The sequence below is a fragment of the Salvia hispanica genome, chromosome 6, assembly GCF_029641045.1.
Source record: "Salvia hispanica isolate PSC_SH4W2 chromosome 6, Shi_PSC_v1, whole genome shotgun sequence".
Classification (NCBI taxonomy): Eukaryota; Viridiplantae; Streptophyta; class Magnoliopsida; order Lamiales; family Lamiaceae; genus Salvia; species Salvia hispanica.
In genome coordinates this window covers 38,575,981-38,636,928 of record NC_142697.1, presented here as the reverse complement: position 1 = coordinate 38,636,928, position 60,948 = coordinate 38,575,981, and the positions used below count along the sequence as shown (strand labels likewise).

At 35.7% G+C, this 60,948-nt stretch overlaps 5 protein-coding genes, 1 non-coding gene and 1 pseudogene across 9 annotated transcripts; 2 read left to right on the top strand and 5 right to left on the bottom strand.

Annotated features, from left to right (window-relative positions):
* Nucleotides 1-582: 582 nt before the first annotated feature.
* TRNAA-AGC (transfer RNA alanine (anticodon AGC)) lies at nucleotides 583-655 on the bottom strand. Its single transcript has one exon. It is a non-coding gene; the product is annotated as a tRNA-Ala (tRNA).
* A 1,662-nt stretch (nucleotides 656-2,317) lies between these two features.
* On the top strand, nucleotides 2,318-31,346 carry SAB (HYPERSENSITIVE TO PI STARVATION 4). 2 transcript variants are annotated; one of them, XM_048106286.2, is made up of 23 exons: nucleotides 2,318-2,732; nucleotides 4,312-4,423; nucleotides 4,701-4,961; nucleotides 6,621-6,868; nucleotides 9,903-10,122; nucleotides 10,422-10,592; nucleotides 10,670-10,747; nucleotides 11,971-12,222; nucleotides 15,211-17,301; nucleotides 17,786-19,640; nucleotides 19,916-20,013; nucleotides 21,730-22,086; nucleotides 22,203-22,321; nucleotides 22,857-23,106; nucleotides 23,517-23,741; nucleotides 24,893-25,032; nucleotides 25,658-25,730; nucleotides 27,924-28,025; nucleotides 28,110-28,271; nucleotides 29,254-29,565; nucleotides 29,658-29,825; nucleotides 30,081-30,447; nucleotides 30,746-31,346. In XM_048106286.2, exons 1-23 carry the CDS (start codon nucleotides 2,662-2,664, stop codon nucleotides 30,883-30,885), a joined length of 7,872 nt encoding a protein of 2,623 aa, XP_047962243.1. In that variant the 5' UTR covers nucleotides 2,318-2,661; the 3' UTR covers nucleotides 30,886-31,346. The 2 variants fall into 2 exon arrangements, with proteins under 2 accessions (XP_047962243.1, XP_088916219.1); XM_089060093.1 differs by lacking the exon at nucleotides 10,670-10,747.
* Nucleotides 31,347-31,963: 617 nt separating this feature from the next.
* On the bottom strand, nucleotides 31,964-32,802 carry LOC125207116 (uncharacterized). The gene has a single exon (XM_048106332.2). The coding sequence runs from the start codon at nucleotides 32,546-32,548 to the stop codon at nucleotides 32,144-32,146; it is 405 nt and encodes a 134-aa protein (XP_047962289.1). The 5' UTR covers nucleotides 32,549-32,802; the 3' UTR covers nucleotides 31,964-32,143.
* A 664-nt stretch (nucleotides 32,803-33,466) lies between these two features.
* On the bottom strand, nucleotides 33,467-38,550 carry CLT2 (CRT (chloroquine-resistance transporter)-like transporter 2). Its single transcript, XM_048106331.2, has 10 exons — nucleotides 38,058-38,550; nucleotides 37,637-37,782; nucleotides 37,315-37,352; nucleotides 36,583-36,698; nucleotides 35,880-35,979; nucleotides 35,767-35,802; nucleotides 35,605-35,655; nucleotides 34,436-34,559; nucleotides 33,993-34,118; nucleotides 33,467-33,924 (listed from the first exon to the last, which is right to left on the bottom strand). The coding sequence occupies exons 1-10, from the start codon at nucleotides 38,456-38,458 to the stop codon at nucleotides 33,767-33,769; spliced, it is 1,296 nt and encodes a 431-aa protein (XP_047962288.1). The 5' UTR covers nucleotides 38,459-38,550; the 3' UTR covers nucleotides 33,467-33,766.
* Nucleotides 38,551-42,836: 4,286 nt separating this feature from the next.
* LOC125204094 (uncharacterized) lies at nucleotides 42,837-43,999 on the top strand. Its single transcript, XM_048102649.2, has one exon. The coding sequence runs from the start codon at nucleotides 42,967-42,969 to the stop codon at nucleotides 43,885-43,887; it is 921 nt and encodes a 306-aa protein (XP_047958606.1). The 5' UTR covers nucleotides 42,837-42,966; the 3' UTR covers nucleotides 43,888-43,999.
* A 3,040-nt stretch (nucleotides 44,000-47,039) lies between these two features.
* On the bottom strand, nucleotides 47,040-51,029 carry LOC125205982 (transcription factor, putative (Protein of unknown function, DUF547)). Of its 2 annotated transcripts, XM_048105224.2 has the most exons (13): nucleotides 50,776-51,029; nucleotides 50,598-50,683; nucleotides 50,175-50,279; nucleotides 49,977-50,093; nucleotides 49,602-49,821; nucleotides 49,325-49,482; nucleotides 48,908-49,242; nucleotides 48,731-48,830; nucleotides 48,591-48,650; nucleotides 48,309-48,392; nucleotides 48,096-48,212; nucleotides 47,472-47,782; nucleotides 47,040-47,201 (listed from the first exon to the last, which is right to left on the bottom strand). In XM_048105224.2, exons 2-12 carry the CDS (start codon nucleotides 50,655-50,657, stop codon nucleotides 47,477-47,479), a joined length of 1,662 nt encoding a protein of 553 aa, XP_047961181.1. In that variant the 5' UTR covers nucleotides 50,658-50,683; nucleotides 50,776-51,029; the 3' UTR covers nucleotides 47,040-47,201; nucleotides 47,472-47,476. The 2 variants fall into 2 exon arrangements, with proteins under 2 accessions (XP_047961181.1, XP_047961180.1); XM_048105223.2 differs by lacking the exon at nucleotides 47,040-47,201 and having other exon boundaries at nucleotides 47,259-47,782; nucleotides 50,776-51,028.
* A 5,521-nt stretch (nucleotides 51,030-56,550) lies between these two features.
* LOC125207244 (polyadenylate-binding protein RBP47-like) lies at nucleotides 56,551-59,493 on the bottom strand (annotated as a pseudogene). The gene is made up of 6 exons (XR_016132927.1): nucleotides 58,928-59,493; nucleotides 57,981-58,461; nucleotides 57,483-57,547; nucleotides 57,278-57,408; nucleotides 57,102-57,198; nucleotides 56,551-56,906 (listed from the first exon to the last, which is right to left on the bottom strand). The product of XR_016132927.1 is annotated as a polyadenylate-binding protein RBP47-like (transcript).
* Nucleotides 59,494-60,948: the final 1,455 nt, after the last annotated feature.

The following is a 60,948-nucleotide window of genomic DNA, read 5'->3' as shown; positions in this document are numbered from 1 at the left end:
CTAATTTAGGACTTACAAATTTCAAAACAATGAAATTGAATAAAATAAGAGAAAAACTAAAACCAAAATAATTAATTAGTAGAACTAAATGCAAATAAATAAAAATATATTGATTTAATTTAATAAATATTGAATTTTCTCACCGCCAAACCTTAGACCATCTTCAACCGTACACTAAAACTCATTTTTGGTGTAGATAATTTCTCCAACCATACACCAAACTCAAACCATTTTTTGGATGGAATAACACCAAATATGGTGTTTACTCCAAAATTTTGTTAAATAGATACTCAAAAATGGTGTAAACTTAAAGATGGTGTAAATGGTTGGAATAAAACTACTTTTTGGTGTGACATATACTCAAAAATAGGTTTGAATTTGGCATAAATGGTTGGAGATGGGCTTACGAGCATCTAAATTAAATGAGCAGGATTTGAGACAAATTAATAGTAGAAATATAAATGTATGAATTTAACTAAATGAGCTGGATTTAATCAAATTAATAGTAGAAATATGAATGTATGAATTGAACTTTTTGTAAAAAATACTTAGAAGGATAAGGCTAAACCCTTATAAAAATTGTGGAGATGCGGGGTATCGATCCCCGTACCTCTCGCATGCTAAGCGAGCGCTCTACCATCTGAGCTACATCCCCATGATGTTGTTTGCGCAAGTTTTATAATATTAAAAAATAAATCACTGTTTTATTTATTTATTAGGGGAAGATAGGAAGGTTTTTTTGCTGTTGTTGTTGTCGACATTTGCTGAGCAATGTTTCATTGTTCAAACTCGTGCTCAAATCTCTATTTTTTGCTTTTTGGGGAATTTTTTAGGGAAGTTGATATGTTTATAGTATATGAATCAAATGATAAACGTAAATAACTTGGTTCATTCATGTGTTATATTTTCTTCTATGTTTATGCAAGATAAAAGATACTATATGGTTTTATACAATTATCCAAATTGAGTTTTATTTTTAATTCAGTTTTTTGGTGGAAATATTTTCTGTTAACAATACTTTGATTCGATACCATTTTTATTTTTATCTCTCATACTTATTATCCTCTCCGTCCTTGAAAAGTACGAACATTTGGTTCGACGCAGCTTAATTGAAAAAGAAAGAGAAAAAAATGGTAGTGTTAGTCGAGAGTGGGGCACCACGTCTTTAGTAGTACAATGTAATGATATAAGTTGTAAATAAAGCGATGTATATGAGTAATGTGTTGTTTAATTATTCTAAAATTATAAAACTCATCTTTTTCAATAATGGACTAATAAGGAAATATATTTCATATTTTCAGGAGTGAGGGAGTAATGTTTTTTATTAAAATTCATGTCCGTTCGAAAGTCTCTATTTACTTAAGACGGGTAATATGTGTTAATTGTACATCACATTTAGAGTTGTCAATTGGGATATCAGGTATTGAGTATTCCTGATTTGACCATATTTTTTTCAGGTATTTTTTGAATATTGGGTACTTATTCAGGTAGGATAATTTCATATTTTCTTGAGTAATTGATTACTCGATCCTGCATCGAATATTATCCAATTTTGACCAATTAATTTTTAATTCAATTTTATTTGAAATCACAGTTACAATAAATTTGGCAAAATACGTATAGCCTCACTCCCAATGATTAATGTAAACATGTGTATGTATATATGAAATTTAATTGAACACTTATTGGTAAGATTAATTCTTATGATACATTTTGGCCTTGAATGTTGTGTAATTAGTAGACATATTTTGAAATTTAACTTTATAACAAGTTGGAAATTTGTAATCTTAGTTGGAATTTATTTTATCAAGTACTATTAGATACTAATAATTTGGGACTGGATATCCGAATTTGATATCCAGGTATCCAAAATAGAATCAGGTTCAAATATCGAGTATGAAAAATCAGTATTTTCAAGTTCGAATACCCAAAATTTCAAATCGGATATCCACAAATATCCATACTGATGGCCCTAATCACATTGTCCATGGATATAGATATAGACTAATTTGGCTGCATATTAAAATGGATACTACCATATCCCTTTGTTTATAAAAATATTTTATCTTGGGATATCCATAAAAATAGTCGTACTCAAAGTTTATCTTTAATACTTACATTTTTTCCTCTCTAATATACTTTATCCATTCTTTTATTTTTTTTCCATATACTTCATCCATTCTTTTATTTTACAATTTCTTATTAAAACTCATGTGATCCGTTTATAGACCTATTTTTTATGGATACTGATGGATTATATAACTATCTGGTAGACCCAAATCAAAATGAAGAAGGAGTAGCTTGCCGTACATCCATCCGTATTGGATCCGAGCTCATTGTTCTCCTCCTGTACTCTCTAGTTTTACCTGTCCATCATTATTCAGACCATACTTCGCGGATCGAATCCTTCCTGCACCACTTCCCCATTACTATAATATAAAATGTTTTTTCATTTTCTCTCTCCTACGGTCAGTGCTCCCCACATCTCTCCCCCACCTTCTATCTCCCTAGACTTTGATATTATTCCGCCAAATTAAATGCTTGATCCTTCAGCTACTGCTCTCGCAATCGTTTCCGATTCGGTACACATATGAAGGCATGCACCGCGGCTGCGTAGGCCACAAATTGGGGAGGATCCGCGGCCGAATTCGATTGGGATAAATGGAGGCCTCTCCGGCCAAGTTCCTATCCGGATTCCTCGTCGTCTCCGTCCTACTATGGATTGTATTCATGTACGCTGCCACTTCTCATTTTTTTATTTATCACCTCTCTCGATGTCGTTGATGATCACGTTGAAACTAAGCTAATTCCCTTTTGCGATTCGAGCAATGAGATTCGTGTTGTTGAATTAGGGGATATCGAGTTTCGCTTGCTGTGCCTTTGTTTTCCAACTTTTTAGCGAACTAAAATAAACATGAATTCCGTGCTGATATCACCTTAGTTCGATTTTTCATTTTGTGTCTCGGTTCTGTGGGATGAAGTGGTAGTCGTTTTAGCTGAACCTGTGCGCAACATAATTTTGTAGCAACTGGACATATTATCTGCTATAAAATTTTTGACTCTCAGGTTCACTTCTAGTATGCCTTATGACTTGTCCCTTGTGTCTTCGCATTGGATCCTGAAGGTGGAGCTTAAATGCTTGGAATGCAAAACCTATTGGCATAAAACTTTTTATTAGTTAACTTTCATATATCTATGTCATCAACTAATTGTAGTAACATGCAGAAATGAAAATTATTCATTGAAGAATGTACCATACCATTTTATGGGTACCTTTTGGCCTATTCTTTTTCTATGTTATTTCTGGTAAGTTGTAGGCGCTTGGGGAAGAACCTTCAAATAAATGTAATGAGTTTTATGGTGGGCATGGCGTAAGATCTATGGTGACTCTGTTTTTATTTAATGGAGTCGTTTCAGAACCCGTTGAGTCCTATATCAAGAAATACATATGCCCTTAATCCATGTTGAGACCTTTGAACAGAAATAGTCTCAAGGGAAGGTGGTTTATGCATCAAATCTGCTCATCCCAGAGATATTGATATTTAGAATAAGCTTTTGTCTCAAGCTCTGACCACTGTCAGTTCTTATGGATTTGTCTCAACTTCTTTTTATTTTTCACTCAACTTGATTACTTTCGTTCATGAGAGGTGTTGAGAACTTCATGTATCTGGTCGTCCAAATTCACTACAACTTAATCTGGCTACTTTGGCCCAGAATACTTGCCAAATCAGTGGAAATAAAGAGCAAATATATCATCAACCCACCTTTACAAACATTTTATTTGACTCAGCACAAAGTTATCTTCTGCATTTCATGTACCTTATGAGAAGCTCACATCTGTAAAGTCTCATTGTTGAATCATAAGCATTTGCTCCATCAAATATGTGAGGTTTGCTGTAATAATTCTTGATATAAGTTTTTAGAAGCTGTTGTAATGACTTAAACACATAGATTGCTTGATAAAATTTTAGTTTCTTATAAAAGAAACAATAATTTAAATAAGTTCTTGACACTAGATAAACTTTTTTTGGAGGTCTATAATGGGGAAAATAAACATTGTCGAATATCGCAGAATAATTTGCATTGTGGAAAGTTAAACATTTTGGAATAATTTGCATCGCTATCCATTTTGCTTTTAGACTTTTGCTGCCTATTTTGATTTCATGAACATAATCTTTATTTTGTCTTTTCGCTCTTTCTGTTGTGCATATGGGCAAGAAACCCCTTTTGAAATTTCTGTTTATTAATCTATCAGTAATTGCTCATGACTCAAAGGATCTGTTTAACGAATAATGATGATCCTTCTTCCAGGTTTGCTTCCAGGTTGCTGGCATGGATATTAAGTCGAGTTATGGGAGCTTCAATTGGATTTCGGATCGGTGGATGGAAATGTTTGAGAGATGTTGTTCTGAAATTCAATAAGGTATTTATTTTCCGAACATGCTAGCCTACTTCGAAGCTTTGTAAAGGGCAACAGATCAAAGTGCTTATATCCTTTTGACATGTAAAGCAAGAGCTGATGGTCCTAGCCATACATACTTAGAAATCTTATCCTGATTAATCTCAGAAAAGTATCCTGATTAATCTCAGAAAAGAAATCTCCGATTTTAGGAAAATATTATTGTCACACTTAGCAATTAGCATGAACAGTTCATGCAAACATTGTATTTTTACATATTTGGTGGATCTGATGACTACAGGGTGCTGTTGAATCTATCTCTGTTGGTGAGATCAGACTCAGCTTACGGCAATCCTTGGTTAAACTTGGGGTAGGCTTCATATCAAGAGATCCAAAACTGCAGGTGTTAATATGTGATTTAGAAATTGTCATTAGATCTTCAAAGAAAAGTCCTCAGAAAGCCAGATCAAGGAAATCTCGCAGCTCAGGTCGTGGGAAGTGGATGGTTTTGGTTAACATGGCAAGGTTTTTGTCGGTTTATATTTCCGATTTGGTATTGAAGGTAAGTGGAGTCCAGTTTAAATTACTATTTCCACTTAGTCTGAGTTTTGCGTCACCATTTATTTTTTCCAGAAACATGCGAATACTGCTTCTTTTTCTCTGTGCATGAAAAGATTCTTAGAAATTAATATCAATAGTAGTCAAAAGATGAAATTGTCCTTTTGTCCTTGCCTCAAACCTAATTCCTTATATCCTTGTTTTTTCACCTTGGCGAAGAAGCTATCCACATCAAACATAATTTGAACTCACAATACACTTGTATTCAGGTCAAAGATGATGGAGATGGTGGTCAATGGGATAGTAAAAACCACAAACTGAGATTATGCAAGAACAACCTTTAGTAGGATAGGAACTCTTTATATTTTTGTTAGCATTGATATCTGAGAATTACCTAAAGATAAATAAAATGTAATGATCCAGACAAACTCAAGCCTTATAAAATAGCTTGCACGCAAGATAATGATTCACACAGAATAGGAAATTATACTTTGGTTAAGCTATTGAAAAATGGTAAAGTTTGGCAATGCAAACTCGCTTCCTTTCCGATTAGTCCCGACTTTGTGTTGACCAATATGTTGAAAGGAATCCAAGAATCGTTGAGGAGTGGTAGGTATGCTTACCAGATGCTCGGGACATATTAACTTTAGGTTCATTTTAGATTTTTTGTTAGCAGTAAGATTATAAGTCTTATGGTCAGTCATTATTCCAGTGTTTGTGCTTGTTCCTTAGTTTGGTGGGTATCAAATCCTGTTTAGTTTTAACCTTAAAGATACCAAGTAGTATATGATTATTTGGAGAGTGATGTTGTATTTTCTAGATTGGATGATGTCTGTGCTGCCCTTTTATCTTCAGTTATGAAGTTTGCTTTTCTCTTATGTGGAAAAAAGAAAAAGCTCCGGCTAGATGATGGATCTCTATTCTCTTATCATGAATAATTTAAAGATTCCTAGTGTTAGATTTAGTTAAAGACCAGAGATGTATCTTTGGTTTAAACTGTCCACTGTTATAAAATCTGGTCCCTTTTAATGCTTGTTCTATCATAAATAAAGTTTGTTCTTCTCTCAAAAAATAAAAAAGAAGGAATACAAAAAAACAATCTGTTTCCTCCAAAACCCTATAAAACCCGGAAGTGGTGAAATAAGAGTATTTTGTAAATATATTGATTATCTTGAATATATTAACTAGTTCTTTATTTTCTGTTCAACTGGAAGAACAAAGGAAAGAATTTGTTGTGTCTTCAACAATTTCTGATCTCTAGTGGACCCCTTAGTAGGATTCTGACCCAAACAAAGGTCTTACTATGTATCAGAGCAAAAAGAATGAACCAATTTTGTATGATTCACAACAAATTCATAGATTTCTTCTGGAAGCATATCATCTGCTTCTCACATTCTGTGAACAGTATGCTGGCTTGAAACTTTACTAAAATTGGGACATATGTAAAGTGTATAGATATTTTGATGTTTGCTTGGGGAAGCTAAGATACATGGATGATTGATTGTTCTGGAATAAAATCAATGCTATATGCTTGTCACCATCTGCTGTTTTCTAGGATATTCAGAAGTTTGTGTTATACGTTTATATGGTATCGAGACAGTTTCTAGCATTACTCGATACTCACCACACCCAACTACCTTAAACTCTATACTTGATATTGCAGACACCAAAAGCTACTTTGGATATTAAAGAACTGCGAGTTGACATATCTAAAGATGGTGGATCTGAGGCAGGGTTGTTTGTAAAGCTACTGCTTTTTCCCATTACTGTTCACCTTGGTGAATCACGTGTGGCATCTGACCAGACAGTGGTCTCTGGTGAATCTTCCTCTGCTAACCAGTTGATGGATGGGGTTTGTGCTCCTTTCAGCTGTGAAGAATTCTCTCTCCTGTGTGAGTTGGGCCATAACAGGTCCGTCTTGTTTCTTGACTGCTTCCGAATGATTATTGGAAACTTTCTGGTGGATATAACCACGTCTTCTACATGCTAATGTTTTTGGTATTTTCTAATTTTAGCTTCACTGCACTTTTTTAGCGATCTTCTTTTGTAATTAGAATAGTTTTCTGTATCATGATGAATATGCATGTTTTTTTTTTTTTTTTGTGTGTTTGGGATTGCTTGTCATGCATGTGCTGCTGGGCATCTTCTTTTGTTCATCTCCTTCCCCTTTTGAACTCTACACTCGCAACAAACTGCACCTAGCTTGAGGTAGCCGTACAAAAATGATCAATGAATATCTATTTGTACTCATCCTCTTTGAAGACAAACACAGAGGATCCTTCTCTTTAATATTGGAGAACAGGCTAGTCTCTTAAGTTAGTTTACAAGGCCAGAGGAATAAAACTAAAAGTACCAGACAATTTTTTGTGTTTGTCTTGAATTCCTTAAATTTACGTTTCCAATTTGGTAAGAGATATTAGTGCAGAAAAATAATATTTGACCCTCTCCACTTTTTTGCCTTTACACTCTGAACAAATTACATAGAAGTGGTGCTATGTTATCCATTTATATTAAATATACTAAATACAGGTGATGCATCATAACTGTGAAGCTTCTTTTAGAAATCTTTAGGTTTTGTTTTTTCTGTTATGGCATCCTGAGGAATCTTGGGAACACAACTATCATATCAGTGAGACTTTGATTGATCACATTTTTAGTGATATGGGGAAGTAATGTGCTGATTGCCGGACAGAATGTGCTGAATAGGAAGATTATAACTTATCAGCAAATCCTTTTCAGCAACAAGAGCAATGCACCACAGGATGGTGCAGCCAGTATCAAACAATCTCTTGATATTTTACTTGTGGAAAGAGTTGACAATTAGATTTAAGAAAGAGGTTAAAAGGGAGTTGAATAACCTTACATTGGTATCAAACAAGTTGTTATCTTCGCTGTTCCATCGTATTTCTTCATTCCATCATAAACCCATTGCTTCCTTTGTCTCCATGATTCTGATTCCCTTCCCTGCTCTTTTACTTCTTGAGATTTGCATCTATTTCATTGATCTTGAAGATTTTGGAAATTGCAAGATTGTGCTTTTTGCTTAACCTTTTGGAAGGGGTTCATCTTATAGAGGATTTGGATGATGCAAGTGTGCTAAGGGATGGGTTTTGGATCCATCTGGTATGTTACTTGCAAGTTTGGAACTGTTCTATCTGTGGATTCTATTTTTCCATTTCCCTTTCTTATAAGCAATCTGGAAATATCCAAGCCTCAAAAAGTTTAGGTCTTTTCGTGGCTATTGGTTTTGGGGAAGCAGGAAGCTGCTCACTTGTGATGCTTTACACAAAGATAATTCAATAGGCATAGAGTGGATTCTGCCACGCTTGATCAATTATTTATCTTTGTCTAATCTCGGGAGTTTGATCTATATAAGAGGCCAAGTGTAGACTGTGTAGTTGTTACAGTGGTTAGAAAGGAATAGGAGAATCTTTGATGACAGAGAAATCTTTAAAGAAGGACTGTGATAAAGTTAAGTTCAGAATTGCCTGGTAAACCTCATACAACAAAGATTTGAAGGCCTTTTTTTGTGATAGAAATTACTAGCAACCTGAGTTTGGGTTCAGGACTTTGCCTACTTAAAGTCAAGGATTCAAGTGTCGAAACTTAGTAGGTTTGCTATGTTTTTCAAAGTGTTTTCATCGGCTCGTGGAAAACAAAACATTTTATCACTCTTACTGAAATCATTCTCCTACTTTACTCTCTCTTATCTTTCCTACTTAATTCCCTCTCCTATTTTATCTTATCTTCATTTAACCCATTTACACAATTTCTTAATCTCCGTGCCCAAAAGAAATGCCTCAACTTAGTTGGGACGGAAGGAGTATGATTTATAGCCAATCTTTCCAAAATAAGCTTCTGTATTATTGAAAAATTACTACTACAAAAGATTGAAGCTCCTTGCACCTCGCGTCTCATCGTGACTCACTTCGTCTCTGGGCTCCCTGCCACCACACCGTCGTCTCTGCCATCCTATTCTTTCTTGCCAGCAGTTGAGCAATAGTATGTCGAGTTTGGGGCAAGAGGATGATGCAAAATTGTGCACAACCTAGATTTCCATGGCCAGAATCAGGATGAGTCATTGTTGTATTTGACAGCCAGAATCACTAAGAATTTTAGATGGATTAGGTGGGTGATTGTTTCATTGGATTTCTTGAAGCTAGTTCATTGAGAAGTGAAGGTCACATGAAGAATGAAATGAAAGCTCGAATCTAGAGGTCTCTTACAAATGAATCTGTTATAATATTGAACATGGTTGAGAAACTAAATTATAATATCAATTCGTAATTTCATTTTTTCTGATTTGTTGGTAAATAGAAATTCCATAAGTCAATATAAAATTAATCTTTTAACTAAAAGTGTAAATTTCTCTATTCACTTAAATCACTATAAAAGTGGACGGAATATACATGTTATACAGTTGTGGCTTTCCTATGCAAAGTGGCTATTGTTCACAATTTCCACTGTCTTATTTACTTCATATCGAACATCTTTGGAATAGTAGGTCTGCATTTCCTGTGGACCTCTTAGAGTAGTTTCTATTTCAGCAATCTAGTATTTCGTATGCCAATGACCTTAACTATATCGATTTACACTTGGTATGTCTACGAAATGAAGAACGGAATGAAATATATATTCATTTTTTGACCAATCACCTTTCCAGTTTCTGTGTCAGTTTAGGGCGTGTCATTTAATTTTCTTATGTTTTTGTGGTTTTTGCTTAATAGCATGACGTGTTCTTTCTTGATTTTCATTACTTATTTAATTTTTTTAAACTCTTTTACGTGGCGGAAACAGTCCTTTTTTACTGAGTACTCACAATGATGACATTAATATATTTCACAGTTCCAAATACAGAAAGGTGGTCTGCATGGAAATTTTGTTGGATTGGAATTTGTAACTGAATATAATAAAAATTCAAACTCTCTTTTATCTGTTGGTGCAGGGAAGCAGGGGTACTTATTAAGAATTTGGATATTACTAGTGGGGAAGTCCGAGTAAATTTAAATGAGGATTTGCTGCCCAAGGAAAAGAATTTGGCTGACACAGTGCCTGACCTGCCCCAAGAAGTTGCACAAGTGAACAACGAATCTGGATCTGATGAAACACAACCGGGCGAAAAAGTTCCTGCTGTATGCAAGTACAGCTCCACAATACCTGAAAAGGTTTACTTTTCAACTGCTTTGATAATGTTTTCCTTGTCATTGTTCCTTGCACAATATTCTCTATTATATCAAGCTTACATTTCTGAAGAGTGGAAATACTATTTTTGTTTATTCTTACATAAGCTATACTGGACCATCATTGGGAAACTGATGATAAACCGTTAGCTTTATCAAGGGTCTCTTAGTTAAAAAATGTTTTCTTCAATTTTTCTTGAGACGCGGGGTCATGTTCTTCGAATGGTAGGCTTCTTTAGATAATGTTGAATGAGTAATTGATGCATGGGTGATTTTTTTAATAGGCCACCTTCACTCTGCCTAAACTTGATGTAAAGATTGGACATCGATGTTACGGGCTTTTGGTTGAGAATAGCATTAGGGGAATCCATTTGAAGTGCATGAAATCTCAATCTGTGGAAGATCTGGGGGAAAGTGTGAGACTTGATGTTCAGATGGAATTCAGTGAGATATATGTAAGTGCATACGACTTCCACCCCTGAATTTCTATAATATATCTCCTCTTTATACTGACATGATCTACTTATCATAGCTGCTTAGAGAAACTGGCATCTCTATTGTGGAAATACTGAAACTTGATGTTGTTTCCTCTGCCTACATACCACTACTGGTATGATCATTCTCAAACTGCAGGCTATCATCTGTCTTGTCAAACTGAATGCATTTTAGATATTTGCTTTACAATACTCGATTAATCTATGTATGATGAAGTACCATTGAACAAATAAGACATGTATGATTAAGCTTGGAGGCACTCTTTAGGCACATGCAAAGTAGATTCCAAAGAGAAAATTTACTTTTATACTCCCAGAAGTCTGAGAGTATCACTGAAGATACTAAAGAGAAATGCAATTCAGGGTAACTTCTATTTGTATGATCGAGCAGAAATTCAAATCTTCAATTTATTCACTAAACTCAAGTCTTGAATAAAACATACCTTAATTTTATCTAGCTCTAGATATCTCACTTAAAAAAAAAATCTGAGGAATCCTACTAAAATCAATTTATTACTCATGAAGTGTCTGAAGCATTAGTCAACTAAGACAAGAACTCTCTACTGTAGTCTGTATATAAAGATCTAAGAAATATCCGTTGTCAAAATGCTTATCCTAAAAGAGCTTCACTGAACAGCAGTGGCATGAAGCATGTGGGCAAATGTATATGCTTGAAGAAAATTAGATATTTCATAATTATATTAGTTCCAGAGACCGGTTTCTTTGTTCCAATCAAAGCTGAGTATGATGTTATACTATAATCTTACTCAATCATTGATACTCATCACAACGTGGCAATTATTAGAGAGGCCGTCCATGATCTATCATAATAAAAGAGTAGTAAAGGTGGGGATGGGAAAGGGCATGAAAGAATAAATAAAGATGGAAGAAGGAAGGCTGAACAACAACCGAATCAGCAATTACCCATTTTATTGCTTTTAATTATTAGTTAATCAATAGTTGATGAAAGGATCTATATAAACCCTTGAGGTTTTGAAGGAATGAGTTAGATTATCGAGTTGTCATTTTGACAGTATTTCCGTGGTATTCTTTGAAGGATATCACTCAATTATTATATAAACACTTGACTGAATATTTCTCTGTCTTCCAGCGTACATCATCTTAACACCTCTAACAATTATTGCATAAACATTGAATACTAGAGTTAACTGGTAGCATGACACTTCTTTCTTACATTACACATTGAGTGGTTTGTTGACATCTTGGAAATATTATCTGCACAATAATGTTAATCCCTTATTCATTTCTTTAATGTCTTTTGAAAAGATATTTTTCTTTTGCTTCTCATCATTCTGTTGATTTGTGCTGTCTGCTGCAGCCTAACAGCCCTATCAGATCTGAAATTGATGTTAAGCTTGGAGGCACACAGTGCAACTTACTTTTGAACAGGTTAGAGCCATGGATGTCCATCAGTCTTCCGAAGAAGCAAAAAAAGGAAGTACTAGAAAAAAGCCCCGCCAAAGAGAAATCACATTCATCTGGACAGAAAACAATTATGTGGACATGCACTCTGTCAGCTCCGGAGATGACTGTTGTGCTTTATAACTTGAGCGGGTGTCCACTGTACCATGTAAGCACCTACCCCATGATGAACTACTCATGCCTATATTCCTATCATGAGTTTTTGCTTTTATCCATGAGCAGCTCTTTTGGTCCTGCTATTTTTCATAATCTAGTACTCCCTCCGTCCTAAGATAGTTGCAAGATAGTTGAGTCGCATTCCTTTTCAGGCCGTCCCATGGTAGTTGAGTCGTTTCCATTTTTGCCCAAAATTTTATTCTCTTTCCACTTTAATCTTTAAACATCAATTTCTTAAATCTCGTGCCCAAAACGCCTCAACTTTATTAGGATGGAGAGAGTACTATATTTTCAGTTTTCTTTCTTGGTTCATCGTTTTGTTCTGATTTGTTTTTTAATCACGTATTTTTGCTACTGATGCAAAATGAATGATGTGAAGCAAAATTTGAGCATCTTGTATATGTTCTATGATTTTTCCACGGTTGCATGTAAGTTGGTCGGCCTTCCTAGTTTTTTGTTAGGTGATCAATTGTTTGTGTTCGACAAAATAGCCAACTTGCTTGCACGTGACAAAATTATTTGTATTACTTGCATTATCGTGTTGCCTTTATCTCTACTTGATAATTTAGCATATAAACTAGTCTTAACTTGAAATTTAGTGTCATGCAACCTCTACCCTGATAGTGTAGCATCTAAATGACCTAATTTCCTTTAGATTGAAACAAGACCCACTCACATTCCTCCTTACATCGTTTTATTTGTGAACATGCCTCTTTTCATCTGTTGCCACTACCTCTTCCAATGTATCTTTATCCCGCATCCCGTCCTATATACGCATTTATCTATGTGCAAATGTTTGTGTAAATTTCTTGTCTTACTTTTATGTGTGCGGCGTGCAAGCGTGTTAAATATGTATACACTAGTAGATTGAACAACAATAGTGAACAAGATAAAGAAAGAAGAATTTTTTAGCAATAAATAAATGTTGCCCTTTCTTAAACAGGAAATATTCCAAACTACTCCCTCCGTCCCAAATTTGTAGTAACATTTTGCCATAAAAGTCCGTCTCACATTTGGAGTAACATTTAGAATTTATCATATTTGCACATAAAATTTTACCCCATTATTCACTAAAATTACACCCAAATGTCATTATTTATATTAAAATAAATCAAAACAAAAATAAAAAACCAAAAAGTCAAAGAGGGACCCACCTTCAACCAACTCACTTCATTTATTACACACTCCATCATCTCACTCCACCATCTCATTTCATTTATTACACACTCCACATCTCACTTCATTAATTACACACTCCACCAATTCCTTAAAACCCGTGCCATAACTAAATGTTACTACAAATGTGGGACGGAGGGAGTACATCAGAAGCATCAATACAATATACTCCCTCCGTCCCACTAAAGATGACATTTTCCTTTTTGGTTTGTCTGACCAAGATGACCCATTACTAAAACTAAAAACACCTTTTTCTCTATTTTATTCCATCTCTCTTACTTTATTCTCTCCATTTACACAAAATAAAGTTAGTATAAAATTCCGTGCCACCCAAGGAAGGGGTCATCTTCCTTGGGACGGCGGGAGTATTATTGAAATATTAAAGGGTAAGCAAGCTAGGCTATGCTTGTCCTTAAGTTATCACCGTAGCTTACTATAGTTTCGGCAAATGCCAACTTAAGAGAGTTGTATATCAAATACCTCAGCTGTTGGGCACTGTTGCATGTCACCTTTTGACTCATGTAGGGGTCCCCAAGACATCCTGTGTTTGAGATAAAATTTTCTTTTTTTACACTTCAACACATGAATCATTGCTTTAGAAAAAAAAAATGAATGGGCTAACAGTGTTTTGAGTTCCCGATTGTTAGTGTATTCTAGAAAATGTCCTCAACTTCGAAGAAAAAGCAATAATTGAGGACATTTTTTAGAATACGCTTAAAGTTGTGGACACAAAAACTATTAATCGTTCTTATATTAGCTAAAACGACATCGTTTACTCCCTCCGTCCCATAAAAATGTGTGCACTTTCCATTTCCGTCTGTCCCATAAAAATATGGGCATTTCCATTTATGGAAAATTGGCCCCAACTCATTACCTATACATCAAGTTATTTACAACGTTTACCACTACGGCCAACTATTGCAACTCATTAAACACTAACAATAATGTGGATCCCACTAACTAACAGTATTTTAACTCTCCTTCTCTTCATCTCTCTTAGTTTACCAATTGCGCATTAATTCCTGTATCATTACAAATGCACATATTTTTATGGGACGGATAGAGTATATGTTAAGGCGGGAAAAGTTTCCACCATAACTCGGACGAGATGAATAAACTTTCCATCATTGAATTTAGTATGGTGGGGCATTTTATGCAAAACGTCGAAAGTTGGGGACATTTATAAAAAATGGAAGTCGAGACATTTTCTAGAAGACTGAAGGCCAAAGATACTTTTTGGTATTGCACATTAAGTGTTTTAGCTTATGGTCCTAAACAATATGTTTTGGTCTATATTTATCGGTTTTGTAAAAAATTAATGGTCAACCGCGCTTTGAACGGATTATGAGTGAATCAAACGAAAGGCCAAAATTGGTCAAACACATTTGTACAAAAAACCTGATTGGTCCTATACACTGACTCATTAATCAGGTTAAAATGCAATTGACCGTTAATATTTGATGAATCCATAAAATATGGACAACAACATATTGTCTAGGATAGTGTGAGACTAAAAAGTTTATTGGGCATATGTAAGGGACCAATTTTGGACTCTAACCTTTCTAGAATATCCAGAAAGATGGGGGCATAAAATACTATCAACCCAATTATTATCCGTGTTTGTTGCTGAGAACCATAACATTGCAGCATTAGGTAGGGACATGTAGATTTTTGTTTTTATGGGAATGTGGGATTATGGTGATATTTAAATTTTGGTTTCTTGTTTTCAAATAATTTCCGACATGCTGCTTCCCGTTATTATAACTGCAACTTTGTCCTAACAATGTCTTGTTGAAACTGCCAGGGCTGCTCACAATCTTCACACATATTTGCTAATAACATATCTAGCACGGGTGCAACATTGCATATGGAACTAGGGGAACTAAACTTACACATGTCTGATGAGTATCAAGAATGCTTGAAAGAAACCTTGTTCGGTGTGGAAACAAATACAGGGTCACTGATGCACATTGCTAAGATCAGCTTGGACTTGGGCAAGAAAGATATGGATTCATCAGATGGTTTGAATAGTAAGATGGTTCTTGGTGCTGATGTTAGTGGCATGGGTGTTTACTTGACCTTCAGGCGTCTTGAGTCACTGATATCTACTGCTCTTTCGTTCAAGGACTTGGCGAAAAGATTATCTAAATCCAGTAAGAAACCAACACAAAGCAAAGAAGTGAGATCATCCAAGCCATCTGGAAAAGGGATTCAACTCTTAAGACTAAGTCTTGAAAGGTGCTCTCTGAATATCAGTGCAGATGCAAGCTTGGAGGACATGGTCACTCCTGATCCTAAGCGTGTAAATTATGGATCCCAGGGTGGTAGAGTATTAATCAGTAACTCAGCAGATGGGAGCCCACGGACTGCACATATAATGTCTACAATTTCAAAAGAATATAAAAAGTTGAAATATTCTGTATCACTTGATATTTATCACTTCAATGTTTCCATGAACAAAGAGAAAAAATCTATACAACTGGAGCTTGAAAGAGCTAAATCTATCTATCAGGAATATCCTGAAGTTAATGATCCTGGAGCAAAAGTTATCTTGCTTGACATGCAAAATGCAAAGCTTGTCCGGCGGACTGGTGGACTTAAAGAAATTCAAGTCTGCTCTCTCTTCAGTGCCACAGATATCTCTTTAAGGTGGGAACCGGATGTGCATATTGCACTGGTTGAACTGGGGTTACACTTGAAGTCACTGGCACAAAATCACAACTCACAAAGACATGATGACACAGAGAGTATTTACATGAGAAAAGATAAGGTGCCGAACATGTCATCGGGATCCTTAAAGTTAGAAAAACCAGTGAAGAAAAGTGAATCTATTTTCGCTATTGATGTGGAAATGCTTAGTATGTCTGCTGAGGTTGGAGATGGCGTTGAAGCCTTTGTCCAGGTTCAATCCATCTTTTCGGAGAATGCTAGAATCGGAGTGCTTCTTGAGGGACTTATGCTTGAGCTAAATGAAGCTAGGGTCTTTAGAAGCAGTAGGATGCAGATATCAAGAATTCCCAATGCCTCGGGAAGTTTATCAGATGCAAAATTTGAGACTGTAACTACCTGGGATTGGGTAATTCAAGCCCTTGATGTGCATATATGCCTGCCGTTTAGATTGGAGTTGCGTGCAATTGATGACTCTCTGGAAGAAATGCTTCGAGTTTTGAAACTTGTGACTTCTGCTAAAGCTAAATGCATACTTACTCAGAAGAAAGAGCCGTCAAAACCCAAAAAGCCCAGTTCAACCAGAACTGGGTCCATAAAGTTTGCCATTCGTAAACTAACTGCTGATATTGAGGAAGAACCACTACAGGGATGGCTTGATGAGCATTACCAGCTTTTGAAGAATGAAGCTCGTGAATTAGCTGTTAGGTTAGATTTTCTTGATGAACTTATTTCTAGGGGCCAAGGTCATGTTACTGATGAACCATCTGATTCTCTTGAAAGAAAGATTCACTTTAATGAAGAAGAGATTGATCTTCGTGATGCTTCAGCTATTCAGAAATTGCGTGAGGAAATATATAAACAGTCATTCCGGTCATATTATCGGGCCTGTCAAGGCCTAGTTCCGTCACAAGGATCTGGGGCATGTAAAACTGGATTCCAATCTGGTTTCAGGCCTAGCACAGCCCGAGCTTCTCTTTTCTCTATTTCTGCTACTGACTTAGATTTGAGTCTGTCAAAAATTGAAGGTGGGGATGCCGGAATGATTGAAGTTCTACAGAAGCTTGATCCAGTATGTCGTGCCCTCAACATTCCATTTTCAAGGCTGTATGGAGCCAGCATCAATTTGCTTACAGGTTCGCTCGTTGCTCAGATAAGAAACTACACATATCCACTGCTTGCTGCCACTGGTGGTCAATGCGAAGGACGTCTTATTCTAGCTCAACAGGTCTGCCATATAATGTTGTGCTTTTACTCTCTTGTGTAGCTATGTGGAGCTTAGTGCTAGTAATTTGATTTAAGCTCTTTAAGTTTTGCAGTTGTAAATTTTCAATCCAATTGACCACCGTGGTTGATTTTTTGACTTAAATGAAATATTCAGAGCCCTAGTAACAGTAGCATTTGTTTCACAAGCATCCACACCCATCTAGTCTAGAAGTAAAAGGGTTGATAACATAGTATCCATGCCTTTTATGTACCTGCTCTATGCTACAGTTTCACATTACCTGATATTTTGGCTTTATTTCATTCTGACCCATTTTTTTAAAATTCCTGTGCAAATCATTAATTTCATTTCCTTCCAAACTATATACATCCTAACAGTATGAAGGTTCATGGATGTTGATATAAAATATACTGAATATTCTATTAGTAAGTTATGGTCATAAGCAATAAATTACTGCTTTACTTTTATGTTATTTTTTGTTTTGCAGGCAACTTGTTTTCAGCCACAAATTCACCATGAAGTCTACATTGGAAGATGGAGGAAGGTGGACATCCTTCGTTCAGCCACTGGCACAACTCCACCAATGAAAACCTTTTGTGATCTGCCAATACACTTCCAAAAGGGAGAAATTTCTTTTGGTATTGGATATGAACCATCTTTTACTGACATCAGCTATGCTTTTACTGTGGCTCTTCGTAGAGCCAATTTAAGCATTAGGAATCCAAATCCTGTGATCCAGCCCCCTAAAAAGGAAAAAAGCTTACCTTGGTGGGATGAAATGAGGAACTATATCCATGGGAAGAACACTTTATACTTTTCTGAGACAATTTGGAATGTTCTTGCAACCACTGATCCCTATGAAAACTTGGATAAACTTCATATCGTGTCAGGCTATCTTGAAATCCAGCAATCAGATGGTTGTATTTATGCTTCCATTAAGGATTTCAAGGTTTTCCTTAGCAGTTTAGAAAGCTTGCAGAAAAATTGCACCTGGAAACATTCGTCTGGATTGTCTGCACCTTTCCTTGAAGCCCCAGTTTTAACCGTTGAAGTGACAATGGAATGGGATTGTGAATCTGGAAGTCCGCTAAATCATTATCTATTTGCTCTTCCCATTGAAGGCACTCTTCGTGAAAAGGTTTTTGATCCGTTTAGATCCATTGCTCTTTCCATGAGATGGAATATCTCCCTCAGGCCTTCCCTTCCATCAGATCAGTTACAGCCCTCTTCAACCAGTGATGAGGTTGGTGGTGATGGAGCTCCTTGTAATCCATCGATATCAGAGAATGCATTGTATGATTCACCTACAGTTAATCTTGGTCATCATGATCTAGCATGGCTTATCAAATTCTGGAACTTAAATTATCTGCCTCCTCATAAACTACGGACTTTTTCCAGATGGCCTCGCTTTGGGGTCCCCAGGATTCCCAGATCAGGAAATCTGTCGCTGGATAAGGTAATCACAGAATTTATGTTTCGAGTTGAGGCAACCCCTACGTGTATAAAACATATTCCTTTACATGAGGATGACCCTGCAAAGGGACTGACATTTAAGATGACAAAGGTGCAATATGAACTCTACTTTGGTAGGGGAAAGCAAAATTTTACATTTGAATGCATCAGGGACCCCCTTGACCTTGTCTATCAAGGTCTTGATCTTTACATGCCGAAAGCTTACATAAATAAGGAGGATTGTGCGACTGTGGAAAAAGTAATTCAGATGACAAGGAAAAAGTCCCAGTCAGCATCAACAGAAAGGGCACTGACTGAAAAAACCAGCTCTCCTAGGAACACTACAGAAAGGCATCAAGATGATGGATTTTTGTTGTCATCTAGTTGCTTCACAATCCGCAGACAGCACCCAAAAGCTGATCCTTCTAGGTTACTGGAATGGCAAGAAGCAGGTAAAAGAAATCTTGAGATGAGTTATATAAGATCTGAGTTTGAACATGGAAATGAAAGTGATGACCATACCAGATCTGACCCCAGTGATGATGATGGATATAATGTAGTTATCGCTGACAATTGTCAGCGGATATGTGTTTATGGTCTGAAGCTTCTGTGGACTATTGAAAATAGAGATGCTGTTTGGTCTTGGGTAGGTGGGCTGTCCAAGGCTTTTGAGGCTCCAAAGCCTTCTCCTTCTCGCCAATATGCCCAAAGTAAAATGCACGAGGGGAATATTGCCAGTGATGGACCTGACATCCAGAAAAATGATAACCAAAATTCTCCTTCTGTTGTTGATGGTGCAAATACGTCATCCCAAAACATGGAGGCTTCGGCATCTCTCGCCTCTCCTTCAAACTCAGAGGCAGTGGAAAATCCCTTCTCCAGTGCCATTGGTAAGCTTAAAAGTGCTCCCCCTGTTCCCCTCTCTCCATCTTGTTCATCTTACTCATACGGCCTAAAGACATAATTCTGTTTGCTAGAATTTTATAGTCAGTTGCAATATCTATCCTCATGTTAATGGATTCTGTTTTTGTTGTATGCTGAGTTAATCACTAGTATATATACATCAGCCTCCTTTTTTTTCTTCCATGCATGAAAAAGTTCACATATGAAAATGTCCAATATTCCATTTTTTCTAGTTAATATGCTTCTTTGTTGGTGTCTACAGCAAAATACAACTTTGATGACTCTGATGAGGAGGGCACACGCCATTTCATGGTGAATGTCATTGAGCCACAATTCAATCTTCACTCGGAAGAAGCTAATGTAAGTTCTGAGACTATAACAATATATGTTAGATACCTAAAGCTATTTCTTGGAAAGCACCTAGAATATAAGTAGAATAATTTAAGATTGCATGCTCTAGGTTTATGGGATTGACAAGAATTTAAAGACAGGATCTTGCACTGCTATTTAATTTTTTTTTTTTTTTGGGGGACGGGGAGGGGTATATTTTCTAAAAGAATTCCAGTGGAACCTTAAAAGTTTTTTTTCAGTCTTTGAGCCATAGAGACCAACATAAGGCTGGAATAATACCCCCAATAACTGCAAGAAAATTTCTTAGATGAATAAAAAATCATCTTCTAACATCCTCCTATAATATAAATCTTGTGGATTTAAGAAACATAAATATGCCCAAGACTTGTTCTTGCAAATATTCAACAAACCCAACAAAAACCAACCAAGAAATGAAACACTAAAATCTTCAAAGATGAAGAGTGTGCTCACAATGGAATCTTTGGTGTGTTTACAAAATGATTCAAAGTTGCAATTCGGACCCTAAAATCGGGTATTTATACTAAGGGTAGAAAATGAGTCCAAAAGTCACAAAAAGGTGAAATCCCACATCTATAGAAGTCGGCGAGTCGACTCGGCAACTCACTGGGATGCCTCTGTCTTCCGTGTCGGTTTCAGCGAGTTGCAACTCAAAGACTCGCCGAGAGGGTTCTGTCCACAATGTTGGTTTCACCCAGCAACTTGCCGAGAAGCTTATTTTTCCAGGCCACACTCTTTTTCATGTTTTAATTTGAACCAACAAAGAGAGTAGGTTTATTTATCTCCACTTAAAATTAAAGGAAATAATTTAGTTTGATTACTTAATTGCCCTCAATGGATTGGAATGGTCCTTCTTCACCCTCGAATCGCTCCCAAATCAGAAACCGAAAGCCAACAGATACCCTCCTTCTCTCCCTAACTCTCAAATTAGGGTATTCGACTTTGCCTCATATCTCCCTTCTCTTTCACACTGGCAAAATACAGCGCCGTTGTCACCGCCGTCGCGTCGCTGACCGGTTGGGCAGGCGACGGCCGACGCCCCGTCCCCTCTCCCCCGTTGGGCGTACCCAGGCGCCGCTGCTCCTCTCCCTCGACGACTCCTCAGCACCTGTTGCCCTGCTGCACGCCGTGCATCAAGGCTTGATGACCCGAACGATTTACTCAACATATGTGTAAATCGATCTTTTTGTCTTCAATATATGAGAATTGATATTTGTTCTTGACCGTTAAATTTCAACCATTCCGCCAGAATAGGACGAAAAAGGACCTGAATCATATTGTACATGACCTAAATAGGACCCTATTACCAATATGTGATGTACTTCACATATGTGAATTTCGAACTCTGATGATTGCCAAGTATTTCTAATCCTTTTTGCTCCAAAAAGTGTTCTCAAGTAGTGGTTGCTCTATATTCAAAATTTACCATGGTTGAGGTGTGAACATTAGGTTGGTCATTTAACAGTGAAATAACAAGATAGTAATGCAGCTTGAAGCATGCTATGACTTGACAAAATAATTGAATAATTTATTTTACTTTCATCATATTCACAAGTAGGACCGATTTTTTAAGTTTAAGCTTTTGAGCTGCAGCTCTTTGATCCATTAGTGAAGCAATGCATATTTAATAAGCTATCAATCACAAAGAGGCAATAGTTGATAATGTAACATCTGTTATCAAACTTTAAAAAAAAAATATTTTGACAGGGTAGATTCTTGCTCGCTGCTGTGAGTGGGCGTGTTTTAGCTCGATCATTCCACTCAGTTCTCCAGGTTGGACATGAGATGATTGAACAAGCTCTCACTGAAGGAAAGATCCAAGCTCCTGAATCTCAGCCTGAACTGACATGGAATCGTATGGAGTTCTCGGTGATGTTGGAGGAAGTGCAAGCTCATGTAGCCCCAACTGATGTGGACCCAGGGGCTGGACTGCAATGGCTCCCTAGAATACGTAGAAGCTCGCCAAAAGTAAAGCGTACTGGAGCTTTATTGGAACGGGTATTCATGCCCTGTGATATGTACTTCCGTTACACTAGGCACAAAGGTGGAACTCCTGATTTGAAGGTATTTACTTAAGTTTGAGGTGATAAATTAACCTGCAATGGATTATCATGCATCCTACCAGTGCTAAAATTAACATATCTCACTTTCTGATGACAATTCATGTTTAAAATTTACAGGTCAAACCTTTGAAAGAGCTTACATTCAATTCTTGCAATATAACGGCTGCAATGACGTCCAGACAATTCCAAGTCATGCTTGATGTATTAACAAATCTTCTTTTTGCTCGACTTCCTAAGTAAGAACAATCTTGACCTTTAGAAGTTGAGACATCCTGTGTACTTTTCATTTAAAACGCATGTATTTTTGTCCAAAAGTTACTTTCCATTGTTTTGGTGCTGGTCAGATATCCATAGTTCAAATTACGATCACCTCTTGTTGATTTATACCTCTTTCCCTCCTAAAAAATATAACTCCTCTTGACCAGATATCTACTAAAGGTTATTGTTGTATTTCTTATTTCTTAATCACTTCAGGACCAACAATGTATGGACTTGTTGGATTATGTATTATTGCACATGTGACACATGCACTGATGCATTCTCTGAATCTCTATAATGACTACATATATTATTATGGACTAGGGATTTGGCAGATGAACAATTTTCCCAATGGAATCTATTATCTATTACTTGTAGTGATAGAGTTTTCCCACTTGGAAATTGATTACTTTGTCAACCAGTTTCGTGCTAAAAAATGAGATACACATTTGTCCATAGATTAACTGCATTTCAGACTTATTTGTGGACTCAAGTATTAAGTTCATTATCCAGGCCAAGAAAAAGTAGTCTATCATATCCAACTGATGAGGAAGATGATGTTGAAGAGGAGGCTGATGAAGTGGTTCCTGATGGTGTTGAAGAGGTGGAACTGGCAAAAGTTGACCTCGAACATAAAGAGAGGATGAAGAGGTTAATCCTTGATGATATAAGAGACTTGTCTCTGCAGGCTGATATAACTGGAGATCCACATGCAGAAATGGAAATGGAACTCTGGATGATAACTTGTGCAAAATCCACATTGGTAAGTTCTGAGCTAATTGCAATGTCTTAATAACTAAGCCTGGTATACGGTCTATTTATTATGTGTTGGAATTGGCTTGCTTGACGATAACATTATACTCCCTCCGTTCCTTGTTAATTGAGTCACTTCTTTATTGAACTCGATTTGAGAAAATGAACTGAGAAAATCCAACCTCAGCAAGTTGACCATAAAAATTTCTCAAGCGTACCTATTAATCATCTTTTTGGTCCTGCATTCTATTCTAGGTTTTTATAGCTATTAATCAGATTCCTGTAGAAATTTCTAAGACACCGAAGACGACCATCATATTTAAAGAAGTTTAATCATATGAGGGATGTCCTGTGTGTTTCTACTGTATGGCTTTTCCTGCCCGTTTTTATTTTGGATTTTATGATTTGATGTATTCTCAGGTGCAAAGATTGAAAAAGGAGCTAGGTAATGCCCAAAAGTCCAGAAAGGCAGCATCAGCTTCCCTTAGGACTGCTTTGCAAAAAGCCGCACAACTACGATTAATGGAAAAAGAGAAAAATAAAAGTCCTTCTTATGCTATGCGTATTTCTTTGAAAATTACTAAGGTGGTCTGGAGTATGCTCATTGACGGGAAGTCATTCGCTGAAGCTGAGATAAATGACCTGGTATGTCTCTATAGTTTAGGAGCAGTGCAATTCTTTTGCAGACAGCTATGTTTTAACACACCAAACAAAGTTAATTTTAACTTTTTGTCTTTAAGTAGGAAGGCTTATGTTAACACTACCACATCAACACCGCATCAAAAGTTTGAACCCACCAACCTCTGGAAACCTATCCCCATAACAATGAACCCCAAAAGCAACTTCAAGACGGGTCCCAGTCACATATATACATATATATAATACTTTGCATATACTATATATGTAGTATCATTTAACATAATAAAGCATTTTCGTGTCTTTTAATTTAATATGCATATTGCATATGTTATCGGAAAACAAATTGCGTGAAAAGAACCAAAGAAGATAAAAGAGAAAAAGGGAAGAAAATAAATTAAAAAAACATGAAGACATTCATAAGAATCATAATGAAAATGAAAACTATTAGACTTAGGAAAACTTATAAGAAATTGTATTGTTCAATGCTTCACATGTATTATAAACACATTCATAATAATCACTGTCTTATATTTTTATATTTAAAAAACTAATTCATCTCTACTAGCTTCAGCTTTTCGGTGAGATGGTTTTTTGCAATGGTACTGAAGCAAGGCCAATAAAAAGTCAATGTGCATAATCTCCACCTCATTGTTGTCTAGAAATTCCACATCCCAGAGTTGAATATGATGTAATTTCTTGCATGTCAGGTGGAACTTTGAAGTCATTAAAATATTAAGTTAGATGATTCCCTCTTTGTTAGCTGTAGTTTTTAGATGTCAATGTTTTCTACACAGTTGTTTGTGGGTATCTTCAAGTAAAATGCTTTTGGATACATGTATAGGCATACTCCATCTTTAGAAATTGTGGGAAAGCAGAATCCAAAAAGGAAGGATGTTGTAGTTATCATACTTATTACTTTTTTTAATCCTCCCTATTTTGACGTTAACCCCTTTCCAATAACATGATTGGCTATGTGAATGTATCCAAAGTGTTAGCATCAATGATAAAAATTCTAAATTTTGTTCTCAGAATATTGACCTTTAAGCTCCATTAGATGCTCCCATGTTTTAATAGAAGTCTTAAAGCGAGCTTTTGATGTCTGTTTATTTGCACTTTTTTGTCTAGTTCTAGCATGAAGGTTTTGATTCCCTGTGCAGATTTATGATTTTGACAGAGACTATAAGGACGTTGGTGTTGCTAAGTTCACTACAAAGTACTTCGTAATCAGAAACTGTCTTCCAAATGCCAAGTCCGACATGCTCTTGTGTGCATGGAATCCTCCTGCAGAATGGGGAAAGTATGTTCATTTCTATAAATATTTTAATCAGAGGCTATAACATTTTGACAGAGAATATTTTCCTTGCTAACATTTTTTATCAGATCTGCCCGGAATCCTCTGCAGATCTATAATTTTGATAGAGAGTATAACATATTTTTATCTTATCTCTCACTTGGTCACAGAAAATAAGATTTAGTTGATTCATTACATTCTTAGTCTTTGCAATCTCTCTCACAGGCCATGTAGACGTGCTCACATCCTAGTGTATAACTATGCTTTTTATCGTCATCCTTGTCTAATTATTTCCTTTCTATTTTTGCCGCGAGTGCTTATTCGGTTCCATAAAATGCTTACCAGCATTTTTTAGTTGCTGAATTGTATTGTTTCCAAAATTAGCACAATTTTCTTAGCTTGCATTGATCCTTGTCCTATGCTCAGCACTAATTAGCAAAACGACTGATTGACCACTTAAGTTTTTCTTATTTTATTTCCTGTTATGACATTGTCACATAGGTCCTCTATGCAACCGAGATGTAAAAATGTTCCAAATTTTTGTGAAGTTTTTCTTCAGTGATGAATCACAGGCAAGAGATTGGCTAATCTTCCCCTCTACATTGTCCCGTGTTTTTTTTTCTTGACGCAGAAAAGTGATGCTCCACGTAGATGCAAAGCAAGGCTTTTCCAAGGATGGAAACTCTCCTCTTGAATTATTCCAGGTTGGTACTGCTTCATTAATTAGTGAAATGTCTAATTTCACTTGCATCCAACATTGGTCTTCATTTCTCAGTGTGTGTGTGTGTGTGTGTGTATGCATTTGAATTATCGATGTAGAGAGACATCCTGATAAATGGATGAATATGCACACACTGCTGGCATTTAATGTAACTGTATTAATTCTGTTCTTGAAGTATTTAAGTGGGGGTTAGGTATCCAGAAATCAATTGAGGTTAGTTCATGATGCAGCTGCTAACTAAGACTAGGAGTTCATAGTTTATAAAGTTCAGAGTTGAAACAGCACTTGCAAAATCTTTTGTGGGACAGGTTACAGTTTATATAACTTTTATGCTGTTACTATCAGCACATAGGATTATGCATCTACTATCAGCACATAGGATTATACATCTTGGGCATTAACACATCAAACTGAAATTCTTGGAGTTTAAACTATTAATGGAGATCTTATGAAAACTAATTTTAGATGTATCTAGTTTCAACATAAGGAGTTGTGATTTTGTTTCCATGCATGAATGCATGTTATGTATTTATTGTCTGCAGGTAGTTATTAGTGCATGCAGAAGTATTATTAGTAGGTGGAATGTTATACAGTGTTTATTTAATTATTGTGCTTCAGAGGAAAGAAAATGCCATGTCACTAAGGTTTCTCCTCACCTGTATAGGGTTTAGGGGTTGTCACTACCTGGCTTGTAATATAATCCTTTAAATGACCGTTTCATTTATAGCAAGGGGTGAGGGTAGTTGTAGTCTATCACTGCAGCAACTGTGCAGTTAATATTTTTTTACAGAGCAAAGTGTATTAGCTTTGTAGCCTTAACTCTAAGCTCACTTGGATCAGTTCATATATATGATTGATGGAGGTGCAGTTTCTGATATGTGATCTATAATTTGTATAAAATGATTATATCAGCCAATGTCTTCTAATACTGATGGCACTTTATGATCTTCTAGTAACAAAGTAGACCATCATCGCAAAAATTTAGACCATAGTCTTTGTTAAAACAAAGGTAGAAACATGATGTTAGGGAAAATTTCTTTGATGTTCTACTGATGAAAGCACCTATAATATATACAAGAGTCCCAATTGAACTAGGAAAGCACTAACTTGATCTGCAATTTATCCCATCTATACAAATCTAGTTCTAACAATCTCAAGCTTCTGGAGTAGTACTTATTTCTATAAGTTTTTAAATACTAATTTATACTCCCTCCGTCTCACAAGAGTATGCACTCTTTCCGTTTTAGTCCGTCCCACAAGAGTATGCACTTTCTAATTTTGGATACTCTTTTTTCTCTAATTAGGTGGGACCCATTCTCCACTAAAAATACTATGATTACTTTTTCTTTCTACATCTCTCTTACGTTACCAATTGTGCATGAAAACCCGGAGGGAGTAATAAATTTATAAAATGAGTAAAATGTTTGGAAATGTTACCAAAACTTTGCAATAGAATGCTATTATTAGTTTCTATTAATAGGTTCTCAATTAACAAATACTCCCTCCATCCCAAGATAAGTGACTTGTATTCCTTTTTGGAGTGTCCCATTATAAGTGACCTATTTCAATTTTTAGCAAAAAGTCATCTCTCTTATTTCAATTTTTATTCTCTACCTATTCCTTTATCTCTTCTCTCCTCTACTTTTCCCTCCCTCATACTTTACTCTCTCCACTTTAACTTATTTAAATACCATTCCTTAAATCCCGCGCCCAAAAGAAGTAGGTCACTTATCTTGGGACGGAGGGAGTATTAGATTTGATAAAAAAAATTATTTAAATTATAGGATACATTAATGATTTGATTTTCCATTTCATCCTCATCCACAAACAGGGACGGATCCAACATGTATCAAGAAGGGGCAAATGCCCCTCCTCCATTTTCCTCACATATATAAAATAATATAAAATTTATTTAGTTTAATTTCTCACTAATTGCCCCATCTAAAATACTTGAATTTTTCCTATGTATATTTTTGCCCCTCCCTATATAATTCCTGGCTCCGTCCCTTCCCACAAACATGCCAATTTAGGAAATGTCATTCACGATCACTTTCAATTTCAATTGCATTCCTCATTTCCATCCATTTTCCTAAATCCACTCCATATTGATCACCTTCTACTTGTAGAGTTCCAGTTCAGGTTTTTTTGCATAACAAGCTGCTGTCTTACTATTTAGGTGGATATATACCCTTTGAAGATACATTTGACTGAGAGCATGTACCGCTTGATGTGGCAGTACCTCTTTCCTGAAGAAGAACAAGACTCCCAAAGGAGACAGGTTTGTGTAATCTGAACTAATTGAATGTCAACCACTTAATCATCTAATCTCTTCATTTAGTGATATTTATCTGTTTATGTATAGGAAGTATGGAAGGTTTCGACAACAGCAGGTGCAAGGCGTGTAAAGAAAGGCTCAATAATCCATGATGCATCTCAATCTAGCAGTTCTACAAAAGAGGTTGACACGTCCAAATCAAATTCAGCTGCAGCTAACCAGATTGGCACTCAAGCTGAGTCTTCCCAAGTGAGTATCTTTTAATATTTTCAACAGTTTATGTATTGTGCTCTGGACATTTACAAATTTAGGGATACAAAGAAGAATTATGCATCTTTCTTGGTATGACTTTTATGGATTATATTCCAAAGAAGCATATATCATCACCTAGCACAAATCAAGTTAGCATAGTTGTTTCTATTAGTCCAAGGTTTTCTTCAAACTCCCGTAAATAGGTCTCCTATTCATTATTGTACTGAAAGATAGAACAGCTGTATTTGAGAAGTTGATTGAAGGAAAACATGATTATGGGCTCCATATTAGAACAGACAATCTTCTCATGAAATGGTATTCTTGCAAAATAGTCCATCTGCACTCAGTAGCATTTCTGGCAGAATATGAACAAATTCACAAGAAGTAAGGATATGAATGTAAACCAAATAAATATTGGAAAAATCAATCATCAGTTGTATTGATCTTTCTCTGCTTCAATTTGGGACGTTGACTGCATCTCAGCTCATCAGGCTAGAGAGGCAAACAAGTGCCAGTGCCTCTAGTATATTATGAAGTGTTTGTTGTCAATATGTTTATAGGAATTAATCATCACCACCCCCTGATTGTCAGGTAGTAAAGGTGTTAAAACAGTTTTTAAGCAAACAACTTTTTGGCAACATATGTTCTTTAATGTGCACATATGAACTTCGGAGTTATGACCACTCAGTCATCTGAGGATCCTGGGCTGTTATTATGCGAGGAGTTTACTATTATGTGTTTATTTTCCTTTGCGAAAATTCTGGTCAACAAGAGAAGAAAACAGTACACTAGATGATCACAGCTTACCAGGAATATTATGCCCCCTGTGTGATACTCAGTACCCCATTAATGTTCCTCCATGGTTTTATCTGTGATAACAGCACCACCCAGCCACCATTCTCCAGATATGAGATTGTTTTTCATAAGTGTTTGGGACAGGCAGATAAATTCATGTACAAATTCCTTGGCTTAACTGCAGGCATCAAAGTTGCAGAATCTAAAACCAAACTCAGAGCTAAGGAGAAGCTCTTCCTTTGACAAAACATGGGAGGAAAGTGTTGCTGAGTCAGTGGCTAATGAACTTGTACTTCAAATGCATTCTTCTACAAAAGGGGGTTCCATTTCTTGCATTGAACAACCAGATGAAACCAGTAAAGGTAAGTTAAAAGAGACCAAACAAGTAAAACCTGGTCGGTCCTCTCATGATGAGAAAAAAGGTGCAAAAGCTCAAGATGACAAAAAATCTCAACCTCGAAAGTTGAGGGAGTTTCACAATATCAAGATCAGTCAGGTTGATTCTTTTCTAATAGAGTTGTTTCTTATTCTTTGTCCTAATATAATATTATTTGTATTAAAATTTACTTGTGCATCATAATGATTTAGGTTGAGCTGCTAGTTACCTATGAAGGATCAAGATTCGCTGTGAGTGAGTTAAGGTTGCTGATGGACACCTTTCACCGTGCTGAGTTCACTGGGACTTGGAGAAGGTTGTTCTCCCGTGTTAAGAAGCATATAATATGGGGTGTTCTGAAATCTGTCACAGGGATGCAGGTATGGTCTTATTATTGTTCTCTCTATCTCTCTTTTGGGCTAAGATACACAAATCATATATCTTGACTGATGAATACGTGCACAAGCATGTTTAACCTTCATAACTAGCACAGTGTAAATCCTTTTACCAATAAAAAAAAGGATTGGTTACCTTAAACAGGCTACATAAATAGTATTGTTTTTTCCTATATGTAAAACAATCACAAAGAAATTAGCATCAGGAAACATGTAAACTCCCTTGTGACTATTATGTAGGGCAAGAAGTTCAAAGACAAAGCAAACACTAGCACCGCTGTTACTGTTCCAGAGACTGAACTGAATCTGAGTGACAGCGATGGAGGTTCAGCTGAAAAAACTGATCAGAACTCAATGACCTGGCCAAAGCGTCCTACTGATGGAGCAGGGGAGGGCTTTGTGAACTCCGTAAAGGGTCTTTTCAGTTCTAAGCGCCGTAAGGCAAAGGCTTTTGTTCTGAAGACAATGAGGGGTGAAGCCGAGAATGAGACCCATGGTGAGTGGAGTGAAAGTGAAGCTGATTTCTCACCATTTTCCAGACAGTTGACCATAACAAAAGCGAAAAGGCTTATTAGGCGTCACACTAAAAAGTTCCGTCCTAAGAAAGGTCCGTAGATATCATCTCTCTTTTGGTAGTTTGTTTTTTTCATATAAGCTTTGTGGGTACGGTCATGTGCTTTTTAACATATATTTACATAAATACAAATCATGTTAATAAAGCCTTCTGATAGCATAAATTCATAACTGTTGCATCAACTGCCACATGTATACAGTAGTCAAGTGTCTGCGGAATGCTTGCTTTTTTATGTTATTGTTTGAAGTTCATTCTTGTATCGCCACTTCTTGTCTTGGTAGTTACCCACGCTTTGTTGAAGATCCTTGAATTAACCATATCATTCCTTCAGGCTTAACATTGCAGCAGACAGATTCACTTCCTGAATCTCCAAAGGAGAGCGAGCCCTTTGAAATGTTTGAGAGTGACTCTTCAAGTGGATCCTCAACGTATGAGGATTTTACACGAGGCGAGGAGTTTCAAGGAGTGTAGAAAGCACATCATACTTCTTAAAGTTGGAGAACCTGCCGCATGGCATAATATTGCTCATGCAAATATATATATGTGCACACAAATTCCCCAGAAATATTTGATCGGTGTCCCAGCCATCCGGGAGTAAAGCGAGTCGAAGGAAGTGACGATCTACCAACCAACTGTTGGTTGCATTTTTACTATTTATAGGTAGAAAAACCAACCCTGTTTATTGGTAAGAGTTATATTCGGTGCTACTCTCATTTCTTTCTCTCTTTTTTTTATGAAAAAAAAGAAGGAAAAACAGTAATTTTTGGTGTTTCTCCTTATGAGAAAAGTTTGAGGTTCACAGCCCCCAATAATTTTGTAGCATAGCAATAGGGCGAGATGGGGTATACAAATCTTGTATCTGTATCAGCATATACATATTTATAATGTATTCATATGTTGGAGTGAAAATGAGCACTTGTATATTTTTCTTACTCCTATGTTTTATTACAAGCGATTAATATTCATTTTATAGTTGTTCCATTGAAGTGATTAATTTTTCGTTTTTAGCAAAACTACACTTTTACCTTCTCTCCTATGTTCTATTTTCAATTGCTCTTTTTTAGTTGAAGTGATTCAATTTTCAGTTGTTCTTTTTTCAATTTTACTCTCTCTCCTATGTTCTATTTTCTTTCAACTCAATTAATACAATTTTCTTAGATTTTGTGCTGGCAAAAAGGTTATCACTTAAGAGAGGACTGATGAAGTATACATTTTATTGTTCCTTGAGGTACTCCTATGTTCGTCAATAATAATGTAATGGATAGTGAATGAAAAATGTTAATGGAAGGTGGGTCGTATATAAAATAATTTATAACAAAATATAAATGAAATAAAGTTAATCGAATATGAGTTCAGAAGTAGTAAAAATATGAGTCTCATTTCTTTCTGGCACAGGTTTTAAGAAATGTTAAGAAAAATGGGCGGAAGAAAGTTAGTGAAATAGAGGTCTTACTTGTATATATTAGTTTAAAATGATATTTGAGTGGAATGAGTTAGTGGAATGTGAGATCTCTTTACCATGTATAGTAATTATTAAACGAGACTCCTATTCGCGGACAGATGGAGTATTTATTACAGGATGAAAATGACAATTTGTAACGATTAATGACGGACAGAGGTAGAGTTGAAATGTAGAATATCAACAAACTTAAGTTAATTAGTAAAGATGAAAAAATTAAGGCTTTAATAATAAAAACTCCGGCCGCCGCAGCCAAGTAACCCTTGGCGGTTATCCCCGAATTCCGTCGGCCAGCGCCGCCCGCTTGAGCAGCGCATCCTTCCTCTCGGCGTCGGTGAGCGTCTTCACGGCGAGCGGCGACAGCGCGGTGTCGAGCGAGGCCAGGGCGGAGGTCCGGAAGCCTTGCTTCTCGAGGGCCAGCGCCTTGAGGATGTGGGATGCGGCGTCGGTGGGGTCGAGGGCGATGGCTCGGTCGGCCTCGGCCTCGGCGCGGCGGGCGTCGGCGGCGGAGAGGAGCCGGGCGGCGACGACGAAGTGGCGCTTGGCCTGGAGCTGGGAACGGCGGCGGAAGAGGCGGAGCTTGGCCAGAAGCTTTTGCGGGATGTTTTGGTAGAAGAGGAACGTCAGCGCCAAGATCACAAATATCGCAACCTGTAGAATCACATCGGTCACCATTTTCTCTACTTTCTGTTTTTGTGAATTATTCTTTTTTTGCTGAGTTTTTGTCAGTTTTTTAAACTCAGTGGATTTGGAAGTTGTCAACTCTAGACGACCAACTCGTTTCTTCGCAGCCTATCTTTCATGACTACTGATTTCAAAGAGACTGGACCCACCCATTTCCTTTTGTCATGATTTATTTACTACTAGAAAAATAAAATTACAATCATTTAAAAGTTGTTTATTAGTAGATTTGTAATTAATTTATTAGTCTCTCCTCCATTATAGAGAGAAAAAAGATAACTACAGTAATAATAATATTTATAAAGAAAGAGAAAGGTAATTAAATGTTTTTATGATGACTTACATTTACAATTTTAAAAATATGACATCTTTAATAGGACATATTAACAAACCTATAATAAAAGTGTTGGACATGAAATGATATTAAAGACAAATCTAACGTTAAAAAAATTATAAAATCTCTAAAGGTCATTCATTTGTAGACAATTACCTTCTTCTATTAAAACAATATCGTTTTAATGATCATCATTTTTTTCCAAGCTAGCTTTTTCGGTGAACAAATTAGCTTCAATGTAGAGAAAATTTAATTTTAGAAAAAAAATAATTCATGTATTTAGATTGAAATAATTAAGCAAAATACAGCAAATAACTCCAATTTTCATGGTCAAATTATTGAATTATTTAGTTAGACAAGCTGAATCAAGCTCCAGCTCAGACTTATCAAGTGCGCCTGTCATTATAATTTGTATGCTTGTATACATAATCTCAGATTTCCTATTTATTCTCTCGTCTGAATTAAAGTTTCACAATTCACATATGCATGTCTCATTATCTCATTACGTTTATTAATTATTAGGTACTCCTATATTGTTTTGAAGATCACAGAAAACCATATGGTCCGTTCATCTCGTATTGATATAGCTTAAGCCTGTAACTTCATCTTACTATGTTGAATATATGGTTCTATAAACAATTTGAAACCAACTTAAAACTCAGAAAGCGAAATCTTGTACAGATTATTCTGAAGGTGCGGCCGGTGCGCTAAATGTGCAAATCCTTACCCGGGTAGAGGCGTGTCGACGTATTAGATAAGTGTTTGATGAGTGCCCGCGATATATGCACAACCTTGAACATCAGATGATCCCTGAGCCACAACCAGCCATCAACCTATACAAACATTACAACATAATATAGAGACAACAACAGTCATTGTCAAAAGATGTCTGAGTCCTGCTTGAGAGGCCAGGAAAAGTTATATAAGATGAGCCCCAACATAAGAACCACGCTGCCCATGACGAAAAAGGGGCTCAAGGTTACACCTCCTGGGATGTATGGTAATGGAAGTGAAAGAATGTAGATTGAGATAGGCACTGCAAAACCAAGTAGATGTTAAAATAGCTTGATTTTCATATACTAAGCTAACAATTGATTAGGGTACCTGATGACATCACAGCAAGGGACGATACAACTGCGGATGAATATTTTAGAAGATTGAGCGCCGATATGTTGAAAGCAATATTGGTTATTATGTAGAGGAGAGGTAGTAGTGGGGCTCCATCACAACCTGACAAAAATGTGAGGTTAAAAGACTACTCCATATAATGTTCTTAGATTATAAATGAAATTAATCTCATACAGAAGCATGTTTTAACTCATTGAACCTATTAAACAAAAATATACACACTCAAGAATTGAGCTTTATTCGGCCACAGCTTTATTTGCAGGCCACTATCGGGCTTCTTCAGATAAAATTTCTCTTTTTTCCTACTGCTTAACAAAATTAATTTGCACTTGGGAGTAAACTGATAACCCTAGAACTACCTACTCCTATGAATTTTTTATATGCAATGGTCAAAGCTGAGATTAAAGGCAAGTGAGTACCTGTTGTATCGGTTCCAATATTAAAGAAACAACCAGCACCACTTTTCAAGTATGAAGGCAGTTCAGGTAATGGTATGCCCTTCAAATTTGACAAAACTGGCAGAAAGAGGAGTACAAAAAGCGCCTACAAGTGAAAGGAAGAATGAGATAGAGAAAATAAAAGGTTCAATTGAATTAACTGTCGAGCAATAGTTAATTATTCAAGGAGTTGCATTCACGTGACTAGAGGTAAACCCAATGCATTTTCAATAGTAAGGAAGTCCAAGGTGGTTTAGTGGTCTGCAGGACCAAGGCCTGAATAGCCTTCCCATCAGCCATGGGCATGGCACTCATACTACTTCCTTACATTGTCTTAATCATATCGCTTCATGAACCATTCAAAGTGGGAGAAACAAAATAAAGATCATCAAAGCCTATTACTGATGAGGCTGCATTTTTCACTTTTTATTACAGTCATGTTTTCAATATTTGTACTGTTATTAATTTGATAATTATATCATTTGGAGGCATATTATGACATCCAGATAACTTATTAGCTTATCTCTACTAATAAAATGGGCTCTATTGTTTGATTCATAGTGGATCAAATTTGGCCAGACCAGTGATCAGTGTGAACAAAATGCCTTAGGGACATCATTGGTATCGAATGTGGATTAGAACACAACGGATTGCACTTTGCAAGAAGGGTTATAGAGAAACAAGTCCAACATCGATGACAATTCAAGAAAGGAAAATTAAACTAATAGATGGATATACAAATATAGAAGAAAATAAAACAATATACAGAAATTTCATTAACGCTCAGGACAAATCCACATGGAAAAGTTATTGGGAGGTTCATTACTTTTAACTAGTCCACATGTTCCTTAAGCCATGCCCTTAGTTTAGTCATTTAGTGATGGAAGTAAAGATAACCCATTCACAACTAAATTAAGAGGATTATATTCATAATCAAATAACAATCAACAGTAGAGGAACTCTCTCTATGTCTATGCGGCAATAAACACCGCTCATGTTTACGGCTTCGTATGCCGAGATATTTGCTAATGATTATGGTGCTTCCACCTATCACTCCCCGTGTCATAATTTATGTTAAATCAACAAAAAAATGCACATGTAGAAAAGACTTAAATTTAATCATAGTCAATGTATCATTTTGACATATTCACCTGAAATCCAGACCCATATGAATTGACCACAAATATGTCTAGCAGTTTTCCCTGTATCAAGTAGCCAACAAATAAGTAGAGTTTTTATTTTATACACTAAACATGAAATAAGTGTATAGTCAAAACTGAACAGCAATACATGAGGGGATTTAGTTTTGGCACCTTGAGACGGGTCGCAGCATCAATGAAAACAGATTCCTGTACACATCCAAGAATTTGAGAAAATAAAAGTACATATCAGGTGGTATTTTAGCTACTAGATGGTTTAGGCTTACCTTAAGAACAGAAGCAACTGCTTGAAATGCAGTTGAAGTTATCATCATTGCTGGCCATATCATTCCAACTCCAGAGAGCATTTGATCCTGTTCAGATCCGCTGCAATCCAGAAATAAAACTATCACCAAAATTCAGATGTCTACGAACAGCCACATAACTATCATTCTAGATTTGTTCTTTCTAGTGCCACCTCTTAATATCAATCCTTAATCTTGTCATCTAAGGACCAACAAGTTACTCTTGCAGATGAAAGAGGACCAATCATAATAAGATGACTTCACATAGGCAATAGTGTTTCCTCTGACTTTGAGATAGTGCAGATTAGTTTTGTAGATCAAAGACATATGTCCAGGTATCAGTGACAGAGCTGAAACACTGAACAAGGTAAAAGAAAAAATTTAGCTTGATCCTACACATAATACTCCTGTGTTTTGGCAAGACTTGAAATTATGGTTAAATTTGCTAGCACAACTAAAGTAAGATTTTCATAAGAGTGCCAATTTAATCATGCTCAAGTCATTCAACAAGGAGTAGACCTGTCTCAAACATGACTCTAAAATGGACAGCACAGTTAAAATTATAATGATTCACTAGACTCAACCAGGCATCTTTATAAGTGAAATAAGATGGCATAGTGGAATAAGATTTTACCACAATACTTTGATATTTGCATAAAAATAACTCATTCGAAGAGAAGTAAACCTCGTAACGGACAGTACAACACCAGCAGCAACAAGAACGCATCCAGCGAGTCGGTTCCAGGAGTATCTCCTCCCCAAGATCAGCATAGAGAAGGCCAGTTGCCATACCAAAAATGCCTGCAATAGTAGGTTCCCCGAAAACATGAGCCTTGAAACAAAATGAACCTTAGCTTTTGGTCAGTTGTACACTTGTACTGGATATAACTAGGTTAATCTATAGCTTTCTCTATTTTGGGAAACAAAGTAAAAGTTCCTTGGGGTCAGTCCAGCTAACAAATGAAAGATGAATCAAGATGCTTAAAGCAAAATAACTAGGGATGTATGAACAAATGGACAGCCCAGTTTAATGATGATTGACCTTTCAACAAAAGATGTTTCCTAGACAGAAAAGGCACAATTCAAACGAAGTGGATAAAATTTAAGCTTATAGTTGGATGAAAAGACATATATCACAAGTCTAGTAAATATTCCAAGCAAACTTGCTCAGTAAAAGTGCATGCTTAAATTTTGTAATGAGGGTACCTCAGATCCTTCTGTTCGAGATAATAATCAGTTATGGTGAATATTTAGAACTCAAAAACTCAAAGAAAGTAGAAATGGATGAAGGAAAAAACTAAGCTGTGAAAGAATTTATGAATTGGTAGTCCATCTGTCCAGACTCTTGTGCCAAATAAACATATATCCATAATGGGAATTAGAAAATAAACTTCAATGAAAATAGAAGTGACATTACCTGAGTTAGTATAGGTATGGCAGGTCCCGGAAGCTGAGCTGTAAAAGATACTCATCGCTAAATAAAAATGCCTCCAAAATAATAATCAATTTGACTGTGCATTCAGAAGATGAAATTCACTCTGTTCTTTGTTTCAATACAGCAGCATGCTCTTACTTTTAACAAATATGGACTAAGAAATAACTCTCAAGTTCACCACAAAGCCAAGAAATAAGTGCAGAACAAGTACATGGAATGTGGTTGGTGGGAATTATTGGCAAGGTAAGTTTTTCCTGAGCCCTGTATCAGACACGATAGATTATGACAACTCAGTTACTCGTACCTCCAGAATACATTCCTGCCACAACTCCAAGAGCTTCGAGAAGACCAATGACTATAAAAGGTGTTTTTGGAAATGCTAACATCTCATCAGTGACAATTCCAGCTTTGTATCTCGTGAAAAGTGTGGAGAAATATATAGCCACATACCTGGCCATCACAAATAACCATCAATCTTAACTAACCCTAGCAAAACATTCGCCGGCAATCCCAATATCCAAGATAACTTAAGCTACATTACCCTGCAATAGTCTCTATAAACTGGAGTACATTTTCCCCAGTATATCACAATTAGTTTTCTGGTAAGAGCCATAAACCCTAAAATTTTAACAATCTCAGCAACTAAGGAAAAGCACAATCCAATGATGATATTTTCAACAATAAAGTTTTACAAAGTCGATAGTCAAAGCATCAAGGAAACATACCCAAAAGTAGTGAGCTGAGCCAAAAAGAAGGGGTATTCCTTCATCGGAACAAGGGCGAGCTTGTAGAGCACACGATTGGCAATTGCCAGGGCTACAGTAACGGCGGCGCACGCCAACACCAGAAGCTTCCGATTCCTCGCATCGGAATCCGGGTGCGGCGGTGGAGGAGGAGGAGGAGGATTAGCATTGGCAGAGAGCGGAGGCAAAGGGCGGAATCTAAGGGTGTGGTTGTAGTTCATCTTGAGGTGGCGAGGATGGGAGAAAACGGAGAGGTGTCGGGGAGAGGCATTGCGGTTGAAGGTGGATTGAAGGTGGAAGGAAAGAGTGGCGGTAGATCGGTTGGCAGCGGCGGAGGGTGGGAAGTGAGGTGGGGGAGCAGAGAGTGGCCGGAGAAGCTTCATTTCGCGGCATGAAGTGGCACGTGCAAGTTGCAACTACTCTTGTTGTTGGGAGTTGAGATTGTATGTTGTTGCGTCCTCGCTAGTAAATACACTCACCACGTGTTACGCGACTACTAAGTTCTAAATATTATAGACACTAATTTTCATACGCAATTATTAAACACAGTGAGAGAGAGTTGAAAAAGATGATAAAAGTAGCGAATATAGTAATGTTTTAAATTATCTATTTTTAAATTTAGTTTAATTTTAGTAGACGGTTTAAAATAATACTCATAGTTGGTCATTAAGTTCATTTATCGGTAGTACGAGTTATAAGAAAAGTTATAAAAAAGTTGATGGAAAAAGTTATATGAGTATTACTTGTAATGGAACGTGAGACCCTATAATCATTTATGGTAAAAGTAAATTGTGACTTCTTTTGATAAATAAATTAAAATAGAAAAATGAGACTTTTATTCACGGACAGAGGGATTAAAATGATCTATTTTTTTAGACGGATATAGTATACTATTGGGTTTTAAAATATACATATTGTATAAAAGGTAAAAGAAGTATGAAAATTAAATTCGGACAAGATCAGGAGGATTGCATGGCACACACACAAGCAACCATTGTCGTGTGAACCATGTAGCTTAGGCAACCGTCTGCTATTAGATGTCTCATTTTTTTTCTTTTCATTCGTCCGCCAATAAAAGTATGATCCACATTTACTAACTTTTTTCCTCACTTTCTTACATATAGGCAAACAATTTCTTCAAATGCACACTGTCAAATTTGGAACATTTAATGGCAGACAGAGGGAGTAACGAAGATCGTGCGACCCATATGAGGCTACAAACCTTAAGCACGGGACATGCAACCATATAGTTAGTTAAGTCGTATTTTTTTTATGGTCGTCCTATACAGTTATTTCCTATTATGATAAATTTCAACACTTAATCTTATCTTTTAATTTATTCTCTCTCTCTAAATTATTTATTTTATTTTTACTTACTTTATTTTCCCTTTTACTTATTTATTGCATACTATCTCTACTTTACTTCATTCCACTTAACTCTCAAAACATTTGTTCCCTCTGTCCCATCATATGTGAGACATTCTTTTGGGCACAATCGCACAAGAATTAAGAAAAATAATGTTTTGCAGGGGAGAGAATAAAGCAGAGAAGTGAATAGCATACAAATGTGTTGCTTTTTGCTAAAAATGAAATGGTTCACTTATAATGAAAATAGAAAAAGAAATATGACTAACTTAAAGCGGGACGCGTGGAGTATTATGTAATCTTCATACCGAAAAGAAATGCATTAATTACTATAAAACGGGGCGGATATTTTTTTGGAGTACTTTGTTTGCTCATATTTATAATAATGTGGATGGTATTTGTGATTTAATCATTAAAGTTGCTTATTACTCACTCCGTCCTTGTAAAGTACTAACTCCGTCCTAATTAAGTTGAGTCAAAAAAAATTGGGCAAAGATTAAGAAATTATATTGAAAAGTAAGAGTAGAAAAATAAAGAGAGAGAAAAGTAGGTGAGGTAATAAAGTAAGAGTTATTGGATGTTTTGTTCTTTGTAAAAAATGAAATAACTCAATTTAGTTGGGAGATCCTTAAAAGGATTACGATTCAACTTAGTTGGGATGGATGGAGTATGAATATTTGGTTCGACATGGGTTTTAGTACATAATTAGTAAAATAAGAGAGAGATAGAGAGTAGAGAGTAGTGCAAGTAGTGTTAGCAGATAAGGGCTCGTTTGGTTTGTCAGTTTTCTTTTCTTGAGAAAATGTTTGGAATCAGATAGGGAGTTCCTTTTCTGCAGTTAGCTTTTCCAACTTAGACGTTTGGTTTGTCATTTTTTAATTCTGTATTGCTTTAAAACTTTTGTTTGATTCTTGTGCAAAAACATCACTTTCCACCATAACCTCATTTATTTTCTAATTTCCAACCTTGCCCTTGAGGAATTCCAGTGCAAATTCATCATCCACAGCCGTCGTTCTATTTTGTGAAACCCATCTCTCACACCACAATAACCACAACCGTATGAAAATTTAAAGTTTATAAGTTGTAATTTTAAAGCATACACTTTATTAGTTTAGTTCTAGTGATTTATAGATTCAAACTTTGAATTTTCAGGCACCACCCAAATCAATTGTCTGTTTGTGTATTTTTTTTATTCATAGCTTATTCCTCTTCCCCCTCATAAAAAACTCTCCCTCTCCAGTCTCCACCCACCGCCGCCCTCATCTCCCCTTTCTTTCTCCATTACCTCCACTGCACCTTCCTCTACCCACTCCTCCGCTGCCGCCGCAAACCATCACCCTAACTGCAGGCGAGCTGGGTCTCCGAGTACGCCAACCTGAGCAGTGATCGGGAAATGCCTCGGCCTGAATAGAGGCGAACTCGAAGAGTTTGAAGAACTTCGCTTCCGATGAAGATGAAAGAGGAGATTCAGAAATTTAATTTTGATGAGAATGAGTAAATGGGGAGGGTATTTCAGTAATTGCACCCAAAATATCTTTTTAAATGTACTCCCCAGTTATGTATCAGACCAATTTTGAGAGTTAAGGTAACTGACACTATCCGCCTTTATTAGGCGGGCCTGACCCCATAACTTGGGCCTAGCACAATATGTAAATGACAAATCAAACATTAGTTAACCCCATTTAACACCCTCTAACTGATGCTATATGACAATCCAAACACACCCTAATAGGATTCATATCATAATAGTGTAATTTAATGATATAAGTTGTGAGTAAAATGATGTGTAAGAATAATGTATTGTTTAACTATTTCAAAATTAGAAAGTTTATATTTTTTAGAGATGGACTAATAAGGAAATAGTTTATACTATTTCAGACGTGAAGAGAGTAAAAGATTTTCTAAAAGTATGATATCAAATTTTCTAATTTTAGATTTATTTCTTTTTTATTTAACTGTAATATATTCCGTATAACTTATTTTCTAATCTATTGAAATTGTGTTTATATAAGGTGATAGTGCATTAATTATAATAAATAAATTTAATTATGATTTGCAAATTGTGTTCCCTAACATAGGATTAAGGTTTTCTATACTCAACCATCTTTCTTAAATAATTCACTCATCATATTATTCATGACTCTAAATTATTTTTTATCTCATTCTTTGTTCAAAAAACAATACACAAAATCCATTATTCCTTCATTTAACTATTCATAAGTCCCACTATTTTATCTTTTCTAATTAATTTCACAATTTATTTATTACTACAATTTAATAAAAATATTAAATTTATTAGAATCCTAAAATTAGTAGTACTTTATTGAATTTTGAAAAATACATAAATTTATTAAATTAATAAAATTGTATTTTTTTGAATTTCATAAAATACATAATTAAAATCCTAAAATTATTTTTTAGTGGATACTATTTTGCAGGTAGAGGCACACAGTGAGGGTTGCCCTTCTTTTACTTCTCTGCCAGACTTCATAATTTACTTCTTTACCTCCATTATAGTATTGAATTTCGAATTATACATAATTAAAACTGTAAAATTACATTTTATTGGGGACGATTCCGGTAGACGCATGTAGTGAAGCCATTCTTTTGTTTCTTTGCCTCCATTTTTGACACCCAATTCATTTTTAAGTTGCCTTATCGAATTACCAGTGCAATCCCTTATCAAAAAGTAATATGGCTTGTATCGGTGAGTTGTGCGTTAGGCAAACAAAAAAGTAATATGACTATATTCACCTTTTCAACCTCTTCTGGTGGTGCCAGGGGAATACAACTCGAACTGTCGACTAGCCCCTTGCCTTAATCATTCGTCACCTTCGTGATATAGTTGGACTTCATACTTCAATTGACATAAAAAAAAAGGTGTTTTGATGAGTGAAAGATGAAGTTTTTGAGTGTAAAAATATTATGTATTAAATGCAGTATTTATTGATGAGTTTGGGAAATACATAATTGGAGAAAAAAAGGGTAATATAGTGGATATATCACATATTCAGAATAGTGGATTAAAAAAAAAATTAATTAAAAATAATAATAATTAATAGTCGAATTGGGCCACGTGGCATGGTGGAACGAACCGCCACCCATCACTCTTGCGCGTAACTCATGCTAGAAGGGAACGATCGCAACGCGTTCCCCCCCCCCTCCCTGCCGCCAGCACGTAACATCGCGTTGCGAATGCCCTAATGTATGCTCCGATGATCGGCCCTAATTTCAGCAGTCCTTTCACTGTCATCTACTACTACTATAGCAATAGCATCTAGAACCCCACCACTAATTTCAAATTCCGCCGTTGAAAATAGAAACCCACATTCCTTGACTTTAACTTGGTATTTTCCTCTATACAATATACACATCCACACGTTTCTTAACGCTCATCAATCAAATTAGGCATGCTTATGCAAATCAATCCACCCTTTCACTCCACGTTATATTTTTCATATAAAATCTCACCCCTCTTTACTAAAAGGCGCCAATCTTCCTAACTACCCCTCTCTCTCACTCTCTAATGGAGGTGCTCTTACCTTCTCAAACCCTAGATTTCGATTTCAACAGCGCGCGATCGTCGCCGCACGCCACCGCACCGTCAACGCCGCGCCGATTGGGCGACTACTACTTCAGCGCTCCCACCAGCCCTTCTCACATCTCTCAATTCTACAACGAATTCGACGAATTTCTCCTCGACGCCGCCCGCCAATCGCCGGCGGTGCCGTTTCAATGGGAGGAAAAGCCTGGAATTCCGAAATCAGCTCTGATTAATGCCGGTGATGACGATCTCGATTTCGCGTTCGACGTCGGCCGCGATGATTGGGAGACGGCGTCTCTCTCCGCCGAGGAGCTCTTCGACGGCGGCGTGATCAAGCCGATCGCGGTGAGGAAGCAGCGCTCGCAGGCGAGGAGGATAATCCAGGGGGCTTTCTCGCCGCGCCACAGGAAAAACGCGACGCAGTTGCCGGAGAGAGGGAGAGAAAGAGGCGCGGCGCTGTCGAGGCCTCCGAGCCGGAGGGCGGCGCGATCTCTCTCTCCGATGAGAGATGATCAGCGAAATCTATGGGAGGAAGAGGCGGCGCAAGCCGGAAAGGTGAATTCTGCTCCGAGCAAGGGGCAGAAGAAGTGGAGTTTGAAGGATTTTTTCCTGTTCCGGAGCGCGTCGGAGGGACGCGCCGCGGATAAGGACCCGCTGAAGAAGTATACGGCGGCGCTGAGGCGGTCGAGCTTCAGAGCGATTGATAGTCCCGGTTCGGGGTCGGGTTCGAGGAGAAAAGGACCGGTTTCGGCTCACGAGCTGCATTACACTGTGAACCGGGCGGTTTCGGAGGATATGAAGAGGAAAACGTTTCTGCCGTACAAGCAGGGGATTCTGGGCCGGTTAGCATTCAACCCGGCGGTTCACGCGCTGGCTAATGGCTTCGGTTTATCTCGTAATTGAATTTAGGTGATTAAAAAAGGAAATTACATTCAATCTTTATATGTAAATTTGCATATTAAGAGTGGAGAGACTACATGTATCAATAAAATTGAGTTTCTAGTTGTGTTTTGTATATCTCAATTTTTTCAATTTATCATTTTTGTATCTATTTTGCATTAGTGTCGGAATCGTAGCATAATGTGTTTGTAAACAGATTCCAAAAAATAAATTGTATTATTACTACAAATATTTTTAATTCTTAGAAACAGTTTTGTGATTTTTTTTTAATATTAAATTGATACAATTCACTATAAGTTAAAAACGTAGTAGTAATAAAATTCATACAACTACCACGTTGCATGCAAATCATTGGCCCCATTTTATTTGTCTTATTCATTACTACTATCATGGAAGGCACAAAAAGTAAAAAAGAGTACTAGACAATATATTTTTTGGATATTGCTTCGTTGTTTTGCCTCTTTTTTGGTTTGTAGGTAAAACGAAAATACTTGAGAAAAATATTAAGGTTACTGTCTACTTTGTTTTTTAACATTATGTTTTCAACTTCTAGAAGAGCAGAATGGATCAACTTCTACAAAATCTAATTTAGAGATTTCTTTATTTTGATCTGTCGTCATTTTAAAACTCTTAGTCCATAATGGCGGGTGAAAAATAAATATTTTCTATTAGAATTCTTGTTGTCTACTTAGGTTTCATTTTCATATCAATTGTGTTCATGAATGATAACATTAAAAAGGCAAGACACGTTCTAGATGTCTCTGTATTTTATTTATTAGGTTACTGTACGTTTAATTTTTTAATCATAATTTGGCCAGTAGGATAAGGTGGAATTTAATCGAGCAATTACTGTGGCATGTCATTAAAGAAATACAAAAGAAAATAAATTCGTGATACCAAATGTAAAAGATAGTGATATTAATATACTGATATGTTAGAAATGAAAAAAATAGTTAAACGAAAGAAAATGTATACTAGAAGGATCTAAGGATAAGGATGTGTTTGCCAAATAAAATTCAAGGTTTTGATTTATAGAAGCAATGAATAAGGAAAGGGTTTTAAATGGGGTAATGCCCGACTTTTAAAAAGTTGGATTTTTCTCGAGAACTTTAACTTGACAATTAATATCATGAACTTGAGACGAGTATTGTGGATGTCCTTAGTTTTATACTAATAAAATGTGAATGAAACAGTTGATGAATGTAGAACCACCTAACGGTGACGAACTAAATGAAAAATAACTATTTTAATATAGAGGACATACTCCATTTTGTAGGGTTTGTTGGGCATCTGTTAACCTACGATGGAGATGGCAGTATTGCTGATTCATCTAGTTTTCCTAAATAATTTATTTATTGGGCTTCCGTGCTTCAGTTTGTGCTCAGCATGGGTTCTAATATGTTAGCATAGTCTCCCAAGTTAAAAAAAAAAAAAAAAAACCATGGGCTTTGTAATTCAATGCTAAATCCAAAGCCCAAGGCATTTGATGATTGGAACCCATAGATTGGTGAATAATAAATTCAACTCACATTTTGTCGACAATAATAATATAATTATATAGGAGTATTTATTTTTAAACTTAATCCAAGTCACCAATTAAAATGTTAAAATGTTCACCTAGGCTGGCTTTGAAAAGTTTAATTTATACCAGATATCATTCACATTAGACAGACCCGAAAGAAATTTTGAATTGAAACTTTCAATTCTAAAGTCAATTTTTTATACTATACATAAAATGTTTTATGTTTGAAATTTAATTTTCAAACATTCTCAATTTTATAATCTGAATTCTATAGCCAAAATAAATATTTTAAATTTCAAACAATTACTATAAAATTTGATACCTCCCAAATACACTGCAAACACACACACACAATATACACATACAATATAAATAGAGAAAACACATGTAACAAGTTGCACACACAGTGAAAATGCACATAACATTATATACACAATACACACACCACACACAACACAATTCTATTGAAATGTCCTTATACAGTAGTTTGCATGCAATATTGTAAAAAAATGAAAACTCGATTCATACCTTCATTTAAATCATGTGACTACTATACTTTTCTTATTGAACATGGAAAATATCCATTGGGTATTCTCAATGATATATAAGTACCAATTTTTCCTATTTCTTCTTATGATATCATTATTTATTTATTTATTTATATTATTAGTATTATTATTTTAATATATTAAACCTTTTATAATTTATAACTGGACTTTTTACACACAAATTATACAAGTTGCAAGAATGAAAACTTTATAAATCATGAGAAGATCACACAGTAATTTTTTCTCAATTTTTTAAAATTGTGAAATAATTTGGCCATCTCCATTAATATTTTATAGGTAGGTACTGTAAATTTGTACTTGGAAAAAGGAAAATGACCCATCAATTTTGTACGCCTCTATTAGGCTAAGCTTCACATGCTGCGTTTCTCTTGTATTCTTCTCAATCTCCTAATTTTGCATTAAAGTAGTTTGTTTTTTACTTTAAAATAGATATCTTCTGCCTATTCAAGACACAAAATTCCATGTGGTCCTAATTCATTCTTTCTCATTGAAAATCTTGTAGCTCGCACTATATTTTGATTAATAAAATGAAACAAGTTAGCTTTATCATCATTGCTATGTCTTTCGATCTGTGAACAAGTCAAACTAACTCACTTTCAATGGAAAACTTTGTACGATGATAAATTTGTACAGCTTCCCATACTTTCCTTTCATTAGTCAAAATTCACAGTATGATTAAAGAAAGTGTTAATTTGAGAAATAGCTGCCTGTTTACTCCAAGTTAGAAGGAAGATGTCCTATATCGACGATAAGATAGTTTATGCAAACGAATACGGGTGCAAGGACCGAAAAATGAACACAACTTGTGCCCTAAAAAGGAACATAACACAAAATTATTGTACCCTTGTAAGGACATGAATGTGATCAAATTTAATGTTATATTGTTCGAAAATACCAACCCCAATTTCTACGCCAGCCTACTCCCTCCAAAGAAGAAGAAATAATTGGAGTTAAACAGAAAAGGAAACCCCTAATTGGTGTGCAACATCATTGCTTTCAATTATTTGCATCTATTCTTGCATAAATGTGAGCCATAACCCAACCACAATAATGTAATGTCCCTATTCACAAAACTAATAGTACTTCAACAAAATAATGTGATCACAAGATGACTAAGAATCAATTTGAATTACTAATAATATACTCCATGATGTATGGTGATTATAAGATAGTTCAAAGTCTAGAGCATTCCACATACTTCACTTAAAATCCATACAAATAGTTACCTGTCGATGAAGGCGGAAGAATGAGATCAGCTGATTTAAGAAAATGGGGCCATCAAATAAAATAAATTGGAGAACATAACCTGGCTGTATGCACCCACTTTTTTAAAATAATGAATTGAATCGATCTTTACATCCCGTACCGCGCATTTAAGAAACATTTCGTGTAAAGTTATACAAGATAATTGATTATACATTCTACTACTACATTTGTACAGATAACAATCAATGTCCAAAACTTTCAAATAGTAAAAAACAATATGTTGAACTAACCTTATTTATGTATGGAAAAGGTATCGGAAGCTGAACTCGTATGGCAATATCTGAATGGACTTCAAGGGAGGCAAATCTTTCCTGCTCTCGAGGCATGTAATCGCTTCTTTAGCGAGTTCAGATGGTAATTGGAGGCATATCCAATCTACCAATGATTCGAAGTCTTTCGCAAAGTCTAGCAGATACCAATCCATTAGCTTTGGTATTGCTATAACTTTTCTAATGGTTGAAATGCCGACTGCTGCTTGCAAGTATTCTCTCTTAGCAGTTTCCAGCTCACTTTCGACTCGGGATGCAGTGTACACCCTCACCTTCAATAATGGTAAAAGAAATCAAACAAAAATAAATAAAATTGCTGAAAGCCAGTTTAAGTACAAGTTGAGTTACAATTGAGCTAGAAAAAATATGGAGAGGCCCTTGACCCTCTTTGTAAGGCAAGATGGTTGATGAAAGGAACAACACAATGATGACTTAAGAGGACATTTACTTTTCATGATTGATAAGATACATGATTGAGTATAGTTATTCATAATAAGATCTCTCTAATCTTAATATTTCATGAATCCAGTAAAATTAGCTCAAATGATAAAAATTATCAAAAATCAACATGGAGTAATAACATACAGCAGGGGACGACCAGCTTCCACAGGACAGAGCAAATGTGACAAACGGCTCGGACAACTCTAGGCCGAACATGCTTCTTGCCATCGTCTCATCGTTCTTTGTACTCTTCGAGGAAGTCTGGGGAAATCAAGTAGGTAGGAGTAATTGTGGGAAAGCTATCCGCAATTGATGGAACGAGGTAAAACATGTAGTATAAAAGTGGAGCTATCTTACATATTTTGAGTGATAAGGCAATCTTAATATGAAATGCTCAATGGTTATTGCTGTTAGAACATGTTCACTAACAGTCACGGTTGCCTGAGAAACAAGAGTTGAAGTTATCATCATGAATAGCAGAAACACAGTATATCTCAGGAAGATCATATTCCCTCAAGCAGGGTGGCAGATACATGCCAAAAAAGTTCAGAAATGCTACTAATTGAATGGTAACTTAAATCGTGGAATATATCTACATGTTGATATTCAATATAAATACCCTGCCAGCTAATCAATTACCTTTTGCATCAGTTCAAACACCATCTCAGGATCCTCTGGAATGCCATACTCAAGAAATGCCTGAAGAATATGAATTTGCTGATTAGTTTTCGGTGTAGCTCAACTCACCCATGATCAAAACACAATTAAGAAAATCCTACATTCATCATGCACGAATTGTAGATGTTAATCCAAAAGGCAAGTTTTTCTTGGTGACTTAGGTCCTTCAAACTAACAGTTGCAAGTTTCCGAAACAATAGCCTGAAACAGAAGACAAGATCAGCATCTACCAAAATTACCACCGGAAAGGTTAAAACGAAATCTAGCCTTATACTCACTTCAATCTTTGAACAAGGAAGACTGATATTGTTGTTCGGTTTGGATCGATGGATGCCGCTTCAATGGTCATTAAATGCTTATATGGACCGATATCCCTCTTCCCAAACATTGAACATAAATTATAAGGATCAAAAGAATATGCCACTGTCTGCGAAGGTAAACTTTCAGTGGAATTCCTATTCTTCATGGAGCTCAATCTTAAATAGATGTTTATTAAGCATTTCAAAATGCTCTCTGAAATTTTGTTTGGACTACCATCTACTGGTGATGTTGCCTCGAGATTGGCAGGAGTCGTCTTTGGAGTAGTCGCCTGATCCAATAATTGCATTTCCCACTGATATTCACGAGACTCAGTTCAGTCAATCAACAAACTATTTCTTAGTTCAGTGCTAAAGTAAATTGAAGCACACACACACCTGTGATCTCTGAGGATCCAAACGCCTCTCACCTGACTTGCTCTCAGTCAGGCGCTTTTTCACAGGATTTCTGGATGGTTGTACTTTCGAATTCACAGATTGCTTCTTATTCTTCGAAGTACTGGTGCTTGACTGGTTTTCTTTTCCTCTTTTATCATCTAAAATTGCATGCAGGCTAAGATTTATCATACTGGCAATGCATTTTTTGGTACAAAATATGGAAATCTCAAAAGCAAAGGTTGCATAGAAAACCAGTTCAGCTTTATTAGAATGTAACCTGAAAGAAAGGTTGAATCCTTCCAAATGCCGGTTTCAGAATCTGTCTTCGAGGTAACCAAGAAAGTCGATTGCTTCTGTTCATCCTTAGTATCCATCTTCTTGGAGGATGAAATGTATACAGCTTCTTGATATAGTCCTTTCCTGAAAAACACTATTTTCTCCTCAAGCCGAACTATTTCTTCCTCCAAAACAGCTACTTCAGCTAGAAGCTCCAGTGTCTGCAAAAACCATGATCCAAAATCACCACTCTTCTCACTCAGTGATCGATAAAAAAGTGAATTGGATACTATTTCTTGAAAATTTGGTCGATCCGGCTAAGATAATGAAAGCATTTGCAATTAATCAAAAAGATAAATTCGCGAGGAAGGCTGACATGTTGTGGGAGATACGGAGGCAGACGAGGAAGAGCTCCCAGCGGTCGGGTGAAGGCTCTCTCCAAAGCTCTGTGGACATTTTCCTCGTGCCGTAGTCTCTTCTTTAACTTATCAACCTATAAATAAACAAGACTTTCAACAAGAAGTTCACACACAGAATAAGGAAATACACAGACACTAAATGAGCTGCTCCTCACATCTTGTTGCAACGTCAATTTTCTCTCTCGTATCGAGCTTCGATTGCTGGTACATGGCTTCTCAGCATCCGTTGCCCAGCTACTCTGCATTTCCATTTTTTCCTTCTACGCAGACACAGAGAGTATCAGTCAATCAGCCTCAATCACACGCGACCGCAAAAGGATATCGCTCACATACCTTTTTTTTCGTTTTTAACATTAAAAAGAAGGGTAAAACTAGGATAGAGCTACGCTTAGTTTGATAAGCACAAAAACTAATGATTTTTCAATTTGCAGATACCGTAAATCCAACAACGTAACAACACCCAAACTCAAATCTCAATAGATTAACACACACCACAAACAATTAATCCAACTCAACAAAATCAAATTGGATCAAACAAGCCAATAAATTCACTCAAATTTCATCAACGCTTGGATTACCTTTTCGTGCTTAACGTGAGCCTTCATAGACTGCAACCGCAAACTCCTCCGGCCTTCCATACTCGTCTCTCCCAAAACAATATCACCTGTGAGAACATTTCGCAAATTAAATCCCTCAATGATTGAAAACTTATATACCGAAAAAAATATGCAATAAATGATGGCGAATCAAGGAGACCTGGAGAGAATTGAATCCATTGAATGAGTTGCTTCAAGCACGCCTCAAAATAGACATTCAACAAACAAACTTTATATTATTTCTTGATCTGAGCAAGCTGTAGCCCCTAAATCAGCAGAGTACTTTAGCATCAATTCGTTCATTCATTTCTGAACTCAACTGTGTTTAATAACGCTCATAAATATGGATATATGCATTTGATTGTCAGAGAGAGGAGAGAGAGATTTGTATACATTATAATATGAATTGAATAGTGATGGATATTTATATTTTATAATTTGCCTCTTAAAAATTGCATATTTTGATGAGATTATCTATGGAAAATAATGGCGGTGACTTTAAAAGCTAAAATGAAAACTAGGTGTCATTGTAATACAAGTGGCAAGAATAAGACTGTTTTCTATTTTATTATTTCCTTTTTTCAAGTGCAATATATTTTCTTCTCCTCTCCTATTTATTCTTTTTACTTTGAGAAAAATTGATTCTTCATCTTAATTTAAAGTTAAATTTCTGTATCAAATTAAGATAAAGAAAAAAGAAAAAAAGAAAAAAGAAGCGAGAGGTGTGATGTTTGTGAGTTTTTTTTTTAAAATCGAAATTAGGGGAATTAATAAAGGATAATATATTATACCTCTACGAATTTGGCCATTTCATAATGCTTTGACCCAATTTAATGAGTTTTTTGTCGTGGTATCCATAACCATTATTTTGGATTTTAGATTGATGATTTTTCATAAAAAATTTATGTAGAATCAGACGAGAGACTATTTTATTAAAGGAGTGGGGAAATCCACAGTCAAATAATCTGACTTAAAGTTTGTTTTTAACTTATGCAAAAAAAAAATTCAGTTCGAATAGTAGAGTTCAAACTTCAAATTATGCTAAAAACAATCCGAGTTTAAGGTTTTTAAGATTTACTGTACTTTATAATTTGACAATAACCTCTAAAATGGGCCAATGTAACACGACCTAATAAATCAGTTTTGTTGTATGAAAGGTTAATATAAGTAATTATGATTAATTAGTTTAGAGAAAAAGGAATAATTAATTGAGATGATTAAAAAGCTGCAGAGATCACATGGATGCCAACTAAAGGTAGTGTTGAGTTGAAGAGGAAAATATAAATGGGTCTACTCCAAAGACATGCTTGCGTTACCCCTTATTATTACTATTTGGATTTTCACTACTCATAATGATTCTGCAATTCTTTTTATATAGTAATTCATTAAAATAGCATAATAAGTTTATCGGCTTCTTCACGTCTCCTTTGTGATTCCACGCGTGTCTAGTTTTTTTTCATCAAAAGGTACTTATAAAAAATAAAATAATACTACTACTAAGTGTTTTTCAAATTTTATATGGTAAAATTTTCTTTTTTTATATAGACCGATTTATTCATGTATTTGGATTTTAATGTATAACAGCCATCAACAATGTTGCTACCCACTTTTTCTATTTCAATCTCAAACCCCTCCGTTGGTAGAATTTCGGTAACATTCTATATATATTTGAGGAACGAAAACGATAGAACTTTTACAAAGAAAATGACACAAATGTTTTCACATATGGAAATGCTCCGTTTAAAACGATGTCGTTTCCATCTAAAAGATGATTTAATTAGTTTCTTTTGCAAAATGTTGTGATTTATATTGATCGAAAAGTGCGGTTCGGAACAAGCGTCGTGCTTGCCCTTGCGTTGCCTCGCAACGCTCGGTGCCGGCTTGCAAGACGTGACTCTTAGAGCTGGTAGCGGACTGGCACGGGAAGGAAGTATTATACTAATGATATTTAAATTTGATTCATAGTATTCATTAAGTTAAATCTACCATATAAACACAACAATGTGTATATTAAAATAACCATAAGCCTGTCCTTGTGTCTTTTTTGGTATGATAGAATAAAAAAATAATAGAATTGCGATTTTTATTTTCATTCCATTTCATTTTTTGGGTATAGTAGAATAGAATGCTCATTGCAATGGAATAGAGGAGAGTGAAATAAAAATGCAAAGAAATGTTAAGTATATCATTCCACATTTGGCGAGGAATATCTTCCCAGGAAAAGACAAAGCGACGCATTTGTATTTCTGAAATGGTTTTACTAATAACTTTTTTAAATGAGAATTTTGATAACCGAAAATCATATCATTTTTATAATGTATAAATATTATTTTACATCGTAAAAATATATTATCTCTGTCTCTGAAAATTATGAATATTTGGTTTGACATATATTTTAATGTATAATTAGTAAAATAAGATAGAGAGAGATAAATGGTAGTATAAATAGTATTAGTGGAGAGTGATCTCAACATTATAGTGTAATTGTATAAGTTTTAAACAAAATTATGTGTAATGGTAATGTATTGTTTAACTATTCCAAAATTAGAAAGTTCATATTTTTCAAGGACGAACTTTATACTACTTTTCAGGAACGGAGTGAGTATCAGTTCTTGTCTTCCTGATATCGCGTTGAAAGCAGATATTTATAAATAAGCGAACTGATACTAAGTTAACTACTAACTAATGAACTGATATAGTTTGTATTATGACTTTAAAAAAAATTGAAATGAACAATCTCTATATATACCAATTTGATCCTTTTATTGATTTCATTAATGCGTTGTACTATATAGCTTATATCTAAAGCATCCAATCATGATTTCAGACTTTCAGTGATATATTAATCATTTAGCATTTATATAAACATACCGGAAGACAAGGGTTATACACGTGTCCGAAATTACTAACAATCAAAGCCATCTAATTAAATGATTAATGAAAGCCAAAAAGATTTATCCACGTTGAAGATTAGCATGCTGTAGATTGAACTAGTATTAATTAGAAACCAAATTAATGTTGAGCACCAAAAATGATGATTAATATGTTATGGAAATAAGATATAACTCATATAACAAAACGACACCTCCTCAAAGTGGGCAACTGATTTTTGAAATTTGTTTAATGTGGGGACATTTTGTTGCTATTTATTTCTTTTGGATTAGTATGATTAGCTTTTTCAACCCAATAAACACATATCCTCTTGAATTATTGTACCCTCTTCAATGGAAAGAAAAAGATGAGTCATTTCCATCAATCCATCTTTCTCTATTCTTTACATCTCTAGGTCCACTTTTCAAGCATAAAGTATCTATGACTTTGGATCACTAAAAAATTTATTTGATGAAAGATAGGTTATGTGCTCAAACCAATTGTATTTTATGAAAGTCTTGCAATTATGAGAATTAGAGGACTATTTCAGGTCATTTATTAGCTTATATATTATTTGAAGAAATGATATACTACTACACTTTATATTTAAGCATAAAAATTGACAACGTATATATAGCCTACCTTTGCATTTAGCATTATAATTATAATTATAATTATTAAATTTATAAATCTATTAATGACAGTGTTATTTTATAATGGTATTCATCACATTGAAGCCAAAGAAAAAGAAGAACAAATCTTATCTCTTTTGAGTTTCTACGTATGTCAAAAAATTCTTTATTATGAAATTAAATAGTGTTTAATGTCTATTAGTACAATATACAAGTTTGTATTTTTCACTGTATTGATATTGTATTGAAACTGTGTTGAATCTGTCTTGAAGAGTTTTGAGTTTGTACAATATATAAGTTTGTATTATATCACTACCCTATTGCATAGTGTGTCAAAGATTACTAAAACACTAAAATTGAAGTTTGAACTTTTAAAATAGTCAATAAGTAGTAGTAATAGTATTTTCTTTTTTGGGTTTATCCCAATAATGTAAGAATAATAAAAAACCGGGTTTATAAATTAAGGCCGAAAGTCTCCCAACAGGCGTCCGTGTTTGAACACGTGACCTCAGGTCACCACAGCTCCACGCAACCAACCCGTTGGTAGCAGTAATAGTAATTTTTAATAACCCACATACTCATCACAATATAATTTTATAAATAGAATAAATTTGAAATATTATAATTTCGGGTTTACTGGTACCCAACTAGTCAGTTCGGACACCCGCATTGGGTATTAGAGTATTCGAATTCATATACCGGTCGAGTATTGATTTTGGGTTTGAGTACTCGATTTTTCGGGTTTGGATACCTGCAGGTACCCGAATTTGCAAGCCTACTTTTACATGTTCTATTTTTCAAGCAAATATCTTCGTATGAACATATTTTGAATCATCATAAAATTATCTTTAATTTGATATACGTTATATGAAAAATTAATTTAAATCAAAAGAGGTATATTTATTATAGGTTTTGAGATATTTTGTAAGAGAGAATGCGAGAACCATCAAACTTACATATTCTACTTTTCAAGCAAATTTATTATGAGCATATTTTGAATGATCATAATATTATCTTTAATTTGATATATGGGGTATGAAAAATTAATTTAAATCGAAATAGTTATATTTGTTTTAAATTTTGAGATATTTTATGAGAGAGAATGTGAGAGCACACAAATTTTATCCGTATTCGAAAATGAATCGATGTAATCAACAATTCAAAATATACTTTATCGAAACAATGAACTATAGTTCAACATAATAATAAGTCATACTTCCACACAACATTGAACCATACTTCAACACAACATATATATCATATCGTGTGTTGTAATCAAGACCGTCTAAAATTCACATCTAGCGTCTGTTATTCAGTCTCAATTATGAATTAGAAATGGTTCTGGTATGAATACAACTCTAACCACATGCACAAGCGTGCACATATATATGGTTGCATTAGGGCGACACAATACCATATATCATACTCTCTCCGTCCCTAATAATTTGGCACCGTTTGACCTGACACGGGTTTTGAGAAATGTGATATAAAGTGGGTTGAAAAAGTTAGTGGCATGTGGGTCCTACTTTTATATATTAGTTTTATAATAAAATGTGAGTGAGAATGAGTTAGTGGAATGTAAAGTACACTACCAAAACTACCAAAAATGATAAAAGGTGACAGATTTTTAGGGACGAAGAGAGTAACTAAGATCACATCTCGACCCTTCGATGAAAAGATGGATAACTGTTGAAAGAGATTGATTAACCATGGGAGTGCAACAAAATGACCCTAAAATGTCATAACTATTTCACAAACACATATGTGGTCCTTAAGGTGGCCATTTTGGTGGGTCAACCGGCTCTGGTTCTAGAAGTACAATGCACTAATTAAGCTGTAAAGTAGTGCTGCTGCATCTCCTCTGTTTAGACTTGTGATCTCTTTTGTGTCATAAAATTGTCTAGAATTTAAATCACATTAATTGTTTCCCATTCCAAGTAACACAGAGCACATAAGAGATTGGATTTCTAGAAAATTAGGTTAGCCTATTATATTCACTAGGCTCAGACATAAATTTAAGAGAAGGACTTAGATATTAAAATTTAGAAATTAACATAGCACCAAACATATTGAAAAAAAAGCCATTTTTACTTTTTAAAAATTCTCTTACACTTCATCAACAAGTTTTGCCGGCCACGTGATACTTACACTTTTCTGTATTTTTCGATTATATAGATTTTTCAGAGCTTGATATGTGTTGGATTGAATCAGCATATTTTCATACTCTTTGTATATTACTCTTTATAGCTTTTTCTCATTCCTAAGCTAGCATGTAATATTACTACTAGCAAGACTTGAACATTAACAATTTTTTGCTCTCCCCATAAATATATAGCATATATATTTAAACCCCTAGTAAAATATTAGGCAAGAGTGATCTAAGTTGAATGAAGAGATGGTTAAAATAAATTAAGAAGAATGTGGATGGAGGGTTGTGGAAGATGATTTATTCCAAATGAGAAGTTCCGAGTCAAGTCCACACTTCTTAACAAATGTTCTCTGAGATTTCCTAGAGAGCTACGTACCTAATTAGGTCAAAATTCAGTTCCGCTCCACATTTAGGTGCAGACCCTTATAGTTCTCACATAACATTTTATGTGTGTCGACGCTAGCCGGCTCAGCAGTTCAGCTCACTTGCTGCTGGTGGGTTCCATACATGCGGGTAAGACCCATATGCAGCTGCATACATGCTCGGGTCTTGAGGTGGTGGCAACGCATATCCGTATCCATCAAAGAAAGGCGGCCCGTAGTATGCCCCTGTCCATTGATTCCCGAAATCACTCCTCGACTATACAATGCACCAAAAACCAACACAAACATAAGTACAACCTCACTGCGGTCAAATGCATTTTTTGCTTGAATTATAGCATTATTCTTGTGTAATTGTATATATTTAGTAATTGCATAGTGAGTTAGGAACTATGTTTATGTGCTACGCATACGAAATACTGCAAAGGCCGGAAGAAGGTGAAACGAAAATTGCCTGTTTGTTAGCTGGATTACGCCCCCAAGATAGGCGCACAGTTTGTTTCCCAATGGTTGTACCACTCAACTTCTGCAAGGCCTCTTCGGCATCAGTTCTGTCCAATGTTTTCAAGGTTATCACATATTAGTGCTGTAATAGGAAATGAAAGCTATTATCGTGAGATAGAAAATTACCTGTTAGCAAATTGAACAAATCCGCATCCTTTCCCAACCGGTATCTTGACAGATACTATTTCTCCGTACTGAGAGAAAGGCTGTCTGAGATCTTCATCAGTCACATTAGGGTCAAGTCCTCCAACAAAAATCTAAAAGATCACGTATTAGGCAAAGACTTCTAGAAGTAAGTAGAAGAAAAGGAAAAAAGGAACAAATAACAAACTGTAGTGTTAACAGAGTCTCCATCAGACTGTGATCCATGAGGTGAGACACCATTTGCATATCCACCTATAAAATATTTGCTGCATAAGTAAAAAATCAAGAATATCGAAAAAATACTGTTTTCGCGAAAGAATTCAACTAACAATAGGTTTCATATTCATCTAAACTATCAAGACATTACAGAAGATCATCAGTAACCACAATTTAGAAGATTAAGTTTCCTTATACTAAGTTTCTCTTTGATTGTTCAGAATTTCACATTAAAACAGATAGAAATTCTGTTACAACAATAAAAGCTATCGAACGAGACTTGAGAGGATATTGTGTAGAAAGGACATCATATATTTCCCCATCCATGATTCCTAGATCGTTTTTGTTAGCTTTAGAGAAAAGACACACACGATACATGGGGTAAACAAAGAGGCTATTCACGTGGAAAAATTAAACAACGGGACAAGTCAAGATGATACATATATAGTTGGTGCTGCACCAACAGTACCTGGTGAAGAGTATTGCTGCTGATAACCAGAGGACTTCCTCGGTGTTGCTGCACCAATGCGCATTGGCCTGCTTGAGCAATAAATACCATTCATTTCATTCATAGCCTGTGTTCTTTCACTATCATCTCCAAACCTAACGAAACCATAGCCTTTTGAACGGCCAGTATTTGCATCGATGACAACTTTAGCAGCTTTAACAGACGGATACTTGTTTGCAAAAGTCTCGTGGAGCAAAGTGTCAGTAACATCTGCAGCTAGATCACCCACAAAGATGGAAAGATCCGAACCATTGTTTGAACGCTTATCGCCCATGCTAAATGCAGCCCAATTTAGACGGAAAAGTTGCTCGGTGTTAGGCATCGCAACACAAGAGTAAGTCTGCAGAGCTTTCTCCGCTGCAGCGTGTGTAAAGAATTCAACAAATCCATATCCCTCAGAAAAGCCTGTTTGCTTATTACGGATAACCTTTATGGACGAAACCTGCACCACAAAATTTCAGCCTTGTTAAAAATCTATGTGATGTAACCAAGAAATATAGACATCCAAAAATAACATTATATGTAGAGAGAAATGAGAAATAAAAGCATGTAATTCTATCAAAAAGAACCAATTGATAATATTAATTAGATTCATCATTAAATGCAGCTGTTTTCTATCACTAATCAAAATTTGGAAAGGTTGCTAGTAACGTTCAAATCTAGTACATAATAAAAGCCAAAATATAGTCATGTTTGAGTGTACATTCTAAAATGCAGATCAATTACAAGAATCGAATCTATATAAAGAAAATCATGCAAGTATAATTAATAGAACCAAAACAAAACAAAGTAGTATAGTGAAACCTCCCAGTATTACTTCTCCTACTAAAAAAGCTAAGCTTTATTTAAAGCTCTATACGCTTTCTTAATCTCACACTAAATATGCATGTATTTGTGTATATGAATACCTCGCCGGTTTGAGAGAAGCAGCTGCGGAGATAATCCTCATCCATCCAATTATGCAGGTCGCCCACCCAGATCGTGCGGTTCTCGCCATTAGATCCACCGCCGTTGCCGGTTCCGGCGGGGGGCTGCTGCGGCGGCGGAGGCGGCGGGGGCAGGGGCGGGTGGTGGTGGAGGTGGTAGGGCATGTAGTGCGGCGCGTAATGCGGCGCGGGAATCATCCCGTGCTGCATTACCATGGCGGCGGCGGGGTACTGCATCGCCACCCACTGCTGGCCAGGCACGACCACCTGCTGCTGCGGCTGTGGCGGCACCGCCTTGCTGCCGCCATTGGCGCTCTCGTTGTTGCTCTCCTTGGAACTGCTCTGCTGAGATTCGGAGCCGTTGCTGGTTTGCATCTTTCGGCAAAATTAATCCCCAAAAATTTTCGAGGGTTTCAAATGTATGGGCAGAAATTTGGCAATAGTGTGAGGGGAGATATAGATATAGAGAGATGGGTGTATCTGTATGTATAGGTGAATCTGAGTTTTTGTGTGTGTGAGAGAGAAACAGAGGGGGCGTGTGTGGAGGCTGAAGGAGAGGATTTGAGGTTTTCATGGGAAGCCCTGAGATGACGCGCAACTTCTCACGGCCGTTGGATCCGGATCATCTCGGCCGTCCGATCCTATGGATTCGGTCTTAGTCGGCCGCCAATTTATGTTTCTTTTGCTTTTTCTGGTTTTATTTGCCCTTTCCCTTTATAGGATGGGGGAATATGGTCAATTCCTTATCCCAATTCTTTCCAAAAATCAAATTACTGAATTAAATTGAATTCCATTTTTGTTTTGCCTATGTAAGCAAATTTAAGGATGCAATCATTTTGACTCTGAAAATCAGGTAGAAAAGGGTAAATTTTGGTTTCAGTGTTTTGTACTTGACGAAATATGCAGTGTAAGTGATTGCCTTCTGCTTGTCACATGAAAGCAGTAAAACTGCATCTTAGACAACATCTAACAATTTTTACTGTTTACTTGTCGTTAATTCTAAATAATAATCTACATTGAAATTTTGTCTCAAATTTACAATTATTATGAAAATGTCTTCACCTTTATTTGTACTCCTATCAAATTAGGCCGCCCTATTTTTTTTCCAACCACTTTGAATGAAAGGAATGCACCAATCTCCCTGTCCATAACAATATTTTTGGGACCAAATTTTGTAATTTTAAGCCATAATTTTGAGTAGCCAAAAAGTATTAGGAGTGTCTAACTTAGAAATATTCTAATATATTTATTAAACGTTTCAAGTCGGAATAATTGTTACCAAATTTTACTACTAGAAAAAAAATGATATTTTTTAATATTATTAAAAATATTACACTAATATGTATTTCTGAATGCATCATCTAACACTTCAAAAAACATCCTTATATTTAGTGTTTAAATTTAGGGTATGCAAATGAAAGCGCCCTAAAAAATACTAACTCTGTTCACAAAAAATAGACAAGTTTTACTATTTTAGATAGTCCACCAAAATTAGACTAATTATAAGGATGAAAAGTTTTAAATCAATACTAACCATACACGGAATACATCATTCTAAATTTGGACCCTACAATCCATTAATATTATTTTCGTCATTCTAAATTTGGACCCCACAATCCATTATAATCTATATCATTTACAATTGTATTTATATTTTGTTGAACAGAGATAGAGATAGAGATAGAGATAGAGATAATTTGTTCTCAACTAAATATATTTTCTTACGTTGTGGTTATTTTAAAAAATGTTCAACGTAAATAATTATTTCTTTATTTTTATGCCTTTTAGAGTAATTTTTTTTAGTGTTAGAATCAAAGTTTGCGTATCATTGGCAATGGAATTATTTTCAATAGTAAAAACTGTTATATCGAAAAGAATAACTATGTTATTGTTTTATATTAGTAATTAAATATTGGATCTAACCAGTTGCGTCACCCTATTTACTACTACTCCTATAGATAAACCTAATGCATTAGCATTTTGTCCAAAAATATTTCTTTGTT

Excerpts from the sequence above, each read along its gene's own strand:
- SAB (XM_048106286.2), top strand. The coding sequence starts at position 2,662 with ATGGAGGCCTCTCCGGCCAAGTTCCTATCCGGATTCCTCGTCGTCTCC. Across the intron at positions 22,322-22,856 it reads CTTTTTGCTCGACTTCCTAA|GCCAAGAAAAAGTAGTCTAT; the intron begins GTAAGAACAATC and ends TTCATTATCCAG. Across the intron at positions 25,033-25,657 it reads CCTCCTGCAGAATGGGGAAA|AAAAGTGATGCTCCACGTAG; the intron begins GTATGTTCATTT and ends TTCTTGACGCAG.
- LOC125207116 (XM_048106332.2), bottom strand. The coding sequence starts at position 32,548 with ATGGTGACCGATGTGATTCTACAGGTTGCGATATTTGTGATCTTGGCG.
- CLT2 (XM_048106331.2), bottom strand. The coding sequence starts at position 38,458 with ATGAAGCTTCTCCGGCCACTCTCTGCTCCCCCACCTCACTTCCCACCC. Across the intron at positions 37,783-38,057 it reads GCTCAGCTCACTACTTTTGG|GTATGTGGCTATATATTTCT; the intron begins GTATGTTTCCTT and ends TGTGATGGCCAG. Across the intron at positions 35,656-35,766 it reads ATGCTGCGACCCGTCTCAAG|GGAAAACTGCTAGACATATT; the intron begins GTGCCAAAACTA and ends TACTTGATACAG.
- LOC125204094 (XM_048102649.2), top strand. The coding sequence starts at position 42,967 with ATGGAGGTGCTCTTACCTTCTCAAACCCTAGATTTCGATTTCAACAGC.
- LOC125205982 (XM_048105224.2), bottom strand. The coding sequence starts at position 50,657 with ATGGAAGGCCGGAGGAGTTTGCGGTTGCAGTCTATGAAGGCTCACGTT. Across the intron at positions 49,243-49,324 it reads TGGATCCTCAGAGATCACAG|TGGGAAATGCAATTATTGGA; the intron begins GTGTGTGTGTGC and ends CGTGAATATCAG. Across the intron at positions 48,831-48,907 it reads TTCCTTGTTCAAAGATTGAA|GCTATTGTTTCGGAAACTTG; the intron begins GTGAGTATAAGG and ends CTTCTGTTTCAG.